The sequence below is a fragment of the Haematobia irritans genome, chromosome 3, assembly GCF_050003625.1.
Source record: "Haematobia irritans isolate KBUSLIRL chromosome 3, ASM5000362v1, whole genome shotgun sequence".
NCBI classification, from domain to species: domain Eukaryota; kingdom Metazoa; phylum Arthropoda; class Insecta; order Diptera; family Muscidae; genus Haematobia; species Haematobia irritans.
The window spans coordinates 26,664,784-26,732,908 of NC_134399.1; the positions used below are offsets into that span (position 1 = coordinate 26,664,784).

The 68,125-nt window shown below is 27.3% G+C and overlaps 1 protein-coding gene across 1 annotated transcript; it reads left to right on the forward strand.

Moving 5' to 3' along the window:
- The first annotated feature begins 12,959 nt into the window (after positions 1–12,959).
- east (enhanced adult sensory threshold) lies at positions 12,960–43,099 on the forward strand. Its single transcript, XM_075301047.1, has 10 exons — positions 12,960–13,095; positions 23,917–27,503; positions 28,854–29,507; positions 29,584–29,836; positions 33,338–33,538; positions 33,610–34,043; positions 34,108–34,274; positions 34,339–36,382; positions 36,854–37,851; positions 41,893–43,099. The coding sequence occupies exons 2-9, from the start codon at positions 24,033–24,035 to the stop codon at positions 37,736–37,738; spliced, it is 8,109 nt and encodes a 2,702-aa protein (XP_075157162.1). The 5' UTR covers positions 12,960–13,095; positions 23,917–24,032; the 3' UTR covers positions 37,739–37,851; positions 41,893–43,099.
- The last annotated feature ends 25,026 nt before the right edge of the window (positions 43,100–68,125 follow it).

A 68,125-nucleotide genomic window follows, 5' to 3' on the forward strand; every position in this document is an offset into this window, starting at 1 on the left:
ACTACTTTTTAATAAAGAGGAACTAAAGTTTGTTTTTTACATTTTACTGTGTAATTTTTCACTATTTCCTCCTTATTTCATTTTACTGTCCCAACTCTAAAAAGAGTATAGTGCCCTTTCGTTATTTTTAAGAAGATCCCTGATTTATTTTAACGAAAAATTTTGCCCATAATGCCAAAATGATAAACAAAACACATGTTCACACATGCATAAAATGCTGCTCTCAAAGCGAAAACATATGCAGTTTGTTTTTCGAATGTGTATTCTCTTGATTCCGAATGTCTATTCTCTTTATTCAAATTAAATAATATTTAGACTTAAGCATATCAAATTTTTAGCCTTATCATAAAACAGTTTTCCGAAACAACATACAAGCGGTTTCACAGAAATTGTTCTTTTTTCATTCTCTCGCTTTGTTGTGTTGATATCTTTCGTCAACCCTCCCGGTTTCCATCTCTATTTCTTTCTCTATACTCTCTTTTTGTCGCTCTCTGAATAAAATATCACAACATATATATGTTTACTCGAAATTTGTTAATTTATATATGTTTACATTCACACATATTATTTTTATGAAACATTCATGCCCCAAACATAATATATTCTAACATATTAACATAGATGTCCCAAACATTTAGTGTTAGTTTAGGAACATTACATGTTCGCACTTAAATATATTGTGGTTTGAAATCGTGCCCGAAACACATTTTGTTTATATCGGAACATATGAAAAACATATTTTTCTAACAGTGTAAGAATGGTTTTTATTCTCTTGGGCAAAATTAGTAGAAGTGTACACGTTCACGAATTTATCATTAATTCAGCAGTTTTAAACCAATTAAAACGAAAGATATTTATATTTTCTAATTCTAGTGCAATTGGATTTGTTGATGATTAACCAGCTGATAATTGCAAGTTTTTACTGGGAAAAATGTTTTTACTGTGAAATGTAAACGAAGGACTACCAGTAAAAATTTGTGATAGTAATCAAAATGTATCGAGTACGCAAACAGAGCTAATATGATTTAAATATTGTTATATGTTAGTCTCACAGAAGTAGAACCAAAATGAATACAATTAAAATAATATGCATTTCAAGTGAAATAAAGCCTTTAAGTTTGCTAAATTTCAATCAAAAATGTAACTTTTAATACAAAAAAAAATTAGCTTTTTTTTCTAGCTATTTTTTAGAACTTTTTAGCTTTTTTAGTTTTTTTTTTGGAAAATCTAGCGGTTTTTGTTGAAACAATTGTGTCAATGCTGCTCCTGAGTAATCCTTGGTGTCCGTCCATCCATCCGTCCATCCATCCGTCCATGTATTTGGTGTTTGCAGGATTCCGGTCGCATTTATTAACCGATTTCGATGAAATTTGGTACAGAGTGTTTATTTGAAACAAGAACGAACGCTATTGAATTTGAGAAAATTCGGATCAAATTTAGATATAGCTCCCATATATATGTATCGGCCGATTTCGATAAATCTACCAAAAAGTAATCTAATTTACCCCCCTTTAAGTGTGAAAAATTTAATAGAAATCGGTTCAGATTAGATATAGCTATATGTATCACCCGATTTTCGAAAATTTGGCCCAAAGTTGGCTAAATCTAATTTTCTATAGTATTTACTATATGTGCAAAAAATCATCGAAATCCGTTCAGATTTAGCTATAGCTCCCATATCGCCCGATTTTCCCAAATTTGGTCATAAAAACCTTATTTATCAACCGATCTTACTCAAAGTTGGCTTACTCTAATATTCTGTAGTATTAACTATAGGTGTAAAAAATTATGGAATTCGGTGCAGATTTAAATATAGATCCCATACATATATATCCCTCAACTTTCCAAACTTTGGTCATACTACCCTTATTAATTAGTCGATCATACTCAAATTTAGCACAAAGTAACATTCTGTGGTACCAACCAAACCTGCAAAATATCACCCAAATCGGTTTAGATTTGGATATAGTTCCCATATATATGTAGCGCCCACTTTCAAAAATTGCCCAAATAAACTTATAATATCACACTGAAAATAGCATGCCCGGTTCCAAAGATTTTGTCGATTTTTCAGCTTTTTTTTAAGTAAAAAACTTCTTTAAAATAAAGTGTTGAAATACATGCCCTATATTTGAGCGATTTTTTGCTTTGTAGTCAAGATGCAAAAAGACAACAAATTTAAAGACAATTTCATTAAATTTAAAGATATTTTCTGAATTATTAAAGTCAAGTTGGCCTTAGCCCAAACATTTTTTCTTTCATGTTATGATACCCATTTTTAAGTGAAATCACTTAATTATAAGGACAATATGTTACGACATTGAAAAGTTTATCGGCTTTTGGACAAGGAAAAAAACTTTATATTAGAGAAATGCGTCTTCATTCATTTTCGAAATTTTACGAAGAACATTTTACGAATATACGAAACGTCTACGAAATATTCTACATTAACTTTTCTTCGTAAAAAATTCGTACTTTTAACGAAACTTTTTTCAAATTTAATGACTTTTGTGAAGAAGTTTTTACGAATTTAAGAATATTTTACGAAACATTCTGCATTAAAATTTCTTCATAAAAAGTACGAAAACTTTTCTTTGAAATAACGAAGAAGTTTCATTGAAGTTGAAAAATTTCAGTGCGCGACATAAAATTGTCTTTGATAAGGTGTTTGAGTGTATTCCTTTATTCAATTTTTTTAATGCATGCCTATGCTACTTCTCATTTGGGTAACAGCATGCTATGAATAAAAGTGAAGCAACCAAACTAAAATTTATGCAAAAACTTAAGATGTAAAGTAGTGGTGATACTTTTCAAACTTGTTACCACAACCAAATGTACTTTGGACTATAAAATTTTTTTCTAAAAGTTCGAACATTTTTCACAAAAATTACGAACGTTTTTCATAAAAAGTACGAAATTGTTTCAAATAGTACGTAACAACTTCATAAAAAGCATGACAAATTTTCGTAAAAAGTACGTAAAAATTTCATAAAATGCATGACAAATTTTCGTAAAAAGTGCGAAAATTTCATAAAAAGAAAAAATTGTTTGATAAAATGTATGAAACTTTTTCATAGAAAGTACGAATTTGTTTCTTACAAAGTACGGAAAATTTGTAAGAAATTTTCTTTGGTTGTAAAACACTGACAAATTTCGTACTATTAATTTCGTACTATTAAAATTCTTTCGGTGTAGTGTCATACGAAGTTTAAGATGGGTGCATTTGTGGTAAAATTTATGAAGCTCTTAACTATTTTATGGGAAATAGAAATTTTAGTAAATCGTTATGGTTCATTTGTGTATAATTGCCCCCCTTCTTTAGTTAATTTAACTAACGTACGCAAAAAAATATGTCAAAAAAAAACTTTCTCAAACACACACAAATTCTTATTTTTACAATTGAATTAAACGCCTAACTAATTTCAGTTTTTCTGTGCAGAATGTACTCTTATATTCCTATGAATTTTTAATTCGTTTTTCATCCAACAAAATTAAATTTGAAATTTTGGCTCTTTTTTATGAGTTTGGCCCTTGTTCAACAAAGTCAGCGGCAACCCTGATGCCGAACAGGGTGTTTATCGGTTCATGCTTTGATATATCTCCATATAGACTGATCTCCTTATTTCACTTCTTAAGGAGATAGAAGACGCACTGGTAATCCAAATTGCTTAAACTAAAATTTCCATATTTTACTCCTTGTACTCTTTCGAATAATGGGGGTAAAAATCTACAGAATTTATATTTCAAATAAAGGTGAGATTCTTCTAAAATTCAAAAAAAAAATGTGGATCACCTGAAATTCTATATATATTCGAGTAATCCACAGCGACGATTCGGAAGAACCTACAACTATATTTACTTATGTATTTGTAAATACTCTATAGCATATCCGCTTCCCATACAAAGTGTCATGAATCACGGCTGCTTCAGTTGGTAGAATTCTACCAAACATGTTGAAAAAATTTTATAAAAAAATAAAATTTTTGACAACATTTTCTATAGAAATAAAATTTTGTAAAAAATTTCTATTGAAATAAAATTTTAACAAAATTTTCTATATAAATAAAGTTTTGCCAAACTTTTCTATAGAAATAAAATTTTGACAAAATCTTCTGTAGAAAAAAATTTTGACAAAATCTTCTATAGAAATAACATTTTGACAAAATCTTCTACAGAAAACAAGTTTTGACAAATTCTTCTATAAAAATAAAATTTTGACAAAATTTTCTATAGAAATAAAATGTTGTCAACATTTTCTATAGAAATAAAATTTTGAAACAATTTTCTATAAAAATAACATTTTGAAACAATTTTCTATAGAAATAAAATGTTGACAAAATTTTCTTTAGAAATAAAATTTTGACAACATTTTCTATAGAAATAAAATGTTGACAAAATTTTTTATAGAAATAAAATTTTGCGAATATTTTCTATAGAAATAAAATTTTGACAAAATTTTCTATAGAAATAAAATGTTGACAAAATTTTCTTAGAAATAAAATTTTGCCAAAATTTTCTATAGAAATAACATTTTTTTCAACATTTTGTATAGAAATAAAATTTTGAAACAATTTTCTATAGAAATAAAATTTTGTCAACATTTTCTATAGAAATAGGGAGCCACCGTGGTGCAATGGTTAGCATGCCCGCCTTGCATATACAAGGTCGTGGGTTCGATTCCTGCTTCGACCGAACACCAAAAAGTTTTCCAGCGGTGGATTATCCCACCTCAGTAATGCTGGTGACATTCCTGAGGGTTTCAAAGCTTCTCTAAGTGGTTTCACTGCAATGTGGAACACCGTTCGGAGGTCCCTTGTCATTGAGCTTAACATGGAATCGGGCAGCACTCAGTGATAAGAGAGAAGTTCACCAATGTGGTATCACAATGGATTGAATAGTCTAAGTGAGCCCGATATATCGGCCTACCACCTAACCTAACCTTCTATAGAAATAAAATGTTGACAAAATTTTCTATAGAAATAAAATTTTGCGAAAATTTTCTATAGAAATAAAATTTTGAGAAAAATTTCGAAGGAAATAAAATTTTGCGAAAATTTTCTATAGAAATAAAATTTTGAAACAATTTTCTATAGAAATAAATAGTTGAAAAAATTTTCTATAGAAATAAAATTTTGTCAACATTTTCTATAGAAATAGGGAGCCACCGTGGTGCAATGGTTAGCATGCCCGCCTTGTATACACAAGGTCGTGGGTTCGACTCCTGCTTCGACCGAACACCAAAAAGTTTTTCAGCAGTGGATCCCACCTCAGTAATGCTGGTGACATTTCTGAGGGTTTCAAAGCTTCTCTAAGTGATTTCACTGCAATAAAATTTCATTCGTTTTGTTTCTATAGAAATAAAATTTTGAAACAATTTTCTATAGAAATAAAATGTTGACAAAATTTTCTATAGAAATAAAATATTGACAAAATTTTTTATAGAAATAAAATTTTGCGAAAATTTTCTATAGGAAAAAAATTTCATTCGTTTTGTTTTGTTATTGTTGGTTTTGTTCTTTAAGCATTGTTGTTGTTTTTTTAATTTCAGCTTAAAACCATACATTGACTAAACTACAAGTGTAGCTTAACCAACAGACGAAAAGAAATTTTGCGAAAATTTTCTATGGAAATAAAATTTTGACAAAATTTTCTAAAGAACTAAAATTTTGACAAAATTTTCTATAGAAATAAAATTTTGACAGAATTTTCTATAGAAATAAAATTTTTAGAAAATTTTCTATAGAAATAAAATGTTGACATAATTTTCTATAGAAATAAAATTTTGACAACATTCTCTATAAAAATAAAATGTTAACAAAATTTTCTATAGAAATAAATTTTTGACAACATTTTCTATAAAAATAAAATGTTGACAAAATTTTCTATAGAAATAAAATTTTGCGAATATTTTCTATAGAAATAAAATTTTGCGAATATTTTCTACACAGAAAAAAATTTCACGAAAATTTTTCCAATTAAAATCTTAATTGAGTTTTGAAAAATATTCAATTAAAAATTTAATTGAATCAACAAATTTTTTAATTGAAATAAAAATCAATCACAGAAATTAATAGTATCAATTAATTTTTTAATTGGATCAATTAATTTTTTAATTGACTGTCAATTAATTTTTTAATTGATACTATCATTTCTGTGATTGAAGACATTTCAATCAAAAAATTAATTGGATCAATTAATTTCGTGATTGAATCAGAAAAATATTTTTTTGTGTGTATAGAAATAAAATTTTGACAAATTTTTCTATAGAAATAAAATGTTGACAAAATTTTCTTAGAAATAAAATTTTACCAAAATTTTCTATAGAAATAACATTTTTTCCAACATTTTGTATAGAAATAAAATTTTGAAACAATTTTCTATAGAAATAAAATTTTGTCAACATTTTCTATAGAAATAGGGAGCCACCGTGGTGCAATGGTTAGTATGCCCGCCTTGCATATACAAGGTCGTGGGTTCGATTCCTGCTTCGACCGAACACCAAAAAGTTTCTCAGCGGTGGATTATCCCACCTCAGTAATGCTGGTGACATTCCTGAGGATTTCAAAGCTTCTCTAAGTGGTTTCACTGCAATGTGGAACGCCGTTCGGAGGTCCCTTGCCATTGGGCTTAACATGGAATCGGGCAGCACTCAGTGATAAGAGAGAAGTTCACCAATGTGGTATCACAATGGATTGAATAATCTAAGTGAGCCCGATATATCGGACTGCCACCTAACCTAATCTAACCTAACCTTCTATAGAAATAAAATGTTGACAAAATTTTCTATAGAAATAAAATTTTGACAAAATCTTCTATAGAAATAAAATTTTAAGAAAATTTTCTATAGAAATAAAATGTTGAATAAATTTTCTAAAGAAATAAAATTTTGCCAAAAATTTTCTATAGAAATAAAATTTTGTCAACATTTTCTATAGAAATAAAATTTTGAAACAATTTTCTATAGAAATAAATAGTTGACAACATTTTCTATAGAAATAAAATGTTGACAAAATTTTCTATAGAAATAAAATATTGACAAAATTTTCTAAAGAAATAAAATGTTGACAAAATTTTCTATAGAAATAAAATGTTGTCCAAATCTTCTATAGAAATAAAATTTTGACAAAAATTTTCTATGGAAATAAAATTTTGACAAATTTTTCTATAGAAATACAATTTGCTAAATAAGATTTTTTTTTTAGAAAATCTAGAAACAAATATACACACGTATACTTTTACAATAAGCTGAGTACTATGTTCATTTTTCAAGCTGAAAACCAGCTTATTTTCACGGTTACTTTTTTTAATTAATTAATATAGAAATATAAACTTATTTGCAATCAATTCCTTGATCAAAATGTAATCGTCTTCATACATATTTTTGTACTTTTAGTTTAGTGTTTTGGTGAAAACCCCTAACATAGTACTCACCTATAGTCTTTAAATTTGAAATTATGTAATTTTAGCACCTTTTGGCTTCGAAAAATATATTTTTAATACATCATTTATCATCCCTGTTTTGTATTTTAAACTGGCATTTATTTATACGTCCATAGCTTTATTAGTATATCGCAAGAATGAATGAAGGGAGAATGGAAAAATATTTACTAAATATGTATACCAATTTTAATTTTATTGAGCCTACATTCAAAAAAAGTTTACGTGAAATCAAAGATTATTATGACTTTCCCTTAAGGATTTTGGTATTGATTCTGAGCCAAATATACGGATTCTTTAAAATAAAGACATTTTTGAGTCTTTAAGTCTTTGAGACTCTATAAATTTGAAATTTGGATACAGATCCAAATTTATCGAATTTTCATTCTCTTTTTGCGATATATCAACAAAAGTGTTCACGTACAACGAATGCCACTTTAAAAAATTATAACAGATAATTCAAAGTAAAAAATATTTCCTAATTAAAACAAAACTTTTAACCAAAGATGCAAATTCCTCAAAATAAGTCTTAGTTTATATTTGAAGACGATTTTGTTCAATCAAAAATGGTTTTCTTTACTTTAAGAAAATCTTTCCTTTGTTAAAACACATGCTACTTTAACGTAGGGACACAAAATTCCAAGATACGTGTTCCAAATTTGATAAAAAAATTGTAGCAAAAGATTATAAACTTTCTTTTAATTAGAATTTAATTATTTTAAAGAAGATTGTCCTTAATATTGTGTAAATTGTGTGTACTAAAATAAGTTTGCAAAATCTTTCATATTTATACCCTGCGCCACACTGTGGAACAGGGTATTATAAGTTAGTGCATATGTTTGCAACATCCAGAAGAAGACGAGATAGACACATGGTGTCTTTGGCAAAAATGCTCAGGGTGGGCTCCTGAGTCGATATAGCCATGTCCGTCTGTCCGTGGACACATTTTTGTAATCAAAGTCTAGGTCGCAGTTTTAGTCCAATCGATTTCACATTTTGCACAAGTATGTGTTTTGGCTCAGAATAGAACCCTATTGATTTTGGAAGAATCGCTTCAGATTTAGATATAGCTCCCGATATGGACTTATATGGCCCCAGAAGCCAGAGTTTTACCCTAATTTGCTTAAAATTTTGCACAAGAAGAACAATTAGTACTATAGTCAAGTGCGCCAAATTTTATTGAAATCGGTTCAGATTTAGATATAGCTCCCATATATATATTTCGCCCGCTTTACGCTCATATGACCACAGTGGCCAATCTTTTACTCCGATTTAATTGAAAATTTGCACAGAATTAGCATTTTAGCTATGCGTGCCAAATTTGGTTGAAATCGGTTCAGATTTAGATATAGCTCCCATATATATCGTTCGCCCGATTTACACTCATATGACCACAGAGGCCAATGTTTTGCTCCGATTTGGTTGAAATTTTGCACAGGGAGTAGAATTAGCATTGTAGCTATGCGTGCCAAATTTGGTTGAAATCGGTTCAGATTTAGATATAGCTCCCATATATATCGTTCGCCCGATTTACACTCATATGACCACAGAGGCCAATTTTTTGCTCCGATTAGGTTGAAATTTTGCACAGGGAGTAGAATTAGCATTGTAGCTATGCGTGCCAAATTTGGTTGAAATCGGTTCAGATTTAGATATATCTCCCATATATAGCTTTCGCCCGGTTTATACTCATATGACCACAGAGGCCAAGTTTTAACTCCGATTTAGTTGAAATTTTGCACAGGGAGTAGAATTAGCATTGTAGCTATGCGTGCCAAATATGGTTGAAATCGGTTCAGATTTAGATATAGCTCTCATATATAGCTTTCGCCCGATTTACACTCATATGACCACAGAGGCCAATGTTTTGCTCCGATTTGGTGAAATTTTGCACAGGGAGTAGAATTAGCATTGTAGCTATGCGTGTCAAATTTGGTTGAAATCGGTTCAGATTTAGATATATCTCCCATATATAGCTTTCACCCGATTTACACTCATATGACCACAGAGGCCAATTTTTAACTCCGATTTAGTTGAAATTTTGCACAGGGAGTAGAATTAGCATTGTGGCTATGCGTGCCAAATTTGGTTGAAATCGGTTCAGATTAAGATATATCTCCCATATATAGTTTTCGCCCGATTTACACTCATATGTCCACAGAGGCCAATTTTTAACTCCGATTTAGTTGAAATTTTGCACAGGGAGTAGAATTAGCATTGTAGCTATGCGTGCCAAATTTGGTTGCAATCGGTTCAGATTTAGATATAGCTCCCATATATATATGTTTTTCTGATTTCGACAAAAATGGTCAAAATACCAACATTTTCCTTGTAAAATCGCCACTGCTTAGTCGAAAAGTTGTAAAAATGACTATAAATTTCCTAAACTTCTAATACATATATATTGAGCGATAAATCATAAATAAACTTTTGCAAAGTTTCCTTAAAATTGCTTCATATTTAAATGTTTCCCATATTTTTTTTCTAACATTGTGTTCCACCCTAGTGCATTAGTCGACTTAAATTTTGAGCCTATAGATTTTGTAGAAGTCTATCAAATTCTGTCCAGATCGAGTGATATTTAAATGTATGTATTTGGGACAAACCTTTATATATAGCCCCCAACACATTTGACGGATGTGATATGGTATCGAAAATTTAGATCTACAAAGTGGTGCAGGGTATAATATAGTCGGCCCCGCCCGACTTTAGATTTTCCTTACTTGTTCAGTATAGATTTAGAGATAGATAACTTCATAAAAAATGTCTTTATTTTCTATTATTTTATTTTATCTTTGGTTCAGAATCAATACCGAAACCCTTAAGGAAAGATCGAAATTTTTGGATCTAAACAAAATTTTTCCTAAGTATTTAATTGATTGTATATACATAGTGGTCGCTGGCATACTCATTTTCCACATGGTTCAAATAGGAAATATAAATACATGAGAAATTTTGAGGATTCAGAAAAAAATATTCAACCACGAAAGTTAAATGAAAATTATCATAATACAGAATTAATTAGAAATAAAAACTATAATTGATTAAATAGAATTAATTGATTAAAATAATTCTTCGGCACTTTCGATCAATTTAGATGATTCAATTGATTACTTTGATTTTTAAGTATTATAATTAAAAATTTAATTAATTTTGACAGAAAACGCCAATTAAATTTTTAATTATATATTATATTATTAATAATACAATAACTTTCTTTTAATTGTATAAGAGTTTATACTCTTTTATGAATTTTCTAATTAAAATTACAGTTGGATTTGAGTAATATTTTAATGAAATATTATATGCATATGGAAACTTAATTTCCGAAATATTAATTAATTAAAAATTTCAATATTTTTATTCGAAATGTTTATTGGGATAATTAACATTTTAATTAAAAACATAATAATTTTCAATAAATTTAAGTGACTTTATTTTAAAATTTGAAAAGTTAATTGGAAATATTTTAGTTATATTTTTTCTGTGAATGTATTCGAAAGTATATTGGATTTTAACATTATTTCCATTTTTTCATTGTAATATAAAATATATTGCCAATAAAACATATATAAAAATTTATACTGAGAAATACCAAAGGTTCCCTATCCTGGGAATTCCAATAATATAGATAGAAATAAATGAGACAATTAACTAGTCTTTGAGTATGTATTGAAGAGGTCCTTTTCTTAAATATGTACTCCTTTATCCCCCTCTACCTTGTTTATCACCTTTTTCTATTCAATTTCAATTTCTAAGCCAATACTAAATACATCTATTAACTCCTAACTCCTATATAAATTTATTAGCATAACTCAATAATAAAAACAAAAAAAAAACTTTATTTTACTACTTTGATGTTGTTGGTTTATTTTTAGTGATACGATGGTGACAATCGATTACTTTCCAATAGAGAAACTTGCAGAGAAATTGAAGGGTTCTCTGCATTCTTTCATTTCACCTTGTGATCACACAAAACTAAACCAAACGTCGCCATTATAATACAAAAACACAAAACATCAGCCATAGCAGCAGAAAAGGCAACGAAACAAACACCAACTTTGTTTGTGTTATAATAGTACATTGCCGACGACAGCGGCGGCTGCGACTGCGATGAATGTCAAATGACCTCGTTTTAAGCCAACTTAAGTTAAAACAAAATACAAAGACGAAGAAAAAATAAAGCAAACTGCACGACGCCACAGAATGAGTTATCGCCCCGAAGTAGGAGCCGATGACACGATTGACACACGAAGTTAGACACGAAGATTAATTATTTTCAAAAAAGAACGAAAAGAAAAACAAGAATGAAAATGACCCCCTAGAGGAAAATAACAACAACAAAAATATTACAAAGTCTATCTCTACCATTTAGAAACAACAAGAGATGGCCCCCAGCACCATTAGCAATCGCACAAATTTTAAAATGAATCAAGAAAACTTGGCCTACTACTATGCTCCAAGAACAAGAAATCTGCTACAAACAAGGCATCATACAACCATGGCCATACAAAAAAAACTACTGCCTACATACATACAAACACACGCACACAATCGTTTCCTCACAAACAGCAGGCTGGCAGATGTCCTTGAATGCCAAAATTATAAAAGAATACAAACAGTACAAACGAATAAGAAACAACAACAACAAATAAGGATACAAACACAAAATGGAAACAAATCTACATGGCAATGATGTTTATTTCATTTGCCTACTACAATATTCGTTGTAGTATGCATGTAGTGATGAATAAGGAAGTGGGAGGAGGGGGGATAAGGATGCGAGTAGCCATTTTTCATTTGGCTGTAACTTCACATCCACTATTTATTTTGGAGTATATACAAATATTTCTAGAGAAGAAGAAAAACCATGACACAAACAACAACAGCTGTTGTTGTTGCGTTGGAATTATTGTATGATGGGTACGGTCGTCTTTCGATGTTTTGATGTTTTTGTGTTGCGTTTTTTTTTTTTTAAAATGGAAATATAAGGAGAATAATAATAATAATAATAATAAAAAAAAGAGTACAATAATACATTTAACATACACTTCGGTCACCCGAAGTTCCATAGTGAAGACACAATGAGAGAGCCGAAGCCGGTCGTGTCTCATGTGTGTTGTTGCTGTTTGTTTTCTTTTCTTGATTTAGTGAGGGGCCACTAGCCAGCCAGTCGCTTCAACAATTCAACTGCGAGCATTCATTAGTTGTATTTTCAACCCCGTCGAAGTGGGTTTAAACGTCGCGGCGTTGTTGTTTGAAGACCTATGAGAACCAAAAAGAAACAAAACGCAAAAACAAATGATAGAGAAAAGCAAAAACAAATATTGCAAGAGCAATTCTTAAGAGAAATGTTAGTTGATTTGGCAATAACAGAGTCATAGCTAACAGATCTCTGTTACTATGACATCAAGAGAGATGGAAAAGAGAGAGAGAGCGGCGGCTTCTAGACATGTGTGTGTTTGTACGTGTTATGCATTTGGTTTCTGTTTTCTCTACTTTTGACAGAATGTTTTATTACGCGAGTTAACGACAACGCGACTTGGTAGTCGTTCATTATTTTTCCCAAAGCAAGTGAAAATAAGTTAACTTTTCCTAGTTTTTGTTTTCTTTTTGATTTTTTAATGTACTCTCGACCTTGGTTTTCCCGAGTATATGGTAAAATTCTTTAAATTTCCTTGTTTGTGTGGCATTCATTGGAATTGGAAATTAATGACCAGTTTTGGAAACTTGCATTTTGCAAAATTTTTTGCTAATTTGTTTTGTGCCAGCATTCGTTGTTGTGTGTTGAGAAATTATATGTTGGAGTTGGCAAATGGAAATTTTGTACACCTTTCCCAACAATGTCATGGAAAAGAAACACTAAAAAATAGAAAATTGTTGCAATGGATTTTCTTTTACATTCCTTGTTATTTGCAGAGTGTTTTTTCATGTTTCGTTTTCTCTGTGTGTTGATGGCTCCGTATGAATGTAGCTTCGCTTTATCTTTTTATCGGCTTCGGGGCATTCGTGTTTTTTTTTTGTGTTTTGTTTTCATCGGTCGCCATTTACGCGTTTAGCCGATTGAAGACATCTCGTTAATTTCCGTTTTTCTTGCGTTTCCTTTTTGCAATAAAACAAAAAAACACAATACGATGATGTTTTTGATTCGTTTTGTTCTTGTCTTTCATTATTTTAATCGCTTGTTTTCAATTTGAAGATTTGTTTTGTGTTCTAACACTAGGCTGGCAACCCGCAAACCGCTCTCTTTTTTTTCCACCACACTCTCTCAATCGATGTCAAATGAAGCTGTTGACTCTAATTCTCGTGTATTTTCACTTTGGGAGTAAAGGAAAATTGTGTTTCATTATGGAAAATAAGTGAACAAATTGCAAAATTAAATTATATTTCATGTATACGCGTTACTTAATGATTACCGTTTCTAAATGTGTTATTATTTTCTAGATATTATTTATATATAGAACAAAAAGATGAATATGTAAACGTTAAACAAAATAAATCATATGCAAATTATATTGTGAAGAAATTTCCGTATACACTAAAAAGAACTTTACACAAACATTAATAAACAAAAAACAGTTTAAAACAAATTATATGTGATCCAAAGGAGAATCCCAGAAAAGCATTTTCTGTAGTAAACATAATCAACAATAACACAACAATATCATTGTCATCATCACCATCATTAAAAGACCAGCAACAACAACATCATCATCTCATAGTTATTATATTACAAATAAATGTCAATTGCATACCTAACAGTTGTTGTTGTTATTCTACTGTAATCGACTACTATTGCGGCTGTGTGTGTGTTTGGTGATTTTCATTTTGCTTTATTATTATTACCCTGGCCCCCCATCTTTGATGTTACACTGCCCACTTTTGCTTCCTTCGTGAAACTTTGGCTGCTGTTCGTTCTCGAGTGGGGGAAAATTCATTAATTTTGCCCCGTGTGCAACAACGGTATCAGTGACTGCCAGCAGCATTGGCCAAAACAAAATCGAGCTTTAAAACGTAATTAAGGACTTCAACAGACTTTTTCATTTTATACTCTGCTTAAAACTACGATATTGGAGGAAATGTTGGTGTGACATTTATGCGAAAGTGGTAAGTGGGTGCAACTTCATAACACATGATAGAATATTTATATTTTGGGGGGGGTGGGGGAAATGTGAAATGTCAATTGTACAAGTTATGCAATTGTGTCCATAGATTTTCATTAATAATATATTCATAGTAGATATTTACAATAGGTCTTATTGGGTACCAAGTTTAAAATTTTGGAAAAAAAGTAAATAAAATTCGTTACAGGAAAGGATGATGTGTAATAGCCATTTACCGTTGACCTCCAAGAATCTCGAGGACTACTAACAAATAAAATAAAAAAACACGTATCATTTAAAATTGGTACAAACGGTTTGGTTTTCTGGAAATATAGTCAAGGCAAATAAACCAAAATTGTTAGATGTTGAATGTTTACCGCCTTTACTTGAAGTTGGTCTCCAAGAATCTCGAGATGGACTAACAAATTAAAAAAGGCTCATCATTTATAATTTAAAGTTGGTGCAAATGGTTTGGTTTTCTGATTTATGCATATATGGACTTTCACATGCATATAGTCTAGGCAAATAAACAAAAAATTCTTAAATGTTGCTGCTTTTAAAATGTTGACGTATCCTAGATTCTAGATAAACAAACTTTTTTCAATATTAAACCAAATCAATGCGCCTATTTGAAAATTATTCTTAATTCAATTAGCCGATTCAATTATTCTAAATTTTTAGGTATATTCCGTTAAACTTCTAGAGCTAATCCTTGATGTAAAATGTCAAGTTCCTCTTGGCCCATAAGCATTGATATAATTCCGAGAACTGGATTAATGTTGATTTTATTTATAGATTCTGTTGCAGTAACCTGAATCCTGTTGAGATCTTACTGGAATGCTGTGTGATCTTCAACAATCTATGAATATCTTTCCATTTAAAATATGAGGATGGTTACAGCTAGGACCCTATCCATCTACTGATATAAGCGTAGAAAGGCCTATGGGGGAGGGCTTAGTCCCCTTCAGAAAAATGTTAGCCACCCACCAGAATTTGAAAGCCTATTTAAGATTTTCCATTGTATAATGTATGGTCTATAACCAACTCCCCTTGGCTGCAATTGTCCAGATACGGCAATGCCTACAGATGCTTCCGTAAATGGTGAGGCATGCTATCGTAAGTCTGAGGTCAGTGTTTCAATAGGTCTGTTATTTCAATATACAATATACGATAGGTCTATGTATTATTCCAATATACAATCGATCGACTTGTCCTTTGAATTCGCTGTGGCTATACATGATTCAACACTGATCTGCTTTATAAGTTGTCAAGAATCATTCTATCACTTCACTCCAAGATAGTTGTTGGTATAGTGATCCTTTATTTTAGCTCACTCGGACTTTTCAGTCCATTGTGGTACCACAGCTGATTAACTTCTCTCTTATCAATGAGTGCTATCCGCTTCTACCTCATTCACATTACTCTTTCCAAAATCCACCTTAACTAAGTTTCAAATACACTTTTAGTGTATTTCGAGCTTAATGTGAATGGGCTATTACGATGAAACGAAACGGAGATACGCTTTGACACAATCGGAAATGTCATCAGCCTTAATGAGAGGGTATAGGTCAGGTTAGGTATAGTGACAGCCCGATATTTTAGGCTCACTTAGACTATTCAGTCCATAGTGATACCACAGTAGTGAACTTCTCTCACAAAATACTGCTAAAACTATTTTTTCTTTTTGGGACGAAACTGGGATTGAACCCCCAACCCTTGGTATATAAAGCGAGTATGCTAAAATTTGCACCATGGTTGCTCCCACTTTAAAACCTTATTATAATTCAAAACTCGGAGAAGCTTTGATATACTTATCGTTACTGAGTGGGGTAAACCTCTGCTGGAAAAGTTTTTTGATGTTCGCTTGAAATTGGGTTTGAACGCACGAACCTTTGTATGCAAGGCGGGTACGCTAACCATTACACCATGGTGGTTCCCACTAAAGATCCTTATTACAATTCCAAATTCAGAACAGGCTTTGATCCACTCAGAAATGTCACCAGCATTACTGAGAGGAAATAAACCAACGCTGATAAACTTTTGTTGGTCTTAAATTGGGATTGAAACCACAACCCTTGTTATGCAAGTCAGTCAAGCTAACCTCGGCACCATGGTGATTTCCACTGCAGATTCTTATTACAATTCCAAACACAGCTAAGCTTTTGATATACTACATCATGTCACAAGCGTTAGTTAGAGGAAATAAACCACCGCTGAAAAGCTGTTTTGATGTTCGGTATAAACTGGAATTGAACTCACAACCCTTGGTATCCAAGGGGGGTATTCTAACTTTTGTTCCATCATGGATTCTACTACGAATCCTTATTACAATTCCATACTCAAAGAAGCTCTGGTACACTCTGAAATGTCATAAGCGTTAATGAGAGGAAATAAACCACTGCTGATGTTTTTTTATGTTCGGTCGATATTGGGATTGACCCTTTGTATGCAAGACGGTCAAACTAACCACTGCATTACTGTGGCTCTCATTACAGATCCTTATTGTAATTGTGAAGTACGAAACTACAAACTTCCAACTTGAGCGCAAATCTACAGTTCGCCCTGCAAACCGTTGTCTACACAAGGAGTCTCACTTTGTCCAAGGGCGGCTACCATCACATTGGAGTATGTGTGTTTTCTGTTACAAATTACAAAGGCCCACTTTGACAGGAAATTTAATAGACTGCTAAAGAAACATGTTTTGTAAACCGACTAACCTTCCTTTACTTACCATCGAAATCGACTTTTTGTCAATTCGTAATGTGGGTCAATATCAATTTTTCCAAATTGCAAAAAAAAAACTGAGAAGTAAATTTTTCGATCGTGATTACTATTCTATGCGGTCATATAAACGAAATATTGCCTTTATCGTCATCTTCTTATATTTATGCAGGCTTGAAGTTCCAGCCAAATTACCATTGCAAGGCCCAGACTTGTCGACTCAGAATTTCTCAATATTTCACGGGGAGTATAATAAATAGAAGGTCAAAAACCGCTTACAAGTTGGAACCATTAAGTTGAACTCTACTTGTTAAACGAGAAACCACTTGCTGTGTCAGTGTCCGGCATTATCTTTCAGAAGAAACAAGATACTGGGTTCGTTTTTCTTTCAGGATATTACTGAAGTACGGGCTATAATCTGAAGTATATACACGCTTTTAACAAGACTTTTTTGGATGGAAGAACTCTAGAATCGTTTTCATTTCAAGAGCGCAAATAAGATGTGACAGATCCTGATAGAGGAAGATAGATGACGAAGAGGAAATAAACAACTATGAGGAATCACAATGGACCAACATGATCTCAGTGGACAAAATTTTCCTTTCTACGCATCCTTTATAACCTAACCTAACCCTCTGCATGCACGTGGTATATGAGAACCATTGCTTCACGTTTAGCCACTTTACCAGAATGGGCTGAATAGTCTAAGTGAGCCTGAAGTATCGGACAGCCACTATACAGTAACTTTTTCCCTTCTCCCACAGGAATTTTCAATTTTTAACACATTAAAATTATTAAATATCCACTTATATAGAACTACTCTAATTCTTTCAAGGCCCTTTAATGCTAACTTTCACCAACATTGCCCAGTTCCCCTTAGTCTGTCAAGCAATAATTGAGGGTTTATGCATTTATACGAGAGGTCAAGTACCTCTTCCTTCCTGCGCATCGTGACATCGCATACAGGAATCATTCTATTTTAGCCTAGGATTATAACAGATCTAAGAATTGCATTAGTTTTAGATGGGACCACAATTTTGTGTCTTAAAGTCCATTGCTGGTTTTTTTTTTACATGGTGAAAGGACGTTAAAAGCCCTGCAAGGGTTTGGCTTAACAGTTGTTTCAAGATAAACCAACCAACCAACTCTATATATCCTGAAATATGGAAGATAGATGCTAGTCTTGTTAGTGGATCTAATTTACATACATACCCAATGCCCTTGTGTCCACATATTTGGCTTTGTTTGCCAAAGAAGGAATTGGCTGAAATTTTGGTACATTGAGTTTCTTGAATGGATTAAAATTCTACAAATAATATTATAATAATTCATTAGTGTAAAATTAAAAAAAAAATCCTTTATGCCACAGATATGTCACATGGCCATGTGACGGTTTAAAACCGTTTGTAGTGCGCTAGCTAAGTTTTGGCATACCAAGCATCGGAATCTTTTTCCTACCAAGTAACATCAAACAATAGCACAATTTAAAAAAGAATAACCTATCCACAGCCTCATAATCATAACTTAGGGCGAGGAGGAAAAAAAAGAGGAAAATCCTTTCACTGAATAAGAAACTACCCCTATTTGTTTTTGCCTATTTACTTCTGTGGCATTTCCTTATTTTCTTTCCTAGACGAAATACCCGACAGTCACAACAGTAATAGCAGTAGCTGTAGCAAAATCCAGAATCATCTGTTGATAAACCTGACCTACCAAATTAACAATGAATTGTTGATTGTTTTGGGGGCTATAACTCGATGGTGGTGTATGTGAGACTGTGCAGACACATAATATTTAGCCTAGTTTAGATTTTCTTGGTATGGGAATGCGAGTGAAGAATGTTTTGCATGTGAAAGCAGAGAAAAAGATACTCTTGCGTATACTTAATGTAGTCTTATATCAGTGGTTCCCAATGTACTATATTACATATGCAACTAGTATGATAACATGAGCCCACTTCTGAGAGCTTACTTTTAAATGCACTACTGCGATTTAGAAGATTTTTGGTAAGCTTCTTTTATTCCAACCCAAAGTTATAGCTTGAATGCATTTTTGGTTAAAACCTTCCCGATTGGCCAATTTATGTTAATTTCTATGGAGGATTATATAGCAATTTTCCATTATTCGTATATGGAAAATTTTCTATAGCAATAAAATTTTGAGAAAATTTCCCACAGAAATAAAATTTTGAGAAAATTTTTTATAGAAATAAAATTTTTGAGAAAATTGTCTATAAAATTAAAATTTTGAGAAAATTGTGTATAGAAATTAAATTTTAAGTACATTTTCTATAGAAATACAATATTTAGAAAATTGTCTATAGAAATATGATTTTACGAAAATTTTCTATAGAAATAAAATTTTGAGAAAAAAATTTTAGAAAATTTTCTATAAAACAAAATTTTGACAAAATTTTCTATAGAATAAAAATTTTGAGAAAATTGTCTATAAAAATAAAATTTTGACAAAATTTTCTATAGAAATACAATATTTAGAATATTGTCTATAGAAATAAAAGTTTTAGAAAATTTATTATAGAAATAAAATTTTTAGAAATTTTTTATAGAAATATAATTTTTAGAAATTTTTTATAGAAATATAATTTTTAGAAAATTTTCTGTAGAAATAACATTTTTAGAAAATTTTCTATAGAAATAAAAGTTTTAGAAAATTTCCTATAGAAATAAAATTTTTAGAAATTTTTTATAGAAATATAATTTTTAGAAAATTTTTTGTAGAAATAAAATCTTTAGAAAATTTTCTATAGAAATAAAAGTTTTAGAAAATTTTCCATAGAAATTATATTTTTTGAAAATTTTCGATAGAAATAAAACTTTGAGAAAATTTGTTGTAGAAATAAAATTTTGAAAAAAATTTCGATAGAAATAAAATTTTGACAAAAATTTCTATTGAAATAAAATTTTGACAAAATATTCTATAGAAATAAAATTTTTATAGAAATAATATTTGGTAAAAATTTTCTGTATAAATAAAACTTTGACAAAATTTTCTATAAAATTAAAATTTTGACAAAATATTCTATAGAAATAAAATTTTAAAATAATTTTTTTAGAAATAAAATTTATAAAAAATTTCTATAGAAATAAAATCTTTAAAAAAATTAAAATTTTGATAAAATTTTCTATAGAAATAAAATTTTGATAAAATTTTCTTTAGAAATAAAATGTTGACAAAATATTCTATAGAAATGCAATTTTTAGAAATTTTTCTACAGAAATAATAATTTTTAGAAAATTTTCTATAGAAATAAACTTTTAGCAAAAATTTATAAAAAAAAAATTCTATAGAAATAAAATCTTTAAAAAAAATTAAAATATTGATAAAATTTTCTATAGAAATAAAATTTTTATAGCATTTTCTTTAGAAATAAAATTTTGACAAAATTTTCTAAAGAAATGAAATTTTGACAAAATGTTCTATAGAAATAAAATTTTGCAAAAATTTTCTATTGAAATAAAATTTTGACAACATTTTCTATAGAAATAAAAGTTTTAGAAAATTTATTATAGAAATAAAATTTTTAGAAAATTTTCTAAAATTAAAATTTTGACAAAATTTGTTATAAGATTAAAATTTAGACAAAAATTTCTATCGAAACAAAATTTTGAGAAAATTTTCCATTGAAATAAAATTAAAAAAAATTCTATACAAATAAAATTTTCATCAAATTTTCTATAAAAATAAAATTATAACAAAATTTTCTATAGAAATAAAAGCTTTAGAAAACTTTCCATAGAAATAAAAGTTTTAGAAAATTGTCCATAGAAATAAAAGTTTTAGAAAATTTTCCATAGAAATAAAAGTTTAGAAAATTTTCCATAGAAATTATATTTTTTGAAAATTTTCGATAAAATTAAAATTTTAAGAAAATTTATTTGTAAAAAAAAAATTGAAAAAATTTTCGTTAGAAATAAAATTGTGACAAAAATTTCTATAGAAATAAAATTTTGACAAAATATTCTATTAGAAAGAAAATTTTTATAGAAATAATATTTTTATAAAAATTTTCTGTAGAAATAAGACTTCGACAAAATTTTCTTTAGAATTAAAATTTTGACAAAATATTCTATAGAAATAAAATTTTAAAATAATTATTTTAGAAATTAAATTTATAAAAAAATTCTATAGAAATAAAATCTTTAAAAAAAATTAAAATTTTGATAAAATTTTCTATAGAAATAAACTTTTCGTATCATTTTCTATAGAAATAAAATTTTGATAACATTTTCTCTAGAAATAAAATTTTGACAAAATATTCTATAGAAAAGCAAATTTATAAATTTTTCTATAGAAATAATAATTTTGAGAATATTATTATTTCTATAGAAATAAACTTTTGACAAAAATTTATAAAAAAAAATTCTATAGAAATAAAATTTTGATAGCATTTTCTATAGAAATAAAATTTTGATAAAATTTTCTTTAGAAATAAAATTCTGACGAAAATATTCTATAGAAATGCTATTTTTAGAAATTTTTCTATAGAAATAATAATTTTGAGAAAATTTTCTATAGAAATAAACTTTTGATACAATTTTCTAAGGAAGTGAAAATTTCTTTAGAAATAAAATTTTGACAAAATTTTCTATAGAAATTAAATTTTGACAAAATTTTCTAAAGAAATGAAATTTTTACAAAATTTTCTATAGAAATAAAATTATTAGAAAATTTTCTATAGAAATAAAATTTTGACAAAATTTTCTATAGAAATAAAATTTTGACAAAATTTTCTATAGAAATAAAATTATTAGAAAATTTTGTAAAGAAATAAAATTTTAAGAAAATTTTCTTAGAAATAAAATTTTAAGAAATTTTTCTATAGAAATAAAATTTTGCAAAAATTTTCTATAGAAATAAAATTTTGCAAAAATTTTCTATAGAAATGAAAATTTGCAAAAATTTTCTGTAGAAATAAAATTTTGCAAAAATTTTCTATAGAAATGTAATTTTGCAAAAATTTTGTATGGAAATAAAAGGTTGACAAAATTTTCTATAGAAATAAAACTTTGACAAAATTTTCTATTGAAACGAAATTTTGACAAAATTTTCTAAAAAAAAAAGAAATTTTTACAAAATTTTTTATAGAAATAAAATTTTGACAAAATTTTCTATAGAAATGAAATTTTGACAAAAGTTTCTATAGAAATAAAATTATTAGAAAATTTTCTATAGAAATAAAATTTTGACAAAATTTTCAAAAGAAATAAAATTTTAAGAAAATTTTCTACAGAAATAAAATTTTACTAAATTTTCTATAAAAACAAAGTTTTAATAGATTTTGTGTTTAAAGGGGGGCTATAATTATGGATCGATATGAACCAATTTTTACGTAATTATTAGACGGCATTACGTACCAAATTTCAACCGGAACGGGTGAAATTTAGCCCCTTCTAGGATCGTTTTATATAAGGGCTATATCTAAAAGTTGTCAGGTATGACCCATTCGCAATACAAAGTTTTTAGTCGATGGCTTGTTCCTTTCGCAAGTTTGAGTGATTTTAACAAACGGACGGACAGACAACGCTAGATCGACTCAGAATTTGACAACGGTCCACAACGGAATACACTTTATGGGGTCAGAGACTGATATTTTGATTTTTTACAAACCGAATGACAAAATTAGTATATCTACAATGGAGAGTACAAAATTATAAAACCCAAATTTATTCGAATTGGAGTGACGGTTTTTCTTTCGAAAGGGGTTTCGTAGGATTTACAGGAATAGGGCATCACGACCATATTACAAAGCTCTTCCAACATGATACAATACAATTTAATTTAATTTTTTGTTTTATTTCCCCTTTTTTGTAGAAAAGCTTTCTTCGCTGGCTATCCTTTATCATTGGCCTTTTCTCGAAATAACCAGAATATCCTTTAGTTCCATTTATTTGAATGTGTAAAATTTCATTAGGGCCTAAAGATTTCCTGTATAGTATTATGTCCACACATGTGTACCAATTGTTTCAACTTCGTGTCACGAATGGCTTTTATGGTGGTATACCTTCTGGGAGATAGTCAACAAATATCTTGCCAACTTTATTTAAAGCTCCACATAAATAAACTCCATGTTCAAGTGGTGGCTATGTGGACAACAATCTCACACCAAAAACCGGTTTCAAGGAGTTTGCTTAGCGAAAACTAAAGAAAAAACACAGAAAAGTAGAAGCAAATGGCAAGCAACAGCTAGAAGAAACGAAACACATGCTTCTTTGTTTGACATGATATACTCGGAGTATATCATGGACAGCATCCAATGTTTGAAGCGAGTATGCAAGTGTGTGTGAGTGTGTAGTATGGTATATTGTCCTCAGGAATGCAAAAAAGCCTAACAACCAAAACATTCAAAAACGAAAAGTCTACGAAAGCCTTAGTCATGGGAAAGCCTTTTAGGGTTGGGGTTAGAGTGAGTTATTGGAGTATCTTACTTGACACCATTTAGAATTTCATCTGTATTAATGGAAATTTCCTTTGAGCATTTAAGCCTATAAACCTCTGGAAATCTTCACTTTCACGAGAGAGATTTCCACAGTTATAAGCATAAGTCGTTTGGAGAAAAACTTAAATATTTTATTTTTTTTTCATATTCTTTATTTATTTATATTTATTTTTTAATTTAATTTTATTTTATTTTTAGATACAATCATGGCAAATCAACGGGACCAAAACTTTTGTTGATCCGAACGTTTTTCTTTTTTCGGTTACGACAACTGTAAACTTTGATAACAACATCTATAGCAAACGTATTTTACCATGTCAACAAGAAAATCAACATCAGCTTCTTCGACAGCACAAGGGACGACGAAGGCAGAGAATGCCTCAACAACATTGTCAGCATCAGGGGGAACAGGACAGGCAAAAGCGGCATTGGATACCAAAAGTAATTCCAGCACATCAACTACAAGTAACACAGTATCGGTTAAGCAGGAGACAACAGTAACAGCTTCCCAGTTAGAAAAAGGAGGTGGTCAACAAAGGGTAACCCGTAACTCACCCCTATTGTTGCCATCGCCGAATTCATCGGCGGTGGTAATTAAGAAGGAACCTATTGATCCTTCCGACTTAGCCCATAGCGAAAGTGAAGAAAGCAGTACATCGGTAACGGGAAAGAAACAGACCACCACCATTAGGGGAAGAAAGTCGATTAAAGATCATAAGGAAACTAAAGAACAACAAGAATCAAAGATTAAAGATAAAGAGAAGGAAAAGGAAAAAGAAAAAGAAAAAGAGAAGGAAAAGGAAAAGGAAAAGGAAAAAGAAAAAGAGAAGGAAAAGGAAAAGGAAAAGGAAAAAGAAAAAGAAAAAGAGAAGGAAATTAAAAAAGAATATTTAGAAACAAAAGTAGAGAAAAAAGACATCGTTACCAAGGATTCAAACGCCACTAAGGAAATCCAAAAAGATACAAAAGAAACCAAGGAACAAAAGGAATCTAACAAAACCTCCAGCAATACAACTACGATTTCCTCATCCACCTCCTCCAGCACCACCACCACCACCAGTAATCCAAATACAAATTCCTCAACCACAAATCGTCAAACTCGCAAATCAACAGCAAGCCAAGAAAATTTAAGTGCTACGAATACACGTGTCACACGACAACGTCAAACCGGAAACAGTGGTGTCACCACACGTTCTGAGACACCACCTGCTACAAGTGGACGTGGTAGATGTCGGGCAGCGAGTCGTATTAAAATGCCCATGCCCATAGTTGAGCCGCCAGCTGCGAAACGTAAACGTTCCGTAGATACTGAAATGACTGCGCCAAATTCTTCTAGAGCATCTAGTGATGAACCAGGACCAAAATATATTAAAATTGAGGTTAGAGATCCCGAGATTGATGGTGATGAGCCTATGCCATCATCGCAAACAACTACATCCTCTGTGGAAAGTAATGAGGATATCACCACCACCACCACCAGCCTTTTGGAAAATATCAAAATTAAAGAAGAAATTTTAGATGACCAAGAAATGGAGGCGAGCGATATTGCTACAGAGAAAGATTCAACAATCGCAGCCACAAATGCTAACGAGAAAGATCCAGCTATAATTCAAACACCTGTAACGGAATCCTCTTCATCAACCACCCCCACCACTACAACATCGGAGGCGCCAACAAGTGAAACTTCTAATGTCACTACGGCCCGAGCAAGAAGCCGTTGGACTTCTCGCAAATCAAACTCATCCACAACCACCACCACCACCACCTCGTCCAATGTTTCCAACTCATCTCCTTCAACTCGAGCCACCAGGCAAACCAAACAAAATTCTCCCACACGAAGCAGTGCGGTTAATGTTACATCATCGGAACCCAAAAGGAGACGTGTGGCCTCACAATCTAAAGCTGTTGTCAAACAAAATCCAGCAAGTGACTGCAAAGGTTCTACAATAAATCCCGATGATGAAGAAGACTCCAAAGACAGTATAGCTTCGTCCACCAATACCGATGACATTGCTTTGGCTCATATTAAATGTGAGAAAAAGACTACGGACGATGTGTCAGCTGATGAGGGGCTCAAAGAAGATATAAAACCGACTCCAAATGATGTCGTAAAAACAGAAATAGAGACCGCAAAAATTGATAACGAGGCCCCAAGTCCTAAGACGAATGATAAGGATATTGACAAGAAGCCTCAGATGGAAGTGGAGGAAATTCCTAAAGTGGAAAATAAGGAGAACGACCTACCCAAACCCTTAACAGTGGATACTGAGCATACACTGAGCACAGATAATGTGGATGGAGTTTCAGCTACCAGCGCAGCCTTAACTCCTGCAGCATCAAGTTCGCCACCCTCAATTGCATCGGGCTCTGAAAAGGCAGCTTCCTTGAGTCCTTCGGAGTTGATTAGCGAAGGTGTTTCGGAAATAAGTGTTAAACAGTTTTACAAAAAACCTAAATTTCTGGAAAATAATCTTGGAATTGAGAAAGATCCAAAATTGGGTAATATTGTGCAAAAAGCCGCAAGCATAGAAACCCCAAGAGACCCACATCCCACTACAGCTAGCACCTCTGAGCTAGACGCAGATAAAACAAAAACTAACGAAGATCGTTTGCTAGACGATTCGTTTTCCAATGAGTCCTTGAAAGAAGGTGCATTGAGATTTGATGAGAGTGTCGACGAAAGGAAATCATTAAATCAAGATGATGGAAATAGCTTAAGTTCTGATGATAAATTAACTCCACTTGTGGTGGATGATGATGAGATAGAGGAGGAAGATAATGAGTCGGTGAATCTTGTAGATCCTGAAGATGAGCTGGATCTGCTCGAATCGAAGCCAGGAGTAGAAGCGAAACCTCTGCTTAAGGTTTCTGAATCTGAAAGTGTGGATAATGAAATCATTGCCGAAAAGAAGGAAGCAAAGGACACAACACCAAGCCCAGCAGGTGAAATCGTCGAAGATCAAGAGGAAGACGATTTAGCCATGGAAGAGAGTGAGACCATATCAATGGATAACAATGCTTCGGTGAATGATGATGCCACAAATGAGATTGAGGAAGATGCTGAAAATGATGAAGATGTACCAGAAGTCGATGATGCAAAGACGCCCATTACTGCAACAAAGGAGTCCGAAATATTGGATAGCAAGGGGGACTCTGAACTAAGTGCCCCTCTACAATTCACAGAAGAATCACAATCCTCAGAAGATCAACTAGTAATCGATGACAAAGAAAATCTACAAGTTAGCCCTAATGACAACGATGAATCTACCACCAAGGATATTGTGTTGGCCAAAATCGATGCTGAGCTAAAGAAAATCGATGAACGTCACAGAGAGAAAATGACCAATAAAACAGACCCAGAAGTTAAACATGAAGATCACAGGGAAAATGCTCTTACCGCCTCTATAATATCCTCACAAGACGAAGACCTGGTGGATGAATTAACAGACGAACTATCTGCACCACTTGAATCGGTTTCTATGGATGTTGATGAAGTCATAGCAGATATTGATGCTGATGAAGATAAAAGCAAAATTGTGGAAAGTGATGAAGTTGTCATTAACGATTTAGAATTGAAGCTTGACGATGAAGCTACTTCATTGCTATTGGAGGATATAAAAATACCCGAAGCCGAGAAAATTGTGGAAAATGAAAATGTTGGCGGTAATGAAACTGAAGAATTTTCCAAAATCGAGGTCAAACCAATGGACACGGAGGGGAAAGTTGCTTTTGTAGAGGAGCCGACGACTATACAATTGAAAGAGGAATCAAAGGTTGAAAAGGAGGTATGTAATAACCAAGTTATGGGAAAATAAAAAAAAATGTATAAGGCTCTATTATCCAAATCAAAAAATATGTCCCCATTCACAGAAAACAATATCTCCAAATTCCGAATGTTGGAAAAATTGGACCTTGGAATCTCTCGTATCTTTATCCCGTATCTTGTATCCCTTAAAAAATAGTTAGCAATACTGAATGGATTTCAAAAAATTCCCAACAAAATTAATTAAATTCCCTACTAAATACCCAAAAACCACAAATCAAAAAATATGTCCCCATTCACAGAAAAAAATCGCCAATTTGGGGAAAATTTTTCCAATACTGGCAACACTGCTCCTAGGAATCACTGGTATCATCATAGTCAGGCTTAACAAAAAGCAAACCAAAAATTTGCCCATTATTGGTTAAATCCCTATGTCTCCAAAAAAAAAAAGTATCCCCATTCACAGAAAAAATCCCCAATCTGGGAGAAATTTTTCCAATAGTAGCTCCGCTTATATCTTCATGGTCATATTTAACAAAACGCAAATCCAAATTTGCCGGTTATTGGTTATAAATACATCTGTTTATTTTTGCATTTTAGTAAAAAAAAGGAGTTAGCAAATATTTAGGGAAACAGGCTTTTAGTAAAACTGAGCAGATTTCAAAAAATCCCCAAAAATATCCTCAAATTTCTTTAAATCGCTAATTTGGGGAAAAAGTGTCCAATACTGCCAACACTGCCCCTAGGAATCACTGGTATCATATTTGTCAGGCTTAACAGAAAAAAATCCAATACTGGCAACACTGCCATCATAGTCAGGCTTAACAAAAAGCAAACCCAACATTTGCCCATTGTTGGCTAAATCTCCATGTCTCCAAAAAATTATCCCCATTCACAGAAAAAATCCCCAATTTGGGAGAATTTTTTTAATAATTAACAAAACGCATATAAGCTCCGCTTATATCTTCATGGTCATATTTAACAAAACGCAAATCCAAATTTGGCGATTGATCCCAAATCAAAAAAATATGTCCTCATTCACAGAAAAAAATCGCCAATTTGGGGGTGGGGGAAATTGGACACTGCCTCTAGGAATCGTTTGTATTTTGATAGTCAATTTTGGGGTAATTTTTTCCAATACTAGCAACGCTTGTTCTTGATAGGCAGATTTAACAAAAAGCACATCCAAAATTTGCGATTACAAGTTACAAAATTCAGCTTTTATTTGCATTTTAGTAGAAAGAAAAAAAATCCCAAACGAACTCCTCAAATTTCTTGAAATCGCTTTTGCTTCCACGACTAATTTTTGTACAGGTGGAAACTTGTGAAAAAAAATCTGATGCCTTTATCACATTATTCAAATTTTTTTTAGTCATCTATAGAGAGAATTTTACCAGACGATGGACCTTTCGGTTGTAAAGAAACCACTATTTGCCCAGTTGATTCAATTACCAAATCCAATGTGGCCATAAAGGACGATGACACTACATCGATGAAATCAGGCCAATCCACTAACTCTTGGATGACTTTGGATTGTGAAAATGACGATGAAGAATCACTGAGGAAAAAAGAATTACATTTACAAAATCTAGGCCTTGTTACACATAAGGCTGCTGAAAAACGACGTCTTGAGGTGATACAAAATTCTGCAGCAGCTGTGGAGGCTAACAAAACAGCCACACATCACCAGAGTAGTAACAAACGAAATGGTAAAAATTCATCTCATAGCGCCTCCACACATCAAGAATATACTGGTACATTGAAAACAATCATCAAACTTAATCGTAATTCAACAGGTGGTTCTACTAGTGGGGGCAATAGTGGTCGCAAGTCCGGTACCACCTCATCTGCATCGTCATCATCAACAACTGCCAATAAGGAACATCAACAACAACAGAGAAGGCAATCACTAAAAATGACATTCCAAAAGAGCCGGGGTCGAGCCCATGGTTCTGGCTATAGTGATCGTCTACAGCACGACCGTGAAGGTCATGGCGAGGACAACTATTATACCATACAAAATGAGGTATATTAAATGAGTAACAACAATTTTTGGAGCATATTCAACTAATCCTTGTTTTTGTTTTTTTGTTTCTTTGCAGACTGAAGGTGCGCTTCGCAAATTACACTCAAAATCCACAACCTGTTCTACCTCTAATACTAGATTAGCTTTAAATCATTTAACCAATAACCGTAATACTACCACAACTACTACCAATACTAACCATATTAGTTGCAATTTCTCCAATAACAATTCTACGTATGCTAGAAAATCATACAATTATCGTCACTGCAATCATAACCAGCATAAGAATTTTAGTGTAAACGCTAATGCTGCCCATTCAATAAAAATGGGTGTGTATTTTATAGAGAGTTTGTGCCTAATCTAATCTCTGTGTAACATAACTAATTTTTGCTGACATAAACAATAATGCTAACAAATGTATGGTAGTTAAAATGTATCCTTAATTTTCTTAAGTTTTTTTTTACATACAAATTTTTAACATATTTTATAATTTTATTAGAAAAATTTGATTAAAAAAAAGAGTTTTCTGGCCAGGGATTTTGAAAAACGATAAATAGTCTTTTGTATATTCTTAAAAAAAAAGTTGTAAAAATTTTATTTCTATAGAAAATATTCTCAAAATTTTATTTCTATAGAACATTTTCGCCAAATTTTATTTCTGTAGAAAATTATTGCAAAATTTTATTTCTATAGAAAATTTTCCCAAATTTTATTTCTATAAAAAAATTTTCTCAAAATTTTATTTCTATATAAAAATTTCGAAAAATTTAATTTCTATAGAAAATTTGCTCAAATTTTTATTTCTAAAGCACATTTTGTCAAATTTTTTTTATTTCTATAGAAAATTTTGTCAAAATTTTATTTCTGTAGAAAAATTTCGCAAAATTTTATTTCTATATAAAAATTTCGAAAAATTTAATTTCTATAGAGAATTTTATCAAAATTTTCTTAAAATTTTATTTCTGTAGAAAAATTTCGCAAAAAAAAAGAGTTTGATGGCCAGGTATTTTGAAAAACGATAAATAGTATAGTATAGTGTAGTATATTTCATAGTATATTCTTAAAACATTAAAAAAAATTCTCAAAATTTTATTTCTATATAAAAATTTCGAAAAATTTAATTCTTATAAAAAATTTTCTCAAAATTTTATTTCTATAGAAAATTTTGTCAAAATTTTATTTATAGAAATTTTTGCCAAAATTTTATTTCTATAGAAAATTTTGTCAAAATTTTATTTCTATAGAAAATTTTGTCAAAATTTTATTTCTATAGAAAATTTTGTCAACATTTTATTTCTATAGAAAATTTTGTCAACATTTTATTTCTATAGAAAATTTTGTCAAAATTTTATTTATATAGAAAATTTTGTCAAAATTTTATTTCTATAGAAAAAATTTTCAAAATTTTATTTCATAGTTTTCTATAGAAAATTGTCTCAAAATTTTATTTCTATAGAAAATTTTGTCAAAATTTTATTTCTATAAAAAAATTTGTCAAAATTGTATTTCTATAGAAAAAAAGAGTTTGATGGGCAGGGATTTTGAAAAACGATAAATAGTATTCTGTATATTCTTAAAACATTAAAAAAATTCTCAAAATTTTATTTCTATAGAAAATTTTCTCGAAATTTTATTTCTATAGAAAATTTTCTCGAAATTTTATTTCTATAGAAAATTTTCGGCAAATTTTATTTCTATAGAAAATTATTGCAAAATTTTATTTCTATAGAAATTTTTCTCAAAATTTTATTTCTATACAAAATTTTCTCAAAATTTTATTTCTACATAAAAATTTCGAAAAATTTTAATTTCTATAGAAAATTTTCTTAAAATTTTATTTCTATAGAAAAATTTCGTAAAATTTTATTATATGGAAATAAAATTTTACGAAATTTTTCTATAGAAATAAAATTTTAAGAAAATTTTGAAAAATGTAATTTCTATACGGAATTTTTTCAAAATTTTATTTCCATAACAATTTTCTCAATTTTTTTTTATAGAAAATTTTCTCAAAAATTTATTTCTATAGAAAATTTTCTCAAAAATTTATTTCTATAGAAAATTTTCTCAAAAATTTATTTCTATAGAAAATTTTCTCAAAAATTTATTTCTATAGAAAATTTTGTCAATTTTTTTTATTTCTATAGAAAATTTTGTCAAAATTTTATTTCTATAGACAATTTTGTCAAAATTTTATTTCTATAGAAAATTTTGTCAAAATTTTATGTCTATAGAAAATTTTGTCAAAACTTTATTTCTATAGAAAATTTTTCTCAAAATTTTATTTCTATAGAAAATTTTGTCAAAATTTTATTTCTAGAAAAAATTTTGTCAAAATTTTATTTCTATAGAAAATTTTGTCAAAATTTTATTTCTATAGAAAATTTTGTCAAAATTTTATTTCTAGAGAAAATTTTGTCAAAATTTTATTTCTAGAGAAAATTTTGTCAAAATTTTATTTCTATAGAAAATTTTGTCAAAATTTTATTTCTATAGAAAAATTTCGCAAAATTGTATTTCTATATAAAAATTTCGCAAAATGTAATTTCAATACAGAATTTTCTCAAAGTTTTATTTCCATTTAAAATTTTCTCAATTATTTTTATTTTTATAGAAAATTTTGTCAAAATTTTATTTCTATAGAAAATTTTGTTAAAATTTTATTTCTATAGAAAATTTTGTCAAAATTTTATTTCTCTAGAAAATTTTGTCAAAATTTTATTTCTGTAGAAAATTTTGTCAAAATTTTATTTCTATAGAATATTTTGTCAAAATTTTATTTCTAAAGAAAATAGTCCCAAAATTTTGTTTCTTTAGAAAATTTTCTTAAAATTTTATTTCTATAGACAATTTTCTCAAAATTTTATTTCTATAGAACATTTTCGCCAAATTTTATTTCTATAGAAAATATTGCAAAATTTTATTTCTATAGAAAATTTTTGCAAAATTTAATTGCTATAGAAAATTATTGCAAAATTTTATTTCTATAGAAAAATTTTCTCAAATTTTTATTTCGAAAGAAAATTTTGTCAATTTTTTTTTTATTTCTATAGAAAATTTTGTCAAATTGTCATTTCTATAGAAAATTTTCTCAAATTTTTATTTCTAAAAAAATTTTTTTCTCAAAATTTTTTTATTTCTATAGTAAATTTTGTCAAAATTTTATTTCTATAGAAAATTTTGTCGAAATTTTATTTCTATCAAAAATTTTGTCAAAATTTTTTTATATAAAAAAATGTTTGCAAAATTTGATTTCTATAGAAAATTTTCTCAAAATTTTATTTCAATAGAAAATTTTTCAAAATTTATTTTTATAGAAAATTTGTCAAAATTTTATTTCTATAGAAAATTTTGCAAAATTTTATTTCTATAGAAAATTTTTGCAAAATTTTATTTCTATAAAAAGTTTTGTCAAAGTTTTATTTCTATAGAAAATTTTCTCAAAATCGACACTAATTAATATTTTAATTGCTTATTTTTTTTTTTTTAATTGGCGTTGGTGATTTAATTTCTATTAAAAATTAATTGGATCAATGAAAAAATCATGATTGAATACAAAAAGATTTTTTTTCCTATAAATACCCTGCCATAAAACTCTTTGATTTTATTTAATTAATTTGTAAACTATGATAATTATTAAATCATTCATATAGGAACTCATTATTGTATAAAATATCATCATTTTGTCTATTAGTTAATCTTTTGGGTTTTTTCTTCTTCTTTTTCTTCACCTGTTTCTATGTATATTTCATATATAATATATATATGTGTGTGTGCGTGTACATAATCGTTTTGCTATGCAATTCTCAATTTAGATTCTTCCCATTCAGAATCGCACGATCATCAGCCTATATCCACGAAAAAAGATGAGAAAATCCTGATACCCGAAAAGGCATCTTCCTTTAAATTCCATCCAGGGCGATTGTGCGAAGATCAGTGTTTTTATTGCAGTGGTAAATTTGGTCTATACGATACCCCATGTCATGTGGGACAAATCAAGTCGATGGAAAGGCAGCAGAAAATATTAGCAAGTAAGTAGAACTCGTTAAGCAAATCCCGATTTCCTAATTATTTCGATTTATTCTATTTATTATTGAATTAGATGAAGAAAAACTGACTGTAGATAATTGTCTGTGTGATGCCTGTTTCCGCCATGTGGATCGTCGCGCTAATGTTCCATCATATAAGAAAAGACTTTCCGCCCCTGGAGGCCTTGAAACTTCCGCGAATGGTCCTAAATCTTCCGATACGCAAAATGAGTTCGAAACCACTGAGGCCGATGGTAGTGGAGAACATTATGCCTCTGCTGCATCGCATAGCTGTTTGGTTACGGGCTGTTCAAATCCTGCTGCTCACTCTCTACGTCGCAAATGCATACGTAAGAGTGTTAAGAAATTCCTATTAAAGTTTGAGGTTCCCACAACAACCGCTTCGATTTGGTTGTGCCAAGCCCACTATGACACAGTGATACAATGTTCCGGTTGCGTTTTGTGTAAACGACGTTTGGGCAAAAATCACATGTATCACATTACATCGGTAAGAAATATCCATGGCCATTGATTAGTGAGAACAATTAACCAAATTTCTATCATTTCCATAGGACACTGATCGCTTGGAGAAGGCTTTATCTGAAATGGGTATTCCAGTTCAATTGGGTATTGGAACCGCTGTTTGCAAACTCTGCCGTTATTTTGCCAATTTGCTCATGAAACCACCAGATACTACAAAATCACAAAAAGCTGAATTTGTTAAAAACTATCGCAAGCGGTAAGTTGTCAAAGTCCTGATTCCACGTTCCACATTGTATGATGTTTATTTTTTTGGGTTTCAGTCTTTTGCAATTTCACAACATTCATGATGGTAGCAATGATGCCTCCGAAGCTGATGAGGATGACAGCAATGGAGCCACCTCTAATAACGATAACAATAGTGTATTACAACAAGAACAACAAACCACCCCTGAAAAATCTCCCCTGCCAGATGATGATTTATCCTCACCCCAAAAAGATTCCCCATCACCCTTGCATTCCTCTGAGAATGGACAATCGAAAGGCAATGCTAGTCTCAGAGAGAATAGTAATGATGCCCTGGATCGTGAGTTTGAGAATGCCTTAACAGATTCCTCAAACTCCTCAACATCGAATGCTGCGAATAATTCATCAGCTGAAATGTCTAAATTGAAAGCCATTCTTCAGAGCAATAGCTCCTCGTCACAAGACAAGACATCTGGATGTAGTGGCAACACATCGGATATTTCCAATGTTTTGAGAGCCAATCCGAATATATCAATGCGTGAATTATTCCCAGGCGAAGAAGATTTGGGTTTGCATTTTAAGGTGCCCTTTGGCAGCAACAGCAGTCAAAGAACACCTGAAGGTTGGACCAGAGTACAAACTTTCTTGCAGTATGATGAGCCTACACGACGTCTCTGGGAAGAATTACAAAAACCCTATGGCAATCAAAGTTCCTTCCTGCGTCATTTGATTTTATTGGAGAAATATTTCCGCAACGGTGATCTAATACTCTCGGCCAGTGCTTCAAATAATGCCAGTGTTTACACACAAACAGTTCGTCAGCGTTTAACGTCATACGACAAGGGCCATTGCGGTGGACTGCAGCAGGTGTCTGCAACATCCAAAGAAACACCCGCCAAACCCAAAGAGCCAGAGCCACAACAAATCCCAACATTTGAAATCAATGAGGACGACGATGATGATGATGACGATGACGTTGAAATAACAGCAGTATCCAAACTTCCGAAATCATCTTCCGCTGAAAAACATCACCCACGATCCCGAAGTCTGTCTGTTGACAAACTAACCAAGCAATTGAGTAACAATGCTGTGACAATAACTGCCCGTCCCAAAGATGGGTCAGCAAGTAAACGAACTCCCACTCCATCACCACAAAAATCGCTGCTTAAAGACACGCTAGCAGGAAATATTGCAAGCAATCAATCCTCAAATGCTAACTTAGCGGCAGCAAATGCAGCAGCGGCTGTTGCTTTGGCCGCGTCCACAGCCTCGACGAGCGGCGGTGTGGCCGGAGCTGGTAATAGCCGAAGTATATTGAAATGTAATCTATTGGGCATTAATAAGGCCGTCGAAATTGTACCCATAAACAATTCCTCGTCTTCTTCGTCCTCATCATCATCATCCACATCGTCTAATGCTAATCCAGTACCCCCACCACCCCCACCAATGGAAACGAAACAACAGAAAATTCTTGATGTTGCCAACAAACTATTGAGTAATCAAATGGAAAATTCATCGGCAAATAAAAATGCTGCCGCCGTTTCCTTACTCAGTTCACCACCTGAATTGGTCAGCCTTCAAAGAAGATCTGCTGGTGCCGTACCTCCAGCTGCAGTGCCACCTCCATCCTCCTCTGCTGGTAACACTAACACAGCCCCCGCAAATAACAATACCGGCAACAAACGGTCAATGTTAACAACAAAACCTGGAACCTCACGACCTCCCCCCAATATTGTTATACTGCCCGATACACTAACGCCCCAAGAGCGATTGCAAAGTAAAACATGGCGCCCTACCTTGATGGCAGTCGAAGAAAATATGAATATGGTCAAGAATGGACCCCTATATCAAACGGCCGATGGTAGGAGATTGCCAGCTTTGGTTCAGGTACAATCTGGAGGAAAACCATTCCTTATATCGATTTTTGATTACAATCGCATGTGTATTTTACGGCGAGAAAAGCTATTGCGTGATCAAATGCTCAAAGCCACCAAAAAGAGACAAGAGGCTAAACAACAACAGCAGCAACAACAACAACAGCAGCAGCAGCAACAACAACAGCAGCAGCAACAACAGCATCAGCAGCAACAAGCAATCAATCAATTACAGCAACGACATGGGGTAAGTAGGGACTGTAGATCGAAAGGAGGGTATTAAGTTCGAGTTTTGCCGTTAGAAACGCCAATTTTTCACAATTATTATTCTTTAATAAGCCATTCCCAAGAATATTAACTTTATGACTATTCTGTGGGCTATTCCCTATCAAGGTATAATAAAATTTGCATCAAAGAGCTATAATTTTATTCTCTTTTTGCAGATTTGTTTTTGACTTTATCGGCTAAACTTCAACTTAGTACCCAACTTAAAAGTCGACTTTTAGAACTTTCGAATTTTCGAAAATATTCAAACCTTGACCTTTCGACTTTTTCTTTATATTGGAAATAGTCTACTTTTCGAGTTCTCAACTTTTTCAAAATTTTGAAAATCGACTTTCGTAAAGATCCTTGTAAAGGTTATAATGCCTATCTATAACTCCACTCAGTGTTTTTTTTTTCAATTGAATTAAATTTTATTTATTATTTATCTTTTTAGCAGAGTCAACAACAACAACAGCAGCAACAACAAATTAAAAATATGCAAAATATGACAAGCAATTACAACAATCCATCAATTTCATCCATGAATCAACAACAACAGCAACAACAACAAAATAAAAATATGCAAAATATGAACACGAATTTCAACAGTCAAACAATTTCACAAATTAATCACCAACAACAGCAACAACATAACAAAAATATGCAGAACATGAATAAAAATTTCACCAATCCTTCAACGGTGAATCAACAACAACAACAACAACAGCAGCAGCAACAACAACAGCAAAGACAGCAACAAATATTGCAATTGCAGCTGCTACAGCATTTGTCCTCAAATTCGCAGGCAGCCAGCCTTTTACAAAATATGGGTCAAAAACCCCCAGGACCATCCAATATCCCCAATATTCCACCTCTCCAATCATCCATTAATAGCAATGCCAATTTCACTGGACCAATAATGCCACTATTGGCCAATGCCATTACAAATGCGGCCAATACTGGTAATGTTAATCAACCCCCGCCAAACACCATGAATAATTCATCATGGCTATGGAACAATTTTCCCGATGCAAATCAACTTCTATTAAATGGTGGTGCTGGTGCTAACAATGCTGGTGGAAGTGGCCCCACCAATATGATGCCAAAACTTCCTCAGCTTTTAGCAAAACCAAATCATCCCAGTAACCCTGCCTCCTTAGCCACAGCAAATCATATAATGAAACAACATCAACAGCAACAACAACAACAGCAGCAGCAACAACAACAACAATTTTTACTATCCAAAATTCCGAAATCATTGACGGTCATACCCCAACATAAATTAATGAATTCGGCTGCAGCAAACACCAATATTGGCGGTAACACATTAAAAGAGTGATGATTATTGAATTGTTTGTGGACTGTAAAACGACGTAAACGGCGTGACAGCAAATATATCAATAAATATCAACGTAATGGAAGGATTTGCAATACCCGTAGTCGTAAAACGAAGTAAGTAAAATTTTGAAAAAAATTTCTATAAAAATAAAATTTTGATAAAATTGTCTATAGAAATAAAATTCTTACAAAATTTTCAATAGAAATAAAAATTTTGACAAAATTTTCTATAGAAATAAAATTTTGACAAAATTTTCTATAGAAATTAAATTTTGACAAAATTTTCTAAAGCACAAAGATTTTGACAACATTTACTATAGAAATAAAATTTTAATAAAATTTTCTATAGAAATGAAATTTTGACATCATTTTCTATAGAAATAAATTTTGAGAAAATTTTCTATAGAAATAAAATTTTGACATTATTTAAAAAACAAATAAAATTTCGACAAAATTTTCTATTAAAATAAAATTTTGACAAAACTTTATATAAAAATAAAACTTGGCAAACATTGTCTATATAGAAATAAAATATTGGCAAAATTTTCTACAAAAAAAAATTTGACAAAATTTTCTATAGAAATAAAATTTTGACAATATTTTCTATAGAAATAAAATTTTGCAAAAATTTTCTATAGAAATAAAATTTTGCAAAAATTTTCTATAGAAATAATATTTGGAGAAATTTTTCTATAAAAATAAAATTTTGACAAAATTTTCTATAATAATAAAATTTTGACAAAATTTCCTATAAAAATAAAATTTTGACAAAATTTTATTTATTTATTTATTTTATATAAAAATAAAACTTGGCAAACATTTTCTATATAAAAATAAAATATTGACAAAATTTTCTACAGAATTAAAATATAGAAATAAAATTTTGCAAACATTTTTTATAGAAATAAAAGTTTGACAAAATTTTCTGTAGAAATAAAATGTTGACAAAATTTTCTACAAAACTAAAATTTTGCAAAAATTTTCTATAGAAATAAAATTTTGACAAAATTTTTTATAAAAATAAAATTTGGACAAAATTTTCTATTAAAATAAAATTTTTACAAAATTTTCAAATAAAAAAACATTTTGACAAAATTTTCTATATTTTGTAAAAATTTGCAAAAAATAAAATAAAATATTGACAAAATTATCTATAGAAATAAAATTTTGACAAAATTTTCTATAAAAATAAAATTTTGACAAAATTTTCTATACAAATAAAATTTTGCAAAAATTTTCATTAGAAAACAATGTTGATAAAATTTTCTATGAAAATAAAATTTTACAAAAATTTTCTATAGAAATAACATTTTGACAAAATTTTCCATAGAAATAAAATTTTGACAAAATTATCTATAGAAATAAAATTTTGACAAAAATTTTCTATAGAAATAAAATTTTGACAAAATTATCTATAGAAATAAAATTTTGACAGAATTTTACATATATATATATTTATTTATTTATTTATTTTATATAAAAATAAAACTTGGCAAACATTTTCTATATACCCAGCAAAAACTCTCATTACCCAGTAAGCTTGTAGGTAAGCCTATTTAAAAATTAATAACGACTTATTAATTGACATCGCTCCGGATTACATTTACACACGCATGTCCTAGGAGGAAAGTACTTCTCCCCAGGCATACATTCGGCCATGAAATAAGTAGTGCTTTTAAAGCATATAATCACCTATTATGTAATCACTTATTCGTAGATATATCAAAGATTGCAAATCTCGAAAAAATTGATTTCTCTAGCCGATTACAATGGATCAAAATATGGCGAGTAAGGCTGTGATATGAACAAGCGAATATTGCAGAAATAAACAAAAATCTAACAAGTCATCTAAATAAGATTACACGTATATTAATTGCACAATTAAAATAGAAATAAAAATGGGTTGTTTAAGGGAGTTTGATTCGTGTTATACGTTATAATAAACCTAATAGACCGCATTAGGTTCGAAAACTACTAAAGGTGGATTTTAACTCCCTTTTTTTATAAGGAAAATGGCAGTTGATATATAGTTAAAGTCGATTTTGAAAGTGTAATGGGAATGAGGTATAATAAAGCATTTATTTAAAACACAATTATTATGAAATATTCTTGAAGAATATTCCTTAACTTTTTGAGTTTCTTAAGTAAATGCTCAATTATTTGAATAATTATACCTAATGATACAATCATTTACGCCCATTTTCATGAAACCCCGGTAGTGCTCCGTTAGCTAACGAACTTTTAAACCGTACTACGGACATATCTGACATCTTGCTTATATATTCCATATGTCAGTTAGGATCTTAACTGCTGAAAAATTCTCAGTTAAAGTTAACCGGAGAGAAGATATTTCGATTTTACTTTCTGTTAACTGGGAGTTAAAACCTAACAGAGCTACATGAAATTTTCCGTTATTCTATTTTATTAAGTCTTTAACAACCAAATGCATTACATGTTGAGAATAACAATTTGAAAATTACCAAGCAGTATTTATTATTGACATTACAAGTTTGTCATTATAAATCACCGCAATGTAATGCGATGTGTAATGACAGCTTTACTCCTGGTAATGCAAATTGTAATGAGATGTGGTTACCTACTTTTCGCTGGGTAGAAATAAAATATTGACAAAATTTTCTACAGAATTAAAATTTTGACAAAATTGTCTCTAGAAACAAAATTTTGCAAAAATTTTCTATAGAAATAAAATGTTGAAATTTTCTACAGAACTAAAATTTTGCAAAAATTTTCTATAGAAATATAATTTTTAGAAAAATTTCTATAGAAACAAAATGTTGACAAAATTTTCTATTAAAATAAAATTTTGCAAAAATTTTCTGTAGAAATAAAAGTTTGCAAAAAAATTTCTATAGAAATAAAATATTGACAAAATTATCTAAAGAAATAAAATTTTGCAAAATTTTCTATAAAAATTAAAAATTAATTATTTTCTATGGAAATAAAATTTGGACAAAATTTTCTATAGAACTAAAATTTTGACAAAATTTTATATAAAAATAAAACTGGGCAAACATTTTCTACGAAATAAAATTTTGACAAAATTTTCTATTAAAATTAAATTTTGACAAAATTTCTGAAAAAAATAAAATTTCCTATAGAAAAAAATTTTGACAAAATGTTCTATTAAAATAAAATTTTGACAAAATTTTCTATTAAAATTAAATTTTGACAAAATTTCCGAAGAAATAAAATATCCTATAGAAAAAAAATTTGACAAAATGTTCTATTAAAATAAAATTTTGACAAAATTTTCTATTAAAATTAAATTTTGACAAAATTTCCGAAAAAAATAAAATTTCCTATAGAAAAAAATTTTGACAAAATGTTCTATTAAAATAAAATTTTGACAAAATTTCCAAAAAAAAATAAAATTTTCTATAAAAATAAAATTTTGCAAACATTTTCTGTAGAAATAAAATTTTACAAAAATTTTCTATAGAAATACAATTTTGACAAAATTATCTATAGAAATAAAATTTGGACACAATTTTCTATAGAAATAAAATTTTGACAAAATTTTCTATAGAAATAAAATTTGGACACAATTTTCTATAAAAAGAAAATTTTGAGAAAATTTTCTATGGAAACAAAATTTTGCAAAAATTTTCTATAGAAATAACATTTTGACAAAATTTTCTATAGAAATAAAATTTGGACACAATTTTCAATAAAAATAAAATTTTGAGAAAATTTTCTATGGAAAAAAATTGACAAAATTTTCTATTAAAACAAAATTTTAGCAAAATTTTATATATAAATAAAATTTTGACAAAATTTTATATATAAATAAAATTTTGACAAAATTTTATATAGGAATATAATTTTGACAAAATTTTATATAGGAATATAATTTTGACAAAATTTTCATTAAAATAACATTTTCACAAAATTTTCTATAGAAATAAAAATTTGCAAAAATTTTCTATAGAAATAAAATTTTGTCAAAATTTTCTATAAAAATAAATATTTGACAAAATTTTCTATAAAAAAAATTGAAAAATGTTTCTATAAAAATATATTTCAGGCAACTAATATATTTTTAATTGATCGTTTCAAATTATATTTAAAATTTCTTTGTTTGATTTAATCTAATAAACAAATATAATTGTTCTTTTTTTTCTTCCTTCTTTGCAGATATTGAAAAAGACTTTTTTGATTAAGTTATAAACTTTGCAAATGAAAGGCAGAATAATCAATGGATGGTGTATGAAAGCAAAACAATATAGAAACTGATTACTTTGTTTATTACATATAATTTATTATATATTACATATTTCCAAACTATATAAAACTAAGACTCATTAGAAACTCTGCAAAAAAGAAAAGAAACTATTGCCCAAAGGCAATGAGTTATTGTAACATGTATTTTCAAGTAATATTAGCTATATTTTAAAGCAAAAACCTCATCTAATTGAACCTGTAGAACATAAGCAATACTTAAATATTTAGATTTACACACAACCAAACAAAACAGAAAAACAACAACAAGGTTTTTAGAAAACTTATATTTAAGGAATAACAGTGCCTAACAAAAAAAAAAACACAAAAAACAACAAGTTCATAATGCAAAATGCATTTTTTCGAAAATTTTCGATTTGTTAAAAATAAAATGGAACAAAAGCATACCCTAAATTCATACATACCTACATATTATTAGATTTGGACTAAACAAAACAAGAAAAAAACACAAATACCATAGAATAGAAGAAAAAAAAGTACAGAAATTATAAAAATTATATATATACACACAATTATATAGATATCTATATATATTTTGAAAACAATGTTAGCAGGTTTACAAAAAAAGGCCTCCATAGAATAGTCATTAGTGTTGTAAGCAAATAAGTAAAAAAAAAACAAATGATATATAGCATACTACATATATATGTATTTACTCGATAGTTATAAAAAAAAACCCTTGAACAAATCATACAATGATTTATTTTTCATCGGTTAATTCCAAAACAAACATTACATACTAACTAACTAACTTCACTATTAACAAACATACATACGCGATATATACATATTTCTACATAAAAATACACATACGCACTAATATAGGTTATATGTTAATAAGTTAGAGGACGCGTTATTTGTTTCAAAAATTTCTCCCCATTTTGGCATAAGTTTTCAGTTTTTTTTTTATTAATTTATATAAATTTTATAATATTCACATACATACATACAAACACACATATATATACGATCATAAAATTTTATTCTTTAAAATTTTAAAATAATATTTTTTGTTAATGCTTTTTTTAGAACCAAATCATTTATATTGAACAAAGAACTTTAAAAACAAAATATAATAAAACACGGACACATGTATACAAAAGGGCTTTAATTATTTACACTTTGTATGTCACATTGATGCAATGTAGGGAAAAAATGGTCGAATATAATTATTTTGAGTTTTGAGCCACACACTGGTGCCAAAGGAATTTATTAGAAAAAAAATCTAAAACAAAAAAAAACTGCTGGGAGGGCAATCACCGTTTGCTGAAAAAGCAAATAATGTCTGCTATTTTTTAATTTGTTTTAGTATGGCTGAATCAAAGAAAAAATCTAAATTTCTATTCTGAGGGCTAGTATTGAAATCCATAAATGGCCATGCGGCATCGATTCAGTTTCAAATCCCAACGAATATGAAATTTATTTTTTTTTTTTTTTGTGAAATTTAATAGTCCAAAACTAAAATTTTCACTTAAAATGGTTCAATTTCCTACGTTCTAATACATGCCCAAAAGAACTGCGTCGGAAGTGAAAAAACTCGATAGGGGATACCTAGATGCACTTTAAAAGAAATGCTTGTGAAACAACTTCCAATTTGTTTGCTGGGTTTGGCAATAAATTTATAATTTTACAATGAAAATATAAAAACCCAAAGTCTGTGGGTGCTGAGGCCTTGAAAACCACGGTTTTACCGGTCCACCAAAAATGGGATTTTCACGAAAACCGACAATCGTTGTAAGAAGATAAACCAGGATTTGATCACTCTACCCACCACCATGAATCAAAGATAATAGTTTTCTTCCAAAACCTTCCCGCTGCAATGTCGTCTAAGCGCACAAGAAATTCCCATGAAAGAACGACTTTCATATAATTTGAGATCTCAATTTTATAGATATTTACCCGAATTACCCGTATGAGTACCAGAGATCAGAAAAAATTGCGATTTCTAGAAGCTCAAGAAATCAAATCGGGACATCAGTATATATGGGGGCTATACCAAAACATAGACCAACAAACACAATATTCGGCACACCTGTTTTTGGACATAATTTACCAAAAATTTCCATAGAAATCAAATTTTGACAAAATGTTGTATAGAAATAATATTTTGACAAAAATGTCTGTAGAAATAAAATTTTGAAAAAAATTCTATAGTAATCACCCTTATTCCTGAAGTCGCCGTCGCTTTTCGTCAGTCGCCACTAATTGGTATTCCGTTCGTCGATATATTCTGCTATCGAAGAAAATCGGTATTCCTGGTGTCGCTTTTTGTCGCCAACATCGTCGCTTTTTGTCGCCTTTAAATTTACCAGCGACGATTTTAGTGTTTAATTTTTGAAGAAGTTTTTTAGACTTTATTAATTGAACAATTGAAAAATAAATGTAAAAATTGGAAATTGGTAAGAGGTAAAGTGACTAATCTTCAACAATTACAAAAAAATGGGGAAAAATCAGTACATATAGCAGTTATGGCCATCACATTCAAATCATAGAAAAGAACACTGTACAATTAAAGTAAACGTGTTGATTTTCAATTCCATTTATTTTTAATAGAAATCCTTCAAGACCAATATATTTTATTTAGCATCAAACTTAGGTAACAATTGTGTCGCACTTTGAATGATCCTTGGACACATGTCAACGTCGCTCCAATTGTATATGCCGGAAGTTGTTATTGTCCTAATGTAGATATCTAATGATAAACTTGACTCATTTCCCCGAGTCAAATTTATCATTTATTTTGATTTTCCAAGTCAACCTTGGATTACAAACAAACAGCATTTTAAACACAAATAATTAAAATTCAGTTTTGCACATCAGCTGTTTGTTTTCATTCACGATGATCCTTGTGCCATTGATCTCAGCGTCATCGCCATTTTTGTAGTTTTGGAAGCTTTAGCTGTCCTCGAATATATATCCACTTTTTTTTCGCGTCAAATTAAATATTTTTTCTTAATTTTCCGACTTAGAATTGCGTCAGAAATAAAAATATTTTAAACCGAAAAAATTAAAATTCTTTTTTTGCACATCAGCTGCTTGTTTTCTAGTGATATCGGCCTTTTATTACCGAGTATTGTAATTGGTACAAAAAGTAATCGTCGCCGTCGCCACTTCACAGGAATACCAAATGAATGACGAGACGACTTAAAAGCGATAGACGACAAAAAGCGACGGCGAGAGCGAGGGCGACTTCAGGAATAAGGGTGAATAAAATTTTGACAAATTTTTGTATAGAAATAAAATTTTGACAAAATTTTGTATAGAAATAAAATTTTGACAAAATTTTTTATAGAAATAAAATGTTGACAAAATTTTGTATAGAAATAAAATTTTGACAAAATTTTGTATAGAAATAAAATTTTGACAAAATTTTTTATAGAAATAAAATTTTGACAAAATTTTGTATAGAAATAAAATTTTGACAACATTTTGTATAGAAATAAAATTTTTACAAAAGGTTCTGTAGAAATAAAGTTTTGACAACATTTTCTATAGAAATAAAAATTTAACAAAATTTTCAATAGAAATAAAATTATGACAAAAATTTTCTATAGAAATAAAAATTTGACAAAAATTTCTATAGAAATAAAGTTATGACAAAAATTTTCTATAGAAATAAAATTTTTACAAAATTTTCTATAGAAATAAAATTTTGACAAACATTTCCTATAGAAATAAAATTTTGTCAAAATTTTCTATAGAAATAAAATTTTGACAAAATTTTCTATAGAAATAAAATTTTGACAAATTTTTCTATAGAAATAAAATTATGACAAAATTTTGTATAAAAATAAAATTTTGACATAATTTTCTATGGAAATAAAATTTTGACATAATTTTCTATAGAAATAAAATGTTGACAAAATTTTGACAAAACTTTCTATAGAAATAAAATTTTGACAAAATTTTCTATAGAAATAAAATTTTGACAAAGTTTTCTATAGAAATAAAATTTTAACAAAATTTTCTATAGAAATAAAATTTTGACAAATTGTTCTATAGAAATAAAATTATGACAAAATTTTGTATAAAAATAAAATTTTGACAAAATTTTCTATGGAAATAAAATTTTGACATAATTTTCTATAGAAATAAAATGTTGACAAAATTTTGACAAAACTTTCTATAGAAAAAAAATATGACAAAAATTTTCTATAGAAATAAAATTTGTACAAAATTTTCTAGAGAAATACAATTTTGACAAAATATTCTATAGAAATAAACATTTGACAACATTTTCTATAGAAATAAAATTTTTACAAAATTTTCTATAGAAATACAATTTTTCTATAGAAATACAATTTTTCTATAGAAAATGTTGTCTATAGAAATACAATTTTGACAAAATTTTCTATAGAAATAAAATTTTTACAAAAATTTCTTATAAAAATAAAATTTTGGCAAAATTTTCTATAGAAACAAAGTTTTGACAAAATTTGCTATAGAAATAAAATGTTGACAAAATTTCATATAGAAATAAAATTTTGACAAACATTTCCTATAGAAATAAAATTTTGAGAAACATTTCCTATAGAAATAAAATTTTGACAAAATTTTCTATAGAAATAAAATTTTGACAAAGTTTTCTATAGAAATAAAATTATGACAAAATTTTGTATAAAAATAACATTTTGACAAAATTTTCTATGGAAATAAAATTTGGACATAATTTTCTATAGAAATAAAATGTTGACAAAATTTTGACAAAACTTTCTATAGAAATAAAATTTTGACAAAATTTTCTAAAGAAATAAAATTTTGACAAAGTTTTCTATAGAAATAAAATTTTCTATAAAAATAAAATTTTGACAAAATTTTCTATAGAAAAAAAAATATGACAAAAATTTTCTATAGAAATAAAATTTTTACAAAATTTTCTAGAGAAATACAATTTTGACAAAATTTTCTATAGAAATAAACATTTGACAACATTTTCTATAGAAATAAAATTTTTACAAAATTTTCTATAGAAATAAAATTTTGACAAAATTTTCTATAGAAACTATGAAAAATAAGATTTTTTTGATTAGTAGCGTTTTGGTAAAATTTTTTCCAAATTTTGGTAGATTATTTTTGGCTCGAGTGGCAACCGTGGTAGTCAATCGTTCATGATTCTCGATATTCCAGGACCTGAAAGTTCAACCAATCGACTTCCTAAGAGGTTCAACTTTTAATTACCACTCAAATCGTGTTATGGAATTTCTACAATCTTAAAATTAAATTAATCAACTTGGTATTTAATTGAAGTTCTTTAGAATTACACTCAAAGAATTTTGTTAGTGTTAAAAAGCGAAATTTTGTTGGAACAATAGAAAACTGGCTGTTTGTGTTTGTACTGCCTAAGATATATTTATCAACAAACAGTGACTGCTTTCCAATAGACTTTCTGATGTTTTAGCAGAATTTTCTGCTGGGTGTAATAACACAAGTACCTTTGGTAAACAACATTTCACATCAACTTAAAAAGCTTTTGCGGCGTGTATTCACAAAAAAAAAATTCTACGCTCAGAAAAGAAGTTAGTAGTAAAATCAAGTTGTTCAGACAGTCTAATCTACGGGAAAATTGAAAGCAATTTCGTTTGCAAAAAGATAAAGAATGATTGGCTATTTGATCTGTGGGAAACTGTTGATTCAGCAAATATAACTGCTGAAATAAATCTGATTATTGCCATAGAAACTAATTTTTTTTAATACATTCATACGCAAATCTAAATTACGAATTTCATCCACCCGATTATTTGCAGCAAGTCTTCTATTACAATATTTCAAAAACTTTTAAAATGGCAGTAATTCGTCTGCGAAAACAGCAGTCGATATTTGCTATTATTAACTGATTTTTTCTATGAGTGTGTGATATTGTGGGGGCAGTGTTGCCATTATTGGGGATATCCCTCGAAGTGGGGTAAATTTTTCCGTGGAGTTGAGTTGGGAGCTTTAGACATTTCCAAAAATTTGGACAGTTTTCTACTAATGCGAAATAAATTGCCCCTAATGCTTAGTACTAAGTTCGTTTCTGCGAAAACCGAATATCTTCATCTATTTCCGTATATAAGGTCTCAAACCCAGGGATGTTTCCTTATTTATGTGAAATAATATGCTTGCCTATTTTTTCGTGCGAAAAATCCAAGGTTGTATAAATATGTGCTTTAAAATGCTCAAAACAAAGATTTCGCATTTATTCCGCGCTAACGTTTTTTATATGGAGTATAACAGTTTTTCGTTCGAAAACGTGATCTTAGTACTAGGCTTAACCCATAAATATAGATAAGATGAATGTGTTTCATATCAGCAACAACGCTTTCATATCCACAGAAAATATATCACCAAAATATTTTCATATAAAAAGGTGATTGAAGTTGATTTTTTTTTCAATTAATAAATTAATTGATACAATTAACTTTTTAATCTAGTTAAAAAAAAAGTAATGGAAAATTTTATAATTTTTTATTAAAAATTTATTTCAAACAATAAATTTTTTAATCAAACTAAGAACACTAAGTCAATTAAGAAAGTAATTGAAAATAGTTACGTTTTTAATTAAAAAAAATAATTTTGCAATCAACATCACTTAAATTTTTAATTGAATCAATTAAAAAATAATTGAAATCAATTAATTTTTTAATCAAGTATTTTTTATGTCCAATTAAAACTGTGATTGATAATACTATCATTTTCGTGATTGAAGACATTTCAATGAAAAAATTAATTGGATCAATTAATTTCGTGATTGAATCGGAAAACAAATTTTGGGTGTAGATCGAAATAAAATTTTGACAAAATTTTCTATAGAAATAAAATTTTGACAAAATTTTCTATAGAAATAAAATTTTGACAAACTAAAATTTTCTATAGAAATAAAATTTTGACAAAATTTTCTATAGAAATAAAATTTTGACAAAATTTTCTGTAGAAATAAAGTTTTGACAACATTTTCTATAGAAATAAAAATTTGATTGAAGACATTTCAATGAAAAAATAATTGGATCAATTAAATTCGTGATTGAATCAGAAAACAAATTTTGGGTGTAGATCGATACCCAATTTTACTACTTGAATATGTGGAAATACATTTCGGTTCATAAATACATCCCAGCAAACAAAACTGTGGCCCAAAAAAAGCAATGAAAATGTTTTTTTTTTATTCACATTAGACTCGAAATTTGCTAAAAGTGGTTTTGAAATCCTTTTTTATAAGACAAATGACAGTTGAAATCTAGTTAAAGTGGATTTTGGAAGTGTAATGTGTGTGAGGTATAAAAGTAATGAAGAACTTCCAAATTTTGTTGCTGGGATGCTGACCGAACTCCCACTCTTAATTTCTCCAGCCTTTGGAAGACGATTTGCATAAAATACACATTTAATGATTCTTTATGCCCATAAATTAATATCCATAATTATTTCAGATGACCGATTGTGTCGCATGATATTTTAATCTCACGTTTTGAAATTTTATATATTTTTTACGGATTTTCTACAGCAAAGCCTTCTCCTTTATAATTTTCTTAAAAACTTGCCAAACAATTATTGGGGATTTTTGTGAGGAATTTTAATTTTAATTGGGAATATTTAGGGAAGAAAACGTCTAAATTTTGGGGACAAGAGCCGCGAAAATACTGGCAACACTGGCTGGAATGACGATGATACCAGTCAAAATGACACTTCAACGAAGGACCTATCTACTTATAAACCAGTTTATTAAAAGTTCAAACAAAAATGTCCTAATTTGGGGACAAGAGCCTGGAAAATACTGGCAACCCAGGTCAAGAAAGGGTGGGGAGGGGGTTATGATACAAGTCAAAGAGTGGCTTCATCTAAGGACCTATCTACATATAAACCACTTTACCAAAAGTTAAAACAAATTATAATTTTTTCCATAATGTTTTTTTTTTTTTTAATTTCAAAATTAATTTTTCATAATTTTCTATGGCATTTCCATGACTTCCAATTATTTTTTAATTTAAAACCAAAAATGTTATCAAAAATTAAATCTGAAATATTGCGCCTTAGACTATGTTAACAGAACCTTTGCATTGTATGATTTTATCTTTAAAAATCCTGACCTGAAATTATTTTATCCTATAAATATTAACAAAAAATATATATTTTTATATACAAAAAAAATAATAAAATATTGAAAAAAACTAGGAAAGGAATGAAAAAATCAGGTTTATTATAAATAACAAAAATGACCGTATGTTAATTACAAAAAAAGGGTAGATCAACATTTACATATATTTGTTATATACACATATGTATATATACTATAAATAGTTTATAAAAATCGATTTAATAAGTACAATCAAAAACAAAAAAATTCATGTTAAGTTTTGGCTTCAAAAAAAGAAAACTTTGTTTAAATTAAAAAATCATCTGTTATAGATTTAAATAAAACAAAAACAAATACAAATAATTTAATTAAATCTTTGGTCAACTAAATGAATAAAATACAGGAAAAATAAATAAATCCCTACAAATACAAAGATATAACTCCAAAAGCCTTGAATAATAATACTTAAAAAAAAAAAACGAAAATACAATTTTCTAAAAATATAATTCTCATATATGTTATATTCTTATGGCTTATTTATACATATAATTTTTATTAAGGCATTTCATTTCGTTAAGTGAAATTATAACTAGAATTATCATCATTACTGACATCATTATCTATTTTGTTTATTTCCAAACTTATGTACAATATATAATTACTATTACTTTAGATTATTATAATTATTATTAATAATTGAGTAATTATTTAAAATAACAAAATATTATTCCCCACACACACACACTCATTCATTCTTTATAATTATTTATAATACAAAATATGAAAACAAAAAAATATTTTCACTTGCATAGATTATTTTTCACTTGTAAACTGACAAAACAAAAATTATTAAAATCAATTTGTTAATACATTCTCATCACTTTGTTTGTGAATTGTGTGAGAATTAAAATTGTTGATATCATCATTCAAAGTATATGGGCACAACAAACCTGTATCATTATCATTTTGGTAGTCGTATGATGACGACTACAAAAAATCCGGCACTTTTAAACCAATAATGACCGGCCTAATTTATTAATGGTAACACAGACAAATTTATTACAAAAAAATATACCATTTAATTTTTAATAAATATGTATATACATTTTTCCCAAACTAAATGGTTTTTTAATTTAAATCTTTTATGGACAGTAAGTACAGTTATAATTTTATTTCTATAGAAAATTTTGTCAAAATTTTATTTCTATAGACAATTTTATCAAAACTATATTTCTATAGAAAATTTTTTCAAAATTTTATTTCTATAGAAAATTTTGTCAACATTTTATTTCGATAGAAAATTTTGTCAAAATTTTATTTCTATAGAAAATTTTGTAAAAAATTTTGTTTCTATAGAAAATATTGTCAAAATTTTATTTCTATAGAAAATTTTTTCAAAATTTTATTTCTATAGAAAATTTTGTCAAAATTTTATTTCTATAGAGAATTTTGTCAAAATTTTATTTCTATAGAAAATTTTGTAATAATTTTATTTTTATAGAAAATTTTGTCAACATTTTATATCCTTAGACATTTTTGTCAGAATTTTATTTCTATTGAAAATTTGGTCAAAATTTTATTTTTATAGAACATTTTGTCAAAATTTTAGTTCTTTAGAAAATTTCGTCAAAATTTTATTTCTATACAAAATTTTGTCAAAATTTTAGTTCTATAGAAAATTTTGTCAAAATTTTATTTCAATAGAACATTTTGTCAAAATTTTATTTGTATAGAACATTTTGTCAAAATTTTATTTCTATAGAAAATTATTTCTACAGAAAATTTTTTCGAATTTTTAATTCTATAGAAAATTTTGTCAAAATTTTATTTCGATAGAAATTTTGTCAAACTTTTATTTCTATAGAAAATTTTGTAAAAATTTTATTTTTATGGAACATTTTGTCAAAATTTTAGTTCTATAGAAAATTTTGTCAAAATTTTAGTTCTATCGAAAATTTTGTCAAAATTTTAGTTCTATCGAAAATTTTGTCAAAATTTTAGTTCTATCGAAAATTTTGTCAAAATTTTAGTTCTATAGAAAATTTTGTCAAAATTTTAGTTCTATAGAAAATTTTGTCAAAATTTTAGTTCTATAGAAAATTTTGTCAAAATGTTATTTCTATACAAAATTTTGTCAAAATTTTATTTCTATAGAAATTTTTTTCAAAATTTTATTTCTGTAGAAAATTTTGTTAAATTTTTATATCTATAGAAAATAATGTCAAAATTTTATTTCTATAGAAAATTTTGTCAAAATTTTATTTCTATAGAAAATTTTGTCAAAATTTTATTCCTATAGAAAATTTTGTTTCCACAGAAAATTTTGTCAAAATTGTATTTCTATAGAAAATTTTGTCAAAATTTTATTTCTATAGAAAATTTTCGCAAACCTTTCTTTCTAAAGAAAATTTCATTTCTATAGAAAATTTTGTCAAAATTTTATTTCTATAGAAAATTTTGTCAACATTTTATTTTTATGGAACATTTTGTCAAAATTTTAGTTATAGAAAATTTCGTCAAAATTTTATTTCTATAGAAAATTTTGTCAAATTTTATTTCTATAGAAAATTTTGTCATAATTTTATTTCTATAGCAAATTTTGTCAAAATTTTATTTCTATAGATAATTTTGTCAACATTTTATTTTTATCGAAAATTTTGTCAAAATTTTAGTTCTATAGAAAATTTTGTCATAATATTATTTCTATAGAAAATTTTGTCAAAATTTTATTTCTATAGAAAATTTTGTCAAAATTTTATTTCTATAGAAAATTTTGTCAAAATTTTATTTCTATAGAAAATTTTGTCAAAATTTTATTTCTATAGAAAATTTTGTAAAAATTTTATTTCTATAGAAAATTTTGTCAAAATTTAATTTCTATAGAACATTTCGTCAAAATTTTATTTCTATAGAAAATGTGGTCAAAATTTTATTTCTATAGAAAATTATTTCTACAGAAAATTTTGTCAAATTTTATTTCTATAGAAAATATTGTCAAAATTTTATTTCTATAGAAAATTTTTTCAAAATTTTATTTCTATATAAAATTTTGTCAAAATTTTATTTCTATAGAAAATTTTGTCATAATTTTATTTCTATAGAAAATTTTGTAATAATTTTATTTTTATAAAAATTTTGTCAAAATTTTATATCCTTAGACATTTTTGTCAGAATTTTATTTCTATTGAAAATTTGGTCAAAATTTTATTTTTATAGAACATTTTGTCAAAATTTTAGTTCTTTAGAAAATTTCGTCAAAATTTTATTTCTATACAAAATTTTGTCAAAATTTTAGTTCTATAGAAAATTTTGTCAAAATTTTATTTCAATAGAACATTTTGTCAAAATTTTATTTGTATAGAACATTTTGTCAAAATTTTATTTCTATAGAAAATTATTTCTACAGAAAATTTTTTCGAATTTTTAATTCTATAGAAAATTTTGTCAAAATTTTATTTCGATAGAAATTTTGTCAAACTTTTATTTCTATAGAAAATTTTGTAAAAATTTTATTTTTATGGAACATTTTGTCAAAATTTTAGTTCTATAGAAAATTTCGTCAAAATTTATTTCTATAGAAAATTTTGTCAAAATTTTAGTTCTATCGAAAATTTTGTCAAAATTTTAGTTCTATCGAAAATTTTGTCAAAATTTTAGTTCTATCGAAAATTTTGTCAAAATTTTAGTTCTATAGAAAATTTTGTCAAAATTTTAGTTCTATAGAAAATTTTGTCAAAATTTTAGTTCTATAGAAAATTTTGTCAAAATGTTATTTCTATACAAAATTTTGTCAAAATTTTATTTCTATAGAAATTTTTTTCAAAATTTTATTTCTGTAGAAAATTTTGTTAAATTTTTATATCTATAGAAAATAATGTCAAAATTTTATTTCTATAGAAAATTTTGTCAAAATTTTATTTCTATAGAAAATTTTGTCAAAATTTTATTCCTATAGAAAATTTTGTTTCCATAGAAAATTTTGTCAAAATTGTATTTCTATAGAAAATTTTGTCAAAATTTTATTTCTATAGAAAATTTTCGCAAACCTTTCTTTCTAAAGAAAATTTCATTTCTATAGAAAATTTTGTCAAAATTTTATTTCTATAGAAAATTTTGTCAACATTTTATTTTTATGGAACATTTTGTCAAAATTTTAGTTATAGAAAATTTCGTCAAAATTTTATTTCTATAGAAAATTTTGTCAAATTTTATTTCTATAGAAAATTTTGTCATAATTTTATTTCTATAGCAAATTTTGTCAAAATTTTATTTCTATAGATAATTTTGTCAACATTTTATTTTTATCGAAAATTTTGTCAAAATTTTAGTTCTATAGAAAATTTTGTCATAATATTATTTCTATAGAAAATTTTGTCAAAATTTTATTTCTATAGAAAATTTTGTCAAAATTTTATTTCTATAGAAAATTTTGTCAAAATTTTATTTCTATAGAAAATTTTGTAAAAATTTTATTTCTATAGAAAATTTTGTCAAAATTTAATTTCTATAGAACATTTCGTCAAAATTTTATTTCTATAGAAAATGTGGTCAAAATTTTATTTCTATAGAAAATTATTTCTACAGAAAATTTTGTCAAATTTTATTTCTATAGGAAATTTTGTCATAATTTTATTTCTATAGAAAAATTTCTCAAAATTTTATTTCTATAAATAATTTTGTCAGAATTTTATTTTTATCGAAAATTTTGTCAATATTTTAGTTCTATAGAAAATTTTGTCAAAATTTTATTACTATACAAAATTTTGTCAACATTTTATTTCTATAGAAAATGTTGTCAACATTTTGTTTCTATAGAAAATTTTGTCAAAATTTTATTTCTATAGAAAATTTTGTCAAAATTTTAGTTCTATCGAAAATTATTTCTTATTTCTATAGAAAATTTTGTCAAAATTTTAGTTCTATCGAAAATTTTGTCAAAATTTTAGTTCTATCGAAAATTTTGTCAAAATTTTAGTTCTATCGAAAATTTTGTCAAAATTTTAGTTCTATAGAAAATTTTGTCAAAATTTTAGTTCTATAGAAAATTTTGTCAAAATTTTAGTTCTATAGAAAATTTTGTCAAAATGTTATTTCTATACAAAATTTTGTCAAAATTTTATTTCTATAGAAATTTTTTTCAAAATTTTATTTCTGTAGAAAGATTTGTTAAATTTTTATATCTATAGAAAATAATGTCAAAATTTTATTTCTATAGAAAATTTTGTCAAAATTTTATTTCTATAGAAAATTTTGTCAAAATTTTATTCCTATAGAAAATTTTGTTTCCACAGAAAATATTGTCAAAATTGTATTTCTATAGAAAATTTTGTCAAAATTTTATTTCTATAGAAAATTTTCGCAAACCTTTCTTTCTAAAGAAAATTTCATTTCTATAGAAAATTTTGTCAAAATTTTATTTCTATAGAAAATTTTGTCAACATTTTATTTTTATGGAACATTTTGTCAAAATTTTAGTTATAGAAAATTTCGTCAAAATTTTATTTCTATAGAAAATTTTGTCAAATTTTATTTCTATAGAAAATTTTGTCATAATTTTATTTCTATAGCAAATTTTGTCAAAATTTTATTTCTATAGATAATTTTGTCAACATTTTATTTTTATCGAAAATTTTGTCAAATTTTTAGTTCTATAGAAAATTTTGTCATAATATTATTTCTATAGAAAATTTTGTCAAAATTTTATTTCTATAGAAAATTTTGTCAAAATTTTATTTCTATAGAAAATTTTGTAAAAATTTTATTTCTATAGAAAATTTTGTCAAAATTTAATTTCTATAGAACATTTCGTCAAAATTTTATTTCTATAGAAAATGTGGTCAAAATTTTATTTCTATAGAAAATTATTTCTACAGAAAATTTTGTCAAATTTTATTTCTATAGGAAATTTTGTCATAATTTTATTTCTATAGAAAAATTTCTCAAAATTTTATTTCTATAAATAATTTTGTCAAAATTTTATTTTTATCGAAAATTTTGTCAATATTTTAGTTCTATAGAAAATTTTGTCAAAATTTTATTACTATAGAAAATTTTGTCAAAATTTTATTTCTATAAAAAATTTTGTCATAATTTTATTTTTATAGAAAATTTTGTCAAAATTTTATTTTTATTGAACATTTTGTCAAAATTTGAGTTCTATAGAAAATTTCGTCAAAATATTATTTCTATAGAAAATTTTGTCAAAATTTTATTTCTATAGAAAATATTGTCAAAATTTTATTTCTATAGAAAATTTTGTCAAAATTTTATTTCTATGGAAAATTTTGTCAAAATTTTATTTCTATAGAAAATTTTGTCAAAATTTTATTTCTAAAGAAAATTTTGTAAAAATTTTATTTCTATAGAAAATTTTGTCAAAATTTTATTTCTATAGAACATTTCGTCAAAATTTTATTTCTATAGAAAATTTGGTCAAAATTTTATTTCTATAGAAAATTATTTCTACAGAAAATTTTGTCAAATTTTATTTCTATAGGAAATTTTGTCATAATTTTATTTCTATAGAAAAATTTCTCAAAATTTTATTTCTATAAATAATTTTGTCAAAATTTTATTTTTATCGAAAATTTTGTCAAAATTTTAGTTCTATAGAAAATTTTGTCATAATATGATCTCTATAGAAAATTTTGTCAAAATTTTATTACTATACAAAATTTTGTCAACATTTTATTTCTATAGAAAATGTTGTCAACATTTTGTTTCTATAGAAAATTTTGTCAAAATTTTATTTCTATAGAAAATTTTGTCAAAATTTTATTTCTATAGAAAATTTTGTCAAAATTTTATTTCTATAGAAAATTTTGTCATAATTTTATTTTTATAGAAAATTTTGTCAAAATTTTATTTCTATAGAAAATTTTGTCAAAGTTTTATTTTTATTGAACATTTTGTCAAAATTTGAGTTCTATAGAAAATTTCGTCAAAATTTTATTTCCACAGAAAATTTTGTCAAAATTCTATTTCTATAGAAAATTTTGTCAAAATTTTAGTTCTATAGAAAATTTTGTCAAAATTTTAGTTCTATAGAAAATTTTGTCAAAGTGTTATTTCTATACAAAATTTTGTCAAAAATTTATTTCTATAGAAATTTTTTTCAAAATTTTATTTCTGTAGAAAATTTTGTTAAATTTTTATATCTATAGAAAATAATGTCAAAGTTTTATTTCTATAGAAAATTTTGTCAAAATTTTATTCCTATAGAAAATTTTGTTTCCACAGAAAATTTTGTCAAAATTGTATTTCTATAGAAAATTTTGTCAAAATTTTATTTCTATAGAAAATTTTCGCAAACCTTTCTTTCTAAAGAAAATTTCATTTCTATAGAAAATTTTGTCAAAATTTTATTTCTATAGAAAATTTTGTCAACATTTTATTTTTATGGAACATTTTGTCAAAATTTTAGTTATAGAAAATTTCGTCAAAATTTTATTTCTATAGAAAATTTTGTCAAAATTTTATTTCTATAGAAAATTTTGTCAAAATTTTATTTCTATAGAAAATTTTGTCAAAATTTTATTTCTAGAGAAAATTTTGTCAAATTTTATTTCTATAGAAAATTTTGTCATAATTTTATTTCTATAGCAAATTTTGTCAAAATTTTATTTCTATAGATAATTTTGTCAACATTTTATTTTTCTCGAAAATTTTGTCAAAATTTTAGTTCTATAGAAAATTTTGTCATAATATTATTTCTATAGAAAATTTGTCAAAATTTTATTTCTATAGAAAATTTTGTCAAAATTTTATTTCTATAGAAAATTTTGTCAAAATTTTATTTCTATAGAAAATTTTGTCAAAATTTTATTTCTATAGAAAATTTTGTAAAAATTTTATTTCTATAGAAAATTTTGTCAAAATTTTATTTCTATAGAACATTTCGTCAAAATTTTATTTCTATAGAAAATTTGGTCAAAATTTTATTTCTATAGAAAATTATTTCTACAGAAAATTTTGTCAAATTTTATTTCTATAGGAAATTTTGTCATAATTTTATTTCTATAGAAAAATTTCTCAAAATTTTATTTCTATAAATAATTTTGTCAAAATTTTATTTTTATCGAAAATTTTGTCAAAATTTTAGTTCTATAGAAAATTTTGTCATAATATGATTTCTATAGAAAATTTTGTCAAAATTTTATTACTATACAAAATTTTGTCAACATTTTATTTCTATAGAAAATGTTGTCAACATTTTGTTTCTATAGAAAATTTTGTCAAAATTGTATTTCTATAGAAAATTTTGTCAAAATTTTATTTCTATAGAAAATTTTGTCAAAATTTTATTTCTATAGAAAATTTTTTCATAATTTTATTTTTATAGAAAATTTTGTCAAAATTTTATTTCTATAGAAAATTTTGTCAAAATTTTATTTTTTTTTAACATTTTGTCAAAATTTGAGTTCTATAGAAAATTTCGTCAAAATTTTATTTCCACAGAAAATTTTGTCAAAATTCTATTTCTATAGAAAACTTTGTCAAAATCTTATTTCTATGGAATATTTTGTCTTAATTTTATTTCTATAGAAAATTTTGTCAAAATTTTATTTCTATAGAAAATTTTGTCACAATTTTATTTCTATAGAAAATTTTGTCACAATTTTATTTCTATATAACATTTTGTCAAAATTTTAGTTCTATAGAAAATTTTGTCAAAATTTTATTTCTATAGAAAGTTTTGTCAAATTTTTTTTTCTATAGAAAATTTTGTCAAAATTTTATTTCTATAGAAAATTTTGTCAAAACTTTATTTCTATGTTCTATAGAAAAAAAATTTGTCAAAAATTTTCGTTTTTGAGAAAATTTTGTCAAAACTTTACTTATATATAAACTTTTGTAAAAACTTTGTTTCTATAGAAAATTTTATCAAAATTTTATTTCTATAGAAAATTTTGTCAAAATTTTATTTCTATAGAAAATTTTGTCAAAATTTTATTTCCATAAAAAATTTCAATAAAAAACAGTAAAAAAGTCTATCATTTTTGGTAGAATTCTACCAAGTGTTGTAATCATGAATATGACACCAACACATAAAAAAAGTTATGATTCAATCACGAAATTAATTGATCCAATTAATTTTTTAATTGAAATGACTTCAATCACAGAAATGATAGTATCAATTAAAAAATTAATTGATCCAATTAAAAAATTAATTGATACTATTAATTTGTGCAATTGATTTTTATTTCAATTAAAAATTTGTTGATTCAATTAAATTTGTAATTGAATATTTTTTAAAGCTCAGTTAAGATTTTAATTGGAAAAAATTTTCGTGAAATATTTTCTGTGAAGCCATAACATTCTAACTACTTCTTGAGGTGTTCTTTATTATTATGTATGGAAAAATAAAGAACACATGTTCAAATCTCACCAAAGGCAATTGTTTTTTTTTATCATGATATGTTTCCAAAAGATTTTTTTTATGTTGTACATCATTTTTATGTTGTTATTTTCGGCGCAATTTGTTCGAATTTTTAATTTATAGGAAATTTTGTCATAATTTTATTTCGATAGAAAATTTTTGTTAAAATTTTATTTCTATAGAAAATTTTGTCAAAATGTTATTTCTATAGAAATTTTGTCAAAATTTTATTTCTATAGAAAATTTTGTCAAAATTTTATTTCGATAGAAATTTTGTAAAAATTTTATTTCTATAGAAAATTTTGTCAAAATTTCTATAGAAAATGTTGTCAAAATTTTAGTTTTATAGAAAATTTTGTCAAAATTTTAGTCCTATAGAAAATTATTTCTAAAGAAAATTTTTTCGAATTTTTAATTCTATAGGAAATTTTGTCAAAATTTTATTTCGATAGAAAATTTTGTCAAACTTTTGTTTCTATAGAAAATGTTGTCAGAATTTTATTTCTATAGAAAATTTTGTCAAAACTTTATTTTTATGGAACATTTTGTCAAAATTTTAGTTCTATAGAAAATTTCGTCAAAATTTTATTTCTATAGAAAATTTTGTCAAAATTTTATTTCTATAGAAAATTTTGTCAAAATTTTATTTCTATAGAAAATTTTGTCATAATTTTATTTCTTTAGACAATTTTGTCAAAATTTTATTTTTATGGAACATTTTGTCAAAATGTTATTTCTGTAGAAAATTTTTTCAACATTTTATATCTATAGAACATTTTTTCAAAATTTTATTTCTATAGAAAATTTTGTCAAAATTTTATTTCTATAGAAAATTTTGTCAAAATTTTATTTCTATAGAAAATTTTGTCAAAATTTTATTTTTATGGAACATTTTGTCAAAATTTTAGTTCTATAGAAAATTTCGTCAAAATTTTATTTCTATAGAAAATTTTGTCAAAATTTTATTTCTATAGAAAATTTTGTCAGAATTTTATTTCTATAGAAAATTTTGTCATAATTTTATTTCTTTAGACAATTTTGTCAAAATTTTATTTTTATGGAACATTTTGTCAGAATGTTATTTCTGTAGAAAATTTTTTCAACATTTTATATCTATAGAACATTTTTTCAAAATTTTATTTCTATAGAAAATTTTGTCAAAATTTTATTTCTATAGAAAATTTTGTCAAAATTTTATTTCTATAGAAAATTTTGTCAAAATTTTATTCCTATAGAAAATTTTGTCGTACTTTTATTTCTAGAGAAAATTTTGTCAAAACTTTATTTATATATAAATATTTGTAAAAACTTTATTTCTATAGAATTTTTTTGCCAAAATTTTATTTCTATAGAAAATATTGTCAAAATTTTATTTCTATAGAAAATTTTGTCAACATTTTCTTTCTATAGAAATTTTTCTCAAAATTTTATTTCTACAGAAAATTTGGTCAAAATTTTATTTTTATGTAACATTTTGTCAAAATTTTATTTCTATAAAAAAATTTGTGAAAACTTTATTTCCATAAAAATTTCAGGGATTCTACCAATCTACCAAACAGTAAAAATTCTACCATTTTTGGTAGAATTCTTCCAACTGTTGCAATCGTGAATATGACACCAACACATACAAAAAAGCTCTGATTCAATCACGAAATTAATTGATCCAATTAATTTTTTAATTTTTAAATTTTTTTATTAAATTTTTTAAATTAAATTTTTAATCACAGAAATGATAGTATCAATTAAAAAATTAATTGATCCAATTAAAAAATTAATTGATACTATTAATTTGTGTGATTGATTTTTATTTCAATTAAAAATTTGTTGATTCAATTAAATTTTAATTGAATAATTTTTAAAGCTCAGTTAAGATTTTAATTGGAAAAATTTTCGTGAAATATTTCCCGTGAAGGCACACCCAGAAAAAAGGGGGCTCTAATGCCAACTGGACTTTATTTTAGTTCATGAAGATTAGTTGATTTTAGTTAAAGTTTGCACAATATGAGTAAATGCTCCTTATTTGAATAATTTTTTGCTAACTTTAATGACGTGAACTAAAAATAATAAAAAAAGTTGTATACAAATATAGTGCACAATTTTAATACAAAATAAAATAGTTCATATTATCCTAAAATGGCAGAAGTTTGCTTAAATTGAGTTCGTGAGTCTCTCAAATGAGTAAATTTTACTAAAATTGTACCTGTTTTGAACTTCGTACAGCGCTAAAGACATTTTAACAATTTTTAAATCCAATTTTTTCTTTCACCATATGAAATTTTCTTAAATAACAGAAAAAAATAATTATTTAAAAAAAATTCTTCAGTTTGACAAAAAGTATTAACTTATTTATAACTTGTTGCAATTAGAAAACTATTTTAGTTAAAATTTTCTAAAATAAACCTACATTTTCTTCCACGGTGGGTTCACTTTTTTTTGGGTGCATAACATTCTAACTACTTCTTGAGGTGTTCTTTATTACTATGTATGGAAAAATAAAGAACACACGTTCAAATCAAAAGGCAATTGTTTTTTTATCAGATATGTTTCCAAAAGATTTTTTTATGTTGTATATCATTTTTATTTTGTTATTTTCGGCGTATATTTTTGTATTTTTCCTCTTTTAAACTCAATAAAAAATTGAAAATTCTCGTAATTTGCAAAACCTTCCCAAAAAAACTTCTATAGAACATTTTTTCAAAATTTTATTTCTATAGAAAATTTTGTCAAAATTTTATTTCTACACCCTCAAAAAAAAATCGCTTCTTTAACATATGTTCCAAACATATTTTGCAGGAAGCATATATGTTATTGGATACTGCCGAAACATTAATATGTTTGTTTTATGTGAACATATTATATGTTTGGAAGCATTTTGAGCCCAAAAATATTATATGCTTGGAAGAATTTTTCGCAAAGACGATTGTTCCCATACTCGTAATTTTCACTTCCACGAAATACTCGTAATTTTCACTTCCACGAAATATTTTAGTTCTTGGCACCTTTTTCTGTAATACAAATAATGTTGAAGAAATTATTCACTTTTAAAATCTTTTTTTTAATTTTACCTTTCGCCTGCACGGAGAATCGAACCGAGGACCATACAGTTTGTAAGCCAACAATCTATCCACTGGGCTACGTAGCTGTTATAGTCACCAGTATATAATTATTGTTATAAGTTACATTTATATAGCATATTTTGCAGCGCCTACGAGCCCATGCAAACATAACATTATTTAACAGAAACATACATTTGTTTGCCACGTGGAGCAGTGGTTAGCATGCCTGCCTTGCATGCAAAGGGTCGTGGGTTCAATCCCTGAACATTTTTGTTTGTTTCTAATTTACACATTTATATTTATACTATATTAAATGTTTATAATGAAACTTCGAAATGTAGGTTATTAAAGATTTATAGTCAGTAACAGTGCTTGATATAAACGAAATTGACTGATTTTTGGATAAAATATTATTTTTTTATTGCAAAAATAACAATTTTGTAACAAAAAACTGTTTTTGGTACAAAACTTTAAAATTTGGAAGAAATTCAAAAACTCTAACAAACGAAGAACGTGGAGTCGAGTATAAACATACATAAAGAATTTTATAATATAAACATAAATTTATTTAGACGTAAACAGTTTTTTACTAGCATTTAACACCATCGCTCTAAAATGCCTTTTATTTTTCTTTAATAATTCATTTGAAAGAAAATAAACTTTTTAAATTGTTTTAGCTGCAAAACTCGAACTTAATGCCCACTTTTATATTTCAAGATGTCCGTCAACTCCTCGTGGACTACTTATTAATAAAGAAGAACTAAACTTGGTTTTTATACATTTTACTGTATAATTTTTCACTATTTCCTCCTTATTTCATTTTACTGTCCCAACTCTAAAAAGAGTATAGTGCCCTTTCGTTATTTTTATGAAAACCCCTGATTTCTTTTAACGAACCAAGAAAAAAATTGTGCCCATAATGCCAAAATGATAAACAAAACACATGTTCACACATACATAAAATGCTGCTCTCAAGGCGAAAACATATGCTGTTTGTTTTTCAAATGTCTATTCTCTTGGTTCCGAATGTCCATTCTCTTTATTCAAATTAAATAATATTTAGACTTAAGCATATCAAATTTTTGGCCTTATCATAAAACAGTTTTCCGAAAAAACATACAAGCGGTTTCACAGAAATTGTTTTCTTTTCATTCTTTCGCTGTGTTATGTTGATATCTTACGTCAACTCTCCCGGTTTCCATCTCTATTTCTTTCTCTATACTCTCTCTCTCTGTCGCTTTGAATAAAATATCACAACATATGTATGTACAAAATTTGTCAATTTATATATGTTTGCATTCACACATATGATTTTTATGAAACATTCATGCCCCAAACATAATATATTCTAACATATTAACATAGATGTCCCAAACATTTAGTGTTAGTTTAGGAACATTACATGTTTGCACTTAAATATATTGTGTTTTAAAATTGTGCCCGAAACACATTTTGTTTATATCGGAACATATGAAAAACATATTTTTCTAACAGTGTATAGAAAATTTTGTCAAAATTTTATTTCTATAGAAAATTTTGTCAAAATTTTATTTCTATAGAAAATTTTGTCAAAATTTTATTCCTATAGAAAATTTTGTCGTAATTTTATTTCTAGAGAAAATTTTGTCAAAACTTTATTTATATATAAATATTTGTAAAAACTTTATTTCTATAGAATTTTTTTGCCAAAATTTTATTTCTATAGAAAATATTGTCAAAATTTTATTTCTATAGAAAATTTTGTCAACATTTTCTTTCTATAGAAATTTTTCTCAAAATTTTATTTCTACAGAAAATTTGGTCAAAATTTTATTTTTATGTAACATTTTGTCAAAATTTTATTTCTATAAAAAAATTTGTGAAAACTTTATTTCCATAAAAATTTCAGGGATTCTACCAATCTACCAAACAGTAAAAATTCTACCATTTTGGTAGAATTCTACCAACTGTTGCAATCGTAAATATGACACCAACACATACAAAAAAGCTCTGATTCAATCACGAAATTAATTGATCCAATTAATTTTTTAATTTTTAAATTTTTTTATTAAATTTTTTAAATTAAATTTTTAATCACAGAAATGATAGTATCAATTAAAAAATTAATTGATCCAATTAAAAAATTAATTGATACTATTAATTTGTGTGATTGATTTTTATTTCAATTAAAAATTTGTTGATTCAATTAAATTTTAATTGAATAATTTTTAAAGCTCAGTTAAGATTTTAATTGGAAAAATTTTCGTGAAATATTTCCCGTGAAGGCACACCCAGAAAAAAGGGGGCTCTAATGCCAACTGGACTTTATTTTAGTTCATGAAGATTAGTTGATTTTAGTTAAAGTTTGCACAATATGAGTAAATGCTCCTTATTTGAATAATTTTTTGCTAACTTTAATGACGTGAACTAAAAATAATAAAAAAAGTTGTATACAAATATAGTGCACAATTTTAATACAAAATAAAATAGTTCATATTATCCTAAAATGGCAGAAGTTTGCTTAAATTGAGTTCGTGAGTCTCTCAAATGAGTAAATTTTACTAAAATTGTACCTGTTTTGAACTTCGTACAGCGCTAAAGACATTTTAACAATTTTTAAATCCAATTTTTTCTTTCACCATATGAAACTTTCTTAAATAACAGAAAAAAATAATTATTAAAAAAAAATTCTTCAGTTTGACAAAAAGTATTAACTTATTTATAACTTGTTGCAATTAGAAAACTATTTTAGTTAAAATTTTCTAAAATAAACCTACATTTTCTTCCACGGTGGGCTCACTTTTATTTTTGGGTGCATAACATTCTAACTACTTCTTGAGGTGTTCTTTATTACTCTGTATGGAAAAATAAAGAACACACATTCAAATCCAAAGGCAAATGTTTTTTTTTATCAGATATGTTTCCAAAAGATTTTTTTATGTTGTATATCATTTTATTTTGTTATTTTCGGCGTAAATTTTTGTATTTTTCCTCTTTTAAACTCAATAAAAAATTGAAAATTCTCGTAATTTGCAAAACCTTCCCAAAAAAACTTCCTTGGAGGCGAAAAAATCGCAGCGGATGTAAAATTTAAAATTTTTTCTTTTACTGTTTGTTAATTTTTCTATTCTTTACATTTAATTGTCGTACCATATTTTCTAAGACTGTTCCAACTTAACTTCATCGGAAGTGGAAAAAAAATTGATGGATGATCCCGGGATGCTTTTAAAAAGAAATGTTTTTGGAACCATTTCCAATTTTTTTTGCTGAGTTGTTTATGACTAAAAACAGCTGATAATTTTTTGGTACCACTTGAAAGTTTTTACTGGGAAAATATGTTCAGTAAAAATCCACAACTTCTCTATATTTCAAAATTTCTTTTTTGTAGCAAACACATGACATTCAGTAAAATTTTTTGATAATAATCAGAATTTATCGGATATGCGAACGGAGCTAATATGACTTAAATATTGTCATAGTCTCGCATAAGTACAATTAAAAGCAATATAATTTAATTAATATGCATTTTAAGTGAAATAAAGCTTTTATTTTTTTTTAATTTCAATCAAAAAAAAAAACATTTAGCGTTTTCCTTCTAGCTTTCTTTAGTTACTTTTTTGCATTGTGAAAAAATTCTGGCAACGGTGGTGTAGGCAGTGTTGTCTTGTCCCCAAATTAGGATGCTTTCGCCCCCAAAAATCCCCAATTTTATATAAAGTTCCTCACAAAAATTCCCAATCATTTTTTGACAAATTTTTATGAAGAAAAACAAGTATATACAGCCGTAAGTTGGGCCAGGCCGAATCTTATGTACCCTCCACCATGGATTGCATAGAAACTTGTACTAACCACTGTCATCCACAATAAAATTACTTGGGTTGTGATTTCTTAAAACTTCTTAAAATCGTTTTCTAAATTGTGAGTTAGTCCATACGTGGTAAAGAGCCAGAATTGAAATATGGGGGTCGCTTATATGGGGGTCGCTTATATGATATGGACCAACTTTTGTGTGATTGGGGATCAATTTATCTGAGGGCTATTATATATAACAATAGACCGATATGGACCTAGTTAGACATGGTTCTTAACGGCCACATACTAACACCATGTACCAAATTTCAACCGGATCGGATGAAATTTGCTTCTCGTAGTGGCCCCGCAAGCCAAATCGGGGGATCGGTTTATATGGGGGCTATATGTAATTATGGACCAATGTGGACCAATTTTTGCATGGTTGTTAGAGACCATATACTAACACCATGTACCAAATTTCAGCGGGATCGGATGAAATTTGCTTCTCTTGGAGCAATCGCAAGCCAAATTTGGGGTTCCGTTTATATGGGGGCTATACGTAAAAGTGGACCGATATGGCCCATTTGCAATACCATCCGACCTACATCAATAACAACTACTTGTGCCAAGTTTCAGGCCGATAGCTTGTTTCGTTAGGAAGTTAGCGTGATTTCAACAGACGGACGGACATGCTCAGATCGACTCAGAATTTCACCACGACCCAGAATATATATACTTTATGGGGTCTTAGAGCAATATTTCGATGTGTTACAAACGGAATGACAAAGTTAATATACCCCCATCCTATGGTGGAGGGTTTAAAAAGAAAAAAAATAAGAAATGAAAATGAATAAAAATGTACCTTTAAATACTCACGGTGAACAATCACCGTAATTTTCATATTTATGGCATATATTGTGCAAATCAGTGATGAACATTGACGAGGGGCCCCAGTCCTCTCGAAATGATTTCACAGTTGTAGACGAATTTTTTAGCCACGCTGAGTAAAATTATAAATTAGCCTTGAGTCTCCAAAATAAAATCCTGTGTCCGGTTTTAGTCCAAATGCTCCAATTTCGCCCTTTTGTATGCCGTGGAATAAAGTTTTCTTTCTTAATTTTTGGCCAAGCGTTGTGCTTCTTTTTTAATAATCATTTAGAAACAAAAATAATTTAATGCAAACCATTATTGTAAGCCTGATTTGTTATACTGAACCGAGTTCAAAAACATGCCCACAAAAATCCCCAAATTTATGGAAATTCCCCACCAAACCCCTAAGTCCCACAATCAAAAATTTCGTCCCTAACCATAAAAAAAATATCCCCGATTTGGGGAAAATCCAAAATACTGGCAACACTGGGGGAGGGTACATACGATTCAACCGTATTTACTTGCTTTTAAATGAAATCGCTTCAATCACGGAATTGATAATATCAACCACCTACGCCAATTAAAAAACTATTTGATCTAATTAAACATTTAATTGATTCTATTATTTCTAGAATTGTTATTGAGTTTAGTTTTGATTAAAACATAATAGAATCAATTATACTTTTTTCCAATTAAAATCAAATTTTAATTGAAAAATATTCTTAAAATTTTTTCTCTGTATTTTCTTAATTTTTTATATTTTATTTTATTGCTTTTACGGATTTAACACCATTTCGTATATCGCTCAGAAGATTTTATCAAAACTACTTGATTTAGCTTCTATCTCTCGAATGGCAAAATGTTAATGGCGCTTTTGCGAATATGTTATAACTGACAAATTTTGTATAAAAACTTTTGTCATATCTGGAAAATCAAAATCAGAGCAAAAAAGTACACAATCAGATATTAATGGTGTTAATGTTGCTCATCACGTTCGGTCACTTA

What these genes read in the sequence shown, in the direction of transcription:
- east (XM_075301047.1), top strand. Translation starts at nt 24,033, where the DNA reads ATGTCAACAAGAAAATCAACATCAGCTTCTTCGACAGCACAAGGGACG. An exon ending in GCAGCAGAAAATATTAGCAA is followed by an intron (nt 33,539 to 33,609) that starts GTAAGTAGAACT and finishes TTATTGAATTAG; the next exon opens with ATGAAGAAAAACTGACTGTA. An exon ending in AATTACAGCAACGACATGGG is followed by an intron (nt 36,383 to 36,853) that starts GTAAGTAGGGAC and finishes TTATCTTTTTAG; the next exon opens with CAGAGTCAACAACAACAACA.